The sequence below is a fragment of the Giraffa tippelskirchi genome, chromosome 5 (assembly GCF_054371585.1).
Source record: "Giraffa tippelskirchi isolate mGirTip1 chromosome 5, T2T-mGirTip1v1.2.pri, whole genome shotgun sequence".
Classification (NCBI taxonomy): domain Eukaryota; kingdom Metazoa; phylum Chordata; class Mammalia; order Artiodactyla; family Giraffidae; genus Giraffa; species Giraffa tippelskirchi.
In genome coordinates, this window is record NC_137279.1 from 119,904,355 (window position 1) to 119,976,443 (window position 72,089).

The 72,089-nt window shown below is 37.7% G+C and overlaps 1 long non-coding RNA gene across 1 annotated transcript; it reads right to left on the reverse strand.

The window, feature by feature from the left end:
• Positions 1-2,707: 2,707 nt before the first annotated feature.
• Positions 2,708-54,212, reverse strand: LOC145507172 (uncharacterized). Its single transcript, XR_014054630.1, has 4 exons — positions 54,084-54,212; positions 10,452-10,591; positions 8,893-9,016; positions 2,708-6,778 (listed from the first exon to the last, which is right to left on the reverse strand). It is a non-coding gene; the product is annotated as an uncharacterized LOC145507172 (long non-coding RNA).
• Between the last annotated feature and the right edge of the window lie 17,877 nt (positions 54,213-72,089).

A 72,089-nucleotide genomic window follows, 5' to 3' on the forward strand; every position in this document is an offset into this window, starting at 1 on the left:
TGGAACTCTCCTGCTTTTTCGATGATACAATGGATGTTAATCAAACAATAATCTCCTGAACTGTTAATCAAACATTAATTAGTTAATAGTCCCCAGGACTGCTAATCAAACAATAATCCCCTGCCACTCACCCATAATCACACCCCACCTCCTTGCAGAAGAATTCCTTATAAACCCCCCAAAGCCTGAACAGGAACTGTGGTTTGACTTCGCAGAAAGAGCCCACTCTCCCTCTCAGAGTATAACTATGCTTTAATAAACTTTGCTTTGTGCTTGAGCCTGAAGTGCTAGTCTGCAATTCTTTGTTAGCTTTCTCAAGGACCAAGGCTTCTGGTCTGGGTCTTCTGTGGACCTCCTCTGTTGAAGCTTTTGGACATAATGCAGACCAATCCAGTAAAAGTTATAATTTTTATGGGCTTTGAGTGAAATTTTACTGGTTCTGATCTGTGTTTTCCAGATATAGGGAAGCACTTCCCCTCAAGTCGTTATGATTTATAGCAATTTGATAAACTACACCTGAGGGTAGAATTGAAGCATTTTCCTTTTTCTCTCTGCCTAGTCCCTCCAGAAATAAGAGACTTGGGTCCTGAGAAGTCTTACCAGGGGAACAGAAAAGACTGTCTCCTAGCATGTGCAAGAACCTCAATATTTTAGGGGCTTTTAGAAGAGAAAAATCCACTAAGACAGAGCCTGACAGGAGGGCTTTGGCATAGCTTTCCTGGCCTTGTGAGGCCCTTTGGAAATTCAGTCTGATACTCCTGAAGCATTCTCCCTTAGCCAGTTTGGAGGAGCCTTTTGGTAAACTGACCAGACTTGTTCTGCAAACAAATTAGTTTTGATTTGGCTCTGTTTGGTGGAAACGAGGGTAATGTTAGAGAAAACAATATTATGTTTCAGTGGATGTTAAATTCTTGTTCTGTTAACTGAAGTCTGTATTTACACAAGTTATTGTGTTCGCCATACTTTTACCCTGATGTTCCGAAGGGAAAGAGAATTATCTACTGAAATTGTCCCAGCTAAAACTACTCCTGAAATGTGACACTGCTTGCTTTAGGCCTGCTGCTAAATAAATGTACATGCACAATGGTTGTGTGACAATTTTATATAAGTGATATAAGGTATAGCCTATAAACTATTTCCCTATTAACATGCCTCTGAGTATGTTTCAGACATACACTGTACATCTGCTCTGCCCATGGAGAAAGGGAATGCATTCGAAAGTCAAAATGGAGTAGCTGTGGTTCAGAAATCCAAGGTAAAACTAGGTGTCCATTGTATACATGATTTTAGACATGTTCTTATATTACTGAAAACTTGAGTTTTCTGACCTGTATTTCAGACCAGGACAAAAATCACAGGTGGCTGTGATATTATCTCTGAATGTGGTTACTGCTTGTACTGCGATCTCCCCTGTGTTGTACCTGATAGATGTCTTATGTCCTTAGTCTGAGATAGGAAATCTGAGGACTGAGCAGCAACAATGGCCTCACTACAATCTAATTGCTTGGTCTATGGTGAGATGCAGCTGTCATCCTCCTTTGGACTGCCATGAAAAAACAACCTAGCTAATGTGACTATTTGGGGACTACTGACAATAGGGGAAAAGGACTCACCATCTTCTGGTCCCATACACCAATACATCAGAAGGAACCTCGTTGGTAAATATTACTGTACAACTGACTGCTCATGAGCCCCTTGGCTATGCTGTGTGGAGTGGAATAGGCTAGCTTTTAGACACACAAGTCCACCTACTGGGATTAATTGTTTTTTGTTTGGAAAGACCTAATGGGTCCACCCCTAATGGTAATCAACATAACATGGGGTGGCAGATCTGTACTGTGACTGCTGACTCAGCCAACAGAATGTTTCTTTTAGAGCCAGAGTCCATGCCTCCCCAAACGGGTGGCTTTGGCTTTGTGAAAATGAGTAGTGGCCTGTCTGTATTGTATCTGTGGTATCTGGTTGCAGTACCCTCTACATACCTGACCCCAGGGATATAGAGGAAGGGGGCAGACTAAGATTATAAAAGTCATCCAGGGTATGTAGGGTATGGTCAGGCCACTAAAGATGGCTGTTCTCTTGCTTTCTGTACATCATGTGCCCAACCAGGGCTTGTTTCACCTACAACCTACTCACATGACTGAACTTTCTATGTTCTTGCTCCAGGCCTCAACCAATGATGGCTTATCAAAGGGGCAATGAGCCTAGTGCCTCTTTGCTGGTTTCCCTGGAGACTAAAGAGCCCAGCTGATGTCAAATCCCTTATAACTGGTAAACTCCCCACTCCCTGGGGAGAAAAGAGCACTGCTGTGTCCTGCCATGCCATAGGCCACACATGTTAGGATTTCACTTCAGGAGCTTACTTCAGACATGTAAGCTCCTCTGTCCATTAAACCACTGATGTCTCTGTTGCTGACTCCGAGTATTTTCTTCAGTCTTGAGGCTGGGCAAGAACAGACCTTACTGGCCTGTGGACACAGCTCAACAACACTACTATATATAAAATAGATAACTAATAAGGACCTACTGTATAGTACAGGGAACTCTACTCAATATTCTGTATGGCCTATATGAGAAAATAATCTAAAACACATATATATGGATATGCATATGATTCACTTTGCTGCACACCTGAAATTAGCACAGCATTATAAATCAACTACACTCAAATAAATTAAAAAAAAATATATGGTTAAGCTGCTTTCTCTTTTCTTTTTTTTTTTGTTAAATCTTCTGGATTTAGTATTTAGGTGAGAAAGTCTTCACTAAAATAGTAAATAGTCGTAAAATGTGCCCATCTTCATTGCCTCCATCTTCTTCACTACTGGTCTAGGTGAGTGCCCCAAAGCACACCCCACCGGCAAGAATGCAGCCAGGCCTTGCCCTTTATATTCTGGCAACACTGAAAGGCTTAAGCCTTTCCTGCCTTACCAGGCCACACCTCATCTGCATGACTACTCATGCTGCCTCTCCTTAATTAGAACATAATTCCTTTCTCTCCCTCACTCCTCCTGGTTAGGCCCACATATCCTTCAAGATCCACTCAAGTGTCATTTTCTCCAGGAAGACTTTCTCACCCTCCTACATCTTCAGGTCTTACTCTGTATCCCATAATACTATGCGCTTAGTAATCCATTTCACATTTGTCTCTCTTCATATGACTGTGAATTGCTTGTCATAGAGAATAACCCCTTGGTCAACCTTCTGAGTCCTTCACACAGTAACCGGAATACAACAGGAGATCAAGAGATATTTAACAACTAAATGAATAAATGAACAAAAAGAAGAGTTTATAGGATAACCATAATTACAGCTTGAACAGAAGTTAGAATTTCACTCAAACCCATAATAGGCAATTAAGACAGTTACCAGTTTCAATCCTATATAATTCTGAAAGCAAATCCCAGTTTCATATATCTATAGTGCTCACATTCTCCCTTTATACAATTTTCTTCTGAAATACTGTGTAAGAATTGGAGATTGAATCCATCAGAACTTCAGTGGATCTATTATCACATCTCTTATTCAAAAAAGATTGCTTTGTGCTTTACACTTAACTATGAAAACTGTTTTATTCTCCTCCTAACTAAAATCCCATAAGTGTTTCTAGAAAAATCTAGACAAACTTAATTTATCAAAGACACAAAAGGGGGTTTTAACATCTTTTAAAAAGTACAGTGAAGATTTCTGAAGTATATACTTTGGAAGAATTATTGTTGTATTAGAAATATAAGACATTTTAGAAAATAAAGATCTGTTCTACTAATAGAAATTCAAACTTTTATATATTCAAAAAAATTTTTAAACCAAAAAGAATATAGTATCTTTGAGTTTAGTGACACTAATCATGATCTACATTATAGTGGTCAACCTTTTTTCCTGGCCTCAGTGTCTATATCTCCAGGGCTCTAAAAAATAATTTCACCTTAAATACATGTGGCATAGCAATATTATTATTAGCCGACAATTACCTTGGGCTTGACACATAGAAAAACTACTTTTGAAGATGTATGTATAACATATATACATGTATTCATACATATACAGAGTATACAGATATATACATGGCACGCTGCAGTCCATGAGGTTGCAAAAAGTCGGACACAACTTAACAACTAAACAACAACAAAATACACACACATGATACACAGAGACACATTTTCATTTAAATTTCAAAAACCAACTTTATCAGGTAGGTGCCATTGTTTCTGTTTTTTAATCAAAGAGAAAATGAGGTACAGAATGTTTAAGGATCTTGTTTCAGGATACACCACTGAAACCCAGCAGAGGTATGATGTGAATCCAGGCACCCTGACTCCAGGATATGTCCACTGACACCCCCATGTTCCTCAGCTTCTCATTCCTGGAAGTGTATGAATTATAGACACTGAAATCTGGGGTCAAATCTGGGCCCCGCACCTTAATTATAAAGTTTTTATTCACAATAAGAATTTGGCAATTTCATTCATGAAGCTGGACCACATGCAGGTTAATTTTCTGTAAAGTGAAATTATTAAATTTCATATTATTGTGAGGATAAAATTAAAAAGTATGTGTAAACTTTCCAGCATAGTGCCCAGAGCACAGTAAGTGGTTAATAAATGCTAGTTCCCTTCTCTTTGGTTGTCCTTCAGAAACCTTAAACATCACAAGGCAAACACTTGCTGCTCTTTCCACATGCCTTAATGCCGTAAGAAATTAACATGTAGCCAATAACCTCAGTATACTCTCCTGTTCTTTCTCTTTCTCAGTCCCTTACCATAGCAGATCCACATTCTGATCTATCACCTAGTATTTTCCAGATCTTTCACCTTCCCTGTCCTCCAACCTCCATGACAAGACTGTCTTAATGTGATCTCTTAGAAACTCTCACCTAAGGTATCAAAATATTCCCCAGCTGATATCTCTTCTATGCTCCCTCTACTTCCCAGCTCACCTGTGGCTGCCTCAGTTACTGAATCCCTAAAACACAAATCTGAACCAAGTCATTCTGAGGCTTAATGACCCCTCACTGTTTCCACATGGACAACAGGTTAAGTTCAAACACTAGCTTACCAAGTCTGATTTCATTCTGCCTTAGCAAACTTAGCTCCCAACATTCTCTACACTTAAGAGTAACATGAAACGCCTATTCATTCATCTAACATAAAACGATGGCTGGTTTCCCTGTCCTTTGCACACACTATCCTCCTCAACTTAAAGGCCACAGAAACTTCTGATACTATATGACAGATTGTTGGACAGATAATAGGTAAGTTAGCGATAGCTTTCTCAACTACATACATCCAGCTGTTCAAACATTCTTGCACACTTTATGTCTAGTGTCCTTCAGGAAGGAAATTATCTAAATACTGGTAACAGAAGCTCAGACTGGTAATAGAGATGAGATGCCAGGTTTCCCAGTTTAACAGGGTGTCTATCAGATTCGAAATAATACATTGCCCCTGCAATCCACAAAGGTAGATAAAAGCTTGTAATGGCCTCATAAATCAATGCTTTAGACATGTCATATTCTGCTCAAACCACATTTTTACTAATGCTAACATTTGGTGTACACTGGTTAGGAATCAAAGACCTTGAATATATTCCACAAACCTCACTGGATATAGAAGGCCTGAAAACTGTTGGAGAAAATGTTTTGACTGACTCCAGTCACATACCGCTAATTCTGGGATGCAGAGACTACACTTAAAGGAAAAAAAGAGACCTGGCTGAATTGCATTAGAATTATGCTGCATTCAACTCAGAACCGTGTCCTTCTCTAAACTATAATCCCATCGGATCCTTTGTTTACAAAGCCACACAAAACTAAAGCTCTCAGTATGCAAAGTGACAGTAAGGAGAGCTGTAGAGCTGTGTGTGCTGCATAACGATCAACGTAAGAAAAAGTATCAGAGATAGAAGCACTCATAACTTACCATTTTTTAAGAAGGATGTCACCGGCCAGGTCTTAGTCTGGTGGGTGGTGTTCAGGGTTTCCCAGAGAGGCAAATAGGGCAGAGTTGGAGCCCGCAGAATGTGCTCTTTGGCTTCAGATACACGCCGGAAGTGCAGGCTCACATGGAGCGGGGGAGAAGAGGATGACCTGGGACACACTGCGCCTGGGGGGAACCCAGAGAACTATGGAGTCTGGCGGTGGTCTTTGCTGGCCGAGGCCCTTCTTTCCAGAAGAAGCCCATTCCCGCAAGATCTCGGGAGTTCTGTGGGGGGGTGGAATGAGTCCTGGGATGAGAAACACCTGGAAGCCCCAGGTGCTAATCCGAAAGAACTCTGGCTCTCACCACCAGTCCTCCACGATTCCTCCCCAATGCCCTAGTCAGTCACAGTACTGCAGCACCTTCGCCAGGGGCCCAGCCAAGTGTCGGGGACCTGCCTCTTGTCCACAGTCTGTGCAGAGGCCCCACGTCCACCACGGTAAACTGCGCATGCTCAGACCTCTGACGCCTATTACAGTCCAGGAGGGAGGCAGGAGGCCCGGGGGCAGTGACGCGCAATCCTCGTGCAGGCTTCCGGGGCCCCAATCCGTCCTCTGCCAAAGTCCATGTCAAAATATACTGTTTCCTTATCCTCAGAACCGAGTTGTTTCTTCTGGCAGTAGTGGTGCCTTAAATTCATCCTGGGAACTTTTCCCTGAAGAACAGCCTCAGAACGTTGCTCTCCTTTTTCTGACCTGGCCCCAACTGCCATCACCTGTGATGAGGGAACTGGCCTCTCCTCGAAACCTCTCCATCAGGAAACGTTCTCCTCTTTTGAACACCATGGGGGATGCCACTGGGGCCTAGTCCAGAAGGATAGAGTGTAAGTTTTCCCGAAAGGCAAACAAGGCACAGTTGGAGCGGTGGCTTTGGGTATATTGGGGAATAAGTGCAGGTCCAGAGGGAGGGACGGGGAAAGGATGGACTGGGATGCACTGAGTTTGAGAGGCGACTTTTACATCCCTCACTTATAATGAAGGACTGCCAGTGGAATATGACTCACCAACACAAAGATACCAGCTACCCAAGTGAAAATGAGCCCTCCAGGACAGACTCAGTGGATGAGTACCCATGGTGCTCAACAGAATCTAAGGGTATAAGGGCTGAGAACACAAAAGTGCCATTCAGGGCTAGATGCCTGCGTATCAGCAACACTGCAAGAGGTTAGGACACCTCATCCTTCACCTGTCCACCTGTTGAAAAATGAAGAATTTCTGTTCAATGATGAGAAGATGGGGTGGACAAAGGTCAGGCGATTTCTTAAAAGATAAATGCAATTAAAGAAAAGGAGCCATTGCTTGAAGACTTAGAAGAAAAGCATAGTGCTGAAAATAGATTTCTTCAAAAGAACTGATTTTGAAAGATGCTTAAACGGCATAGTCCGTATATAACAAAAGGGAATGACTTGCTATGATAGCAGAGATACGGAAGGATCTGGCAGCACTTAGAAAAATGCCTCAAAAATTCTCAACCACAATATATAATTAAAGCTCATTGATATGGCTAAGAAAGTGGAAGCTGCTAAGCTGCTAAGTCGCTTCAGTCGTGTCCGACTCTGTGCGACCCCATAGATGGCAGCCCACCAGGCTCCACCGTCCCTGGGATTCTCCAGGCAAGAATACTGGAGTGGGTTGCCATTTCCTTCTCCAGTGCATGAAAGGGAAAAGTGAAAGTGAAGTCGCTCAGTTGTATCCGACTCTTAGCAACCCCATGGACTGTAGCCTACCAGGCTCCTCCGTCCATGAGATTTTCCAGGCAAGAGTACTGGAGTGGGATGCCATTGCCTTCTCCGAAGAAAGTGGAAGAGGCACCACAAATTGTCAAGTGAGTTTTGTGGAAGAAAATTTTGAGGAACCCTCTCAAAATGTAAAAGTGAAGATATTAAAATGAATAAGAATAGGATGCACATAGAAACTGATAAAGAGAGATTGTCTAACAAATATAGAGGTTCTCAAGGAAAAAGTGAGAGAAATATAAACAGAATGAAGAATCAAATGTACAACAAAGTAACCTTTCTGAGCTTAAAAATACCTAAAACTACATTTCAAAAGATCTCACCAAATCAAAGGCAAAAGTAGTAAAGAACACATACACACCTACACTCCTTTGCTATTAAGCACACCAATTAAAAAGCAAAAGCCTAAACTTGTGAAAAAAAAAAATAGAGAAAATTATTAAAACAAACTGACAGCTAATTGGAAAACTTAAAGGAGCAAAACACTTCCAGGTAAAAGTATGCTGAAAGAAAACTGGAATAATTATATCAAAGCAATAAAATGGAGACTAAAAAGATGATGGAGAAGATAAATGAAACTAAGATCCCATTCTTTGGTGGTGCTAGTGGTAAAGAACCTGCCTGCCAATGCTGGAGATGTTAGAGACACAGGTTCTATCCCTGGGTCACAAAGATCCCCTGGAGAAGGGCATGGCAACTGACTCCATTACTCTTGCCTAGAGAATCCCATGGACAGAGGAATCTGGCAGGTTATGGTTCATAGAATCGCAAAGAGCTGGACAAAACTGTAGGGCTTCACTGGTGGCTCAGACAGTAAAGAATTGTGCCTGCAATGCAGGAGACCCAGGTTCGACCCCTGGATTGGGAAGATCCCCTCGAGAAGGGAATGGCAACCCATTCCAGTATTCTTGCCTGGAGAATTCCATGAACAGAGGAGCCTGGTGGGCTACAGTCTATGGGGGTCCCAAAGAGTCAGAAACGACTGAGTGACTAGCACTTTCACTTTCAAGATGACAGTATTTTACAAAATTTTACCTTTTCTTTTGTAAATCATGTTCTTAGCATATAAAACCTATTTCCTCATGCAAATAGAAGAAAGTTAAAAATAGATCAGATAAATCACTGATCAGATTTGAAATCACATCACAAAACTGATCTGAGAGGAGAGTTGTTACTACCTACCATTATGCTACTTTCACCCACACAGGCAGAAAAGGAGATCCCTTGCAGAGTTTCTTCTTTTGTAGATACACTTCTGAAACAAAATCTCATATGGGAAAAACTCCCGTTTATAATCTGATGCTACCTGGATGAGAGTTGGGCAAGGGAAAAAGTCTAAAACACTAAGCTTTTAAGCAAGCCAAAAGACATTGAGATTTTAAAGATACTAATTAAAATATAAGTGATTTTACTAGATTAGACTAAGTTTAGTTATTCATCTATATTCAGCATGTGTGTGTGTGTGACAGGAAGATTTTTTTCAGTGTATTTATTGTCATTGTTCAGTCCCTAGATGGTATCTGACTCTTTGTGACACTATGGACTGCAGCATGCCAGGCTTCCGTGTTCTTCACTATCTCCTGGAGTTTGCTCAAATTCATGTTCATTGAATTGGTGTTGCTATCTAACCATTTCATCCTCTGTTGCCCCCTTCTCATCCTGCCCTCAATCTTTCCCAGCATCAGAGTCTTTTCCAATGAGTCAGCTCTTTGTATCAGGTGGCCAAAAGGATTGGAGCTTTAACTTCAGCATCTGTCCTTCCAATGAATATTCAGGACTGATTTCCTTTAGTATTGACTCATTTGATCTCCTTGCAGTCCAAGGAACTCTCTAGAGTCTTCTCCAGCACCACAGTTCAAAAGCTTCTTCAGTGTACACCACAGTTCGAAAGCTTCTTCAGTGTACAAATTCTATCAAAGCAATCTACCTACCTTTTTTTTGCACACTGCAAACTGGAGTACAGTCCAAGGAACTAGGGCTTGTCAACCTAACATATCCTTTAAGGACATAGTTTCTAAAGACAGACTGCCTGGTTTTGAATAAAGTTTAACCTCTCTGTGTCACAGAACCCTCATATATTAAATGAGGAGAGTAATAATATCTATTAGGTAGGCTTGTGAAAATGATTAAAAGTTTATCTATATATGTGTAAAGTGCTTAACTGAAGGAGGGCATGGCAATCCACTCCAGTATTCTTGCCTGGAGAATCTCGTGGATAGAGGAGCCTGGCAGGCTACAGTCCAAGGGGTCGCAAAGAATTAGACACGACTGAAGCAACTTAGCACACATACACAAAGTGCTTACTGTGTGGTTCTATTGGTCAAAGATCATTTAAGATTTGTCTGTCAGTACTGAGGTGCACATTAAGAGCTGTTGAGAACAACTGTCCTCTTTTTGCTTATTCCTTTTTCTATCACCTTTTTTTTTTTTTTAACCATTAACACAATATACGTCCAAATGTAACTGGGCTTCAGTTATTTTAGGATATATTAAAAAATGTCATTATCAAGTAAGAAACCAACTCATAACACAATGAAAGAGCCAAGATTTGGAATTAGATAGTCCAGTATACTATGTCTCTGCAGAGCTTCCTGAAATATTCCTTGAGATCTTCCCAAGAGGCATGCTATAAAAATATTAAGACAATTTCATCAAATACTCCTTTAAGAATTATGTAAATGTCAAAAACAAATACACAGAGCATACTGACTAGGCAGAACAAATAAATCAATTTTGGTCACCTTAACTGCTTTCTCTGATAGGCTGCCTTGCAATAGTATAACTTTTTCTTTTAAGTGTTTAAGATCTCTTTTGTAGTTATCAATTTCATCTTCTTTTGTTCAGTCTCTGTCTGTTCCTGTTAATGTTCAATTATCTGCTCCTGATAAGAGAGAGCATCAATATATGAGAAAATTTCTTTTATATTTATATCATATGACTATAACTCAACTTTTAGCTGATAAAATTTCACACTTCCATCCTCCATTCAAAAGATAGTGATAAGTTATTAATAATTTACTTTTAAAAGAATTCATCCTCCCTAGCTATCCTATTATAATGAAGATCTGGCTTTGTTATTTTGATTCCCCTAGGTTTCTTTTCCAGTAGTATCAACTAGTATTAGGTATCCCTAAAGTATTCTTTTGGAATAATCTCACTTTTTTTCAATTTCCAAGTAACCAAAAAAACTATACATATATATATACCCAAACTCATGTCCATCAAGTCGGTGATGCCATCCAGCCATTTCATCCTCTGTCGTCCCCTTCTCCTCCTGCTCCCAATCCTTCCCAGCATCAGGGTCTTTTCCAATGAGTCAATTCTTCACAGCAGGTGGCCAAAGTATTGAAGTTTCAGCTTCAACATCAGTCCTTCCAATGAACACCCAGGACTGATCTCCTTTAGGATGGACTGGTTGGATCTCCTTGCAGTCCAAGGGACTCTCAAGAGTCTTCTCCAACACCACAGTTCAAAAGCATCAATTCTGCGGCACTCAGCTTTCTTTATAGTCCAACTCTCACATCCATACGTGACTACTGGAAAAACCATAGCCTTGACTAGACGGACCTTTGTTGGCAAACTAATGTCTCTGCTTTTTAATATGCTGTCTAGGTTGGTCATAACTTTCCTTCCAAGGAGTAAGCATCTTTTAATTTCATGGCTGCAATCACCATCAGCAGTGATTTTGGAGCCCCCAAAAATAAAGTCTGACACTGTTTCCACTGTTTCCCCATCTATTTCCCATGAAGTGATGGGACCAGATGCCATGATCTTAGTTTTCTGAATGATGAGCTTTAAGCCAACTTTTCACTCTCCTCTTTCACTTTCATCAAGAGGCTTCTTAGTTCCTCTTCACTTTCGGCCATAAGGGTGGCGTCATCTGCATATCTGAGATTATTGATATTTCTCCTGGCAATCTTGATTCCAGCTTGTGCTTCATCCAACACACAGTTTCTCATGATGTACTCCACATATAAGTTAAATAAGCAGGGTGACAAGATACAGCCTTGACGTACTCCTTTTCTTATTTGGAACCAGTTTGTTGTTCCATGTTCAGTTCTAACTGTTGCTTCCTGACCTGCATACAGGTTTCTCAACAGGCAGGTCAGATGGTCTGGTATTCCTATCTCTTTCAGAATTTTCCACAGTTTATTGTGATCCACACAGTCAAATGCTTTGGCATAGTCATTAAAGCAGAAATAGATGTTTTTCTGGAACTCTCTTGCTTTTTTGATGATCCAGCGGATGTTGGCAATTTGAGAAATGCACCCCTATGTTTATAACAGCAGTAGATACAATAACCAAGACATGAAAACAACCTAAATGTCCATTGACAGATGAACGGATAAAGAAAATGTGGTGTGTGTGTGTGTGTGTGTGTGTGTGTATGTATATATATATGTATACATATATATATATACATACATACATATACAATGGAATATTTCTCGGTCATAAAAAAAATGAAATAATGTTATTTGCAGCTTTATGGATGGGCCTAGAGATTATCATACTAAGCAAAGTCAGAAAAAGAAAGACAATGCCATATGATGTCACTTCTATCTGGAATCTAAAATATGACACAAATGAATTTATCTATGAATCAGAACAGACTCACAGAGATTTGCGGTTTCCAAGGGGAAGAGGGTATAGGTAAGGATTGGATTGGGAGTTTGGGATTAGCAGATGCAAACTATTACATATAGAATGGGTAAAAAGCAGGGTCCTATTGCACAAGGAAGTATATTCAATATCATAATAAACCATAATGGGAAAGAATATATATATGTATATACACACATATATATACATATATAGGTATATGTGTGTGTATACCTGTATGTATGTAAACCTGAATCACTTTGCTGTCTACCAGAAACTAATACAATATTGTGAATCAACTATACTTCAAATATATATATATAACGTGTGTGTGTGTGTGTGTGTGTATATATATATATGTGTATATATACATATACGTATACATATATATATAATGTATGTATATCCCCGGAAAAGAGGTATTGTAATTTAAGGACAGTAGGGTAAAAATAAAACCCAAATCTGCCACAGCTGTTTTTCTTTCAAAACAAAGTCATACAACAGCATACCAGTTTCTCAGTTAAGTAATGCTAACGTTGTAATAAACCCACCTAAAAACAGCTCAAATACATTAAATTTTATTTCTTCCTCTTGTAAATATTAAAAAAAAAAAAGGATTCCTGATTGACTAGAACCTTTCCTTTAAGCAATAATTGAGAAACACAGATCCCTTCCATATTATGGCCCTGCCATCTTCCATATATGGCTTCAATTTTGTCTCATTCCCCTATATCAAGTTGGTGGAAGATGAAAAAGCAAGTGAAGAAAGCATGCCATATTTTTTAAAATCCTGACTTAAAAGTAAATTTTTAAAGTTAGTGGAAGTACTTGCTAGCTGTGAAACCACATTCCAGCAACAACCCCACACCATGGAATGAGGAATACAATTTTAGAGGGAGGCTATCACCTTTCTTTAAAATAGTCCACCCCTCTAGCCATCTTTTCTTCAAATCAAGCTTGCCCTAAGGGACATCCTCTAAAGTCCACTAGGAAATTACCCAGGTCAAAGTTCTGAACATCCTGGTGGAATGCAACATTCTTTAACATTCTTCACCAAGTCTAAATGTGGCTCCTCATGATCCTTCTAAAAATTAACAAAATAGCTTCTAGTTATCATACATCCATATTCTTTCCTTCACTCTCATCTCTTCTCTTTCTTCTTTTTCTCCTCTTCTACCATGTCACGTCTCTCTCAATAAACAATAGAGGAGCAGGGATCGAAAAACTATAATAAAAACCTCAAATAGGAAAAAAGAGTGGAAAACAGGATAGTCACAACAACAATTAACTCCAGATGTGTAGGCACTATTAACACCTTTTTCGGGTAGCAGACGATGTCCCCAGATTAGACTATAATCTCTGGTAGGAACTTTCTTGCCCATTGCTGTCTCTCACCACTGGCTCCAGACCTATCCCTCAAAATCTTAGCAGATTCTGATTTATCTGTTTCCAAACAGTTCAATGTGATAGTAACCAAATTATTTTCCTGGGTATAATTTTGTAGTCTACCCGATTTCTTTACTTCCTCACTTTCATGCCATTTTCTCACACCTCAATAGTGTCTACCTTGAACCCATCTGATACATTATACTTGATTGAGAAGAAAATTTCCATAGTCTAATCTTTGTCACAGGCTTGTTTACCTGAAAAATCTTAATAACTCTTTGTTGCCCTAAGCTTTTTAAAGTCTTGTTTCTTACTGTTTGTGGGTATAGGAGTAGTTTTTTCCAGTTTTCCAGCAGTTTTTCCAACCCCTTGTTGTCATTAAGTCGCTAAGTAGTGTCCAACTCTTTGCAACCCCATGGACTGTAGCCCATCAGACTCCACTGTCCATGGGATTTCCCAGGCTTACTGGAGTGAGTTGCCATTTCCTTCTCTAGGGAATCTTCCCAACCCAGGGAATGAAACAGTATCTCCTGCTTGGCAGGTAGATTCCTTACCACTGAGCCACCAGGATTTCTGGAATCTTTCTATCTCCTTTTATTTATGCTTTCAAACTGCCAGTTCTTCCTATTTTATGTTGCTTTATGATACACTGCCAAATGCAGTAAGATGCAATTAATGCACAATTAGATGTCTGTACCTCTAGAGCTTCAGATTTTGTCCATGGTTGATTGACTTCTAAGCAGTTATAACTTTACCAAATGTTTTGCCACTGCATAATATAGATCTCCATGTTTCCAGCCTCCAACATGCATTTTCTTACCATCTCATGATTATTAAGCCAATGATACATGTTTTAATTATTTTTGTAGAAACAATTTTCAAGCATCCAATTTTCACATTAATTAAAGACAAGCTAGCTGATGTAACAAAGAACTCACAAATTTTAAGTGCCTGAAGCACATTAGAAGTTTATTACTCAATTCTGTAAAGTTCAGAATGAATTTTCCTGATCTGTGAAGGTCTCTCCTTCTCCAGAGAACTAAGCTGCACCATCTATGGCACCACCATCTTCTAATGTCATCATGTTGAGCTTTGATATTAGTGGAAAGGGAAGACACAGTAGGGAAGAAACCACATCTTAAAAACTCATAACCCTTCTACTTATGTTTCATGGGGTATGTAGAAATGGCAGCATCTTCTTGCATGAAGGGTTTGGTTAGCTTTCTGTGTCTCACACATCATTAGAAAATGCTAGAGGCAAGTAAATGACAATTTCTGAATTAGTTTGGAAAAGTACATGGAGAATATTTATTAAAAATTAGCACATAATAAACACAAAACTTGACTATGAAATTTTTTGGATAAATATCACCAAATAAAGCAGGACAAATTGTTGCACAGTAATTCAAAATTGATATCTAAGTTATTATAAAAAGCAATTAATTAGTAACGAAAATATATGATACTTGGTTACAGACATTAGGCTAAAAAAAGTAGAAGTGAGAGAAACAAACAGTCACACAGAATCATGAGATACTTATAAATACTAAACCACAAGGAATTGAGAGGAGGTGAGTAAAGAAATGGTGGCTGAATTAGCAGTAAGAGTCTACCATACACTCACCAGGATGGCTGAAATTATATTAATCAGTCAATTAACCTGAAAATATCAAGTGTTAGCATGTAGAATACTTTAAACACTTATACTCTGCTAATTAGGCTTCCCTGGTGGCTCAGACAATAAAGAATCTGCCTGTGATGCTGGAGACCCAGGTTCAATCACTGGGTTAGGAAGATCCCCTGGAGAGGGGAATGGCTACCCACTTCAGTATTCTTGCCTGGAAAATCCCACTGATAGAGGAGCCTGCTGGTCTACAGTCCATGGGGTCGCAAAGAGTTGGATACGACTGAGCAACTAACACACACACTCTGCTAATCGAAGTGATAATTGGTAAAACCACATTAAAAAATGGCAGAGTCTACCAGTTCTGACCGTATGCCTTCCTATTGCCTAAGAGTCCACTGTTTATTTTGTATTCAACCAAACTGTATATCAATATGCAATAACAGACACATATGAGAATGTTCCTAGTAGCATTGCCAGTAATAGAAACAGAAGAAGCCCAAATTTCATCAACAATAAAATAAAATTTTTAAAGTGTATTTTCAAGCAATGAAACACTATAAAGTAATGATTAAGGGCACACTACTACTATACGCCATCAAGTGGATGAATGCCACAGCATAAGATGGAGTGTAAAGAGCCAGACACAAAAATACATACTGTATTACTTGCTTTAAGAAAGCCCACAAAGAAGATAATCTAACCTGTGGTATTAAAATTAGAATAAAATTAGAATAATGGTTACATTTTGGCTGCAGTCGGGGCAGGGTCAGGAGGTAAGTAATGCTGTGCTGTGCTAAGTTGCTTCAGTTGTATACGAATCTGTGCGACCCTATGGACTGCAGCCTTCGAGGCTCTGGTGTCCGTGGGATTCTCCAGGCAAGAATGCTAGAGTGAGTTGCCATGCCCTCCTGCAGGGGATCTTCCTGATCCAGGGATAGAACACACAGCTTCTGGACCTCCTGCATAAGTAAGTAGTAGATGAGTGCATTAAGGGAGGTTTCTAAGATGCTGGCAATGTTAAATATCTTCTTCTGTGTAGTCACACTTGAGTGTATTCACTTAGCAAAAATGAATTTGTTATGCCTTCTATGTACTTTCAGAAAAAAGTTATCAATATTTTCATAACTAAATTTCCTTTATATTATTTCTTTTTAACTGTGGACAACATTATCTGAAAGGAATTAGTCTACCAACAAAACTATATTGACTGTTAACACTGTTTTTCTTATCAGTTCAGTTCAGTTGCTCAGTCATGCCTGACTCTTTGCAACCCCAGGGACTGCAGCACTCTGGGCCTCTCTGTCCATCACCAACTCCTGGAGTTTACTCAGAGTCATGTCCATCAAGTCGGTGATGCCATCCAACCATCTCATACTCTGTCATCCCATTCTTCTCCCATCTTCAATCTTTCCCGGCATCAGGGTCTTTTCCAAGGAGTCAGCTCTTCGCATCAGGTGGCCAAAGTATTGGAGTTTCAGTTTAATCATCAGTCCTTCCAATGAATATTCGAGACTGATTTCCTTTAGGATGGACTGGTTGGATCTCCTTGCTGTCCAAAGGACTCTCAAGAGTCTTCTGAAACACCACAGTTCAAAAGCATCAATTTTCAATGCTCAGCTTTCCTTATAGTCCAACCCTCACATCCATACAAAACTACTGAGAAAAACACAGCTTTAACTAGACGGACCTTTGTTGGCAAAGTAATGTCTCTGCTTTTTAATATGCTGTCTAGTTTGGTCATGCTTTTCTTCCAAGGCAGAAGTGTCTTTTAATTTCATGGCTGCAGTCACCATCTGCAGTGATTTTGGAGCCCAAGAAAATAAAGTCTCTCACTGTTTCCATTGTGTCCCCATCTATTTGCCTTGAAGTGATGGGACCAGATGCCATGATGTTAGTTTTCTGACTGTTGAGTTTTAAGCCAACTTTTTCACTCTCCTCTTTCACTTTCATCAAGAGGCTCTTTAGTTCTTCTTCACTTTCTCCCATATGGGTGGTGTCATCTGCATATCTGAGGTTACTGATATTTCTCCCAGCAATCTTGATTCCAGTTTGTGCTTCATCCAGCCTGGAATTCCGCATGATATACTCTACGTATAAGTTAAATAAGCAGGGTGACAATGTACGGTTTGACATACTCCTTTCCTGATTTGGAACCAGTCTGTTGTTCCATGTCCAGTTCTAACTGTTGCTTCTTGACCTGCATACAGATTTCTCAGGAGGCAGGTAAGGTGGTTTGGTATTCCCATCTCTTTAAGAATTTTTCACCAGTTTGTTGTGATCCACACAGTCAAAGGCTTTGGCATAGTCAATAAAGCAGAAGTAGATATTTTGCTGGAATTCTCTTGCTTTTTTGATAGTCCAGCAGATGTTGGTAATTTGATCTCTGGCTCCTCTGGCATTTCTAAATCCAGCTTGAACATCGGGAAGTTCACAGTTCATGTACTGTTGAAGCCTGGCTTGGAGAATTTTGAGGATTACTTTGCTAGTGTGTGAGATGCGTGTAATTGTGTGATAGTATGAACATTGTTTGGCATTGCCTTTCTTTGGGATTGGAATGAAAACTGACCTTTTCCAGTCCTGTGGCCACTGCTGAGTTTTCCAAATTTGCTGGCATATTGAGTGTAGCACTTTCACAGCATCATCTTTTAGAATTTGAAATAGCTCAGTTGGAATTTCATCACCTCCACTAACTTTGTTCATAGTGATGCTTCCTAAGGCCCACTTGACTTTTCTTACACTCTTTCAAAATTTTTCTTATACTCTTGAGTTCATAATATTATTTACAATACTGCATAAGTTTTACTAATAATAATGAAATTAAATCCAGACAATAAGCATTTTTCAGTGCTAGTAGTTACCAATTCTGACCATCACTCAGCATTTTATCCAAAGTTGATCATCCAAAGGACAAGTTCATTTCATTATAGTGACCATCTGACTAGTAGGTCTAGTCACAGTGTTTGATACATTAACTTGTTACAATAATTTCCATGATGTTGCCATTCATTACTTTTTAACTTCAAAATGTGCTTCTTTATTTTTGGCCCAGAGCAAAAAAAAAAGTTTTATTAGCCAGTTATTCTAATCCAGGGAATTCAACAATTTTAAAAAGTTATTGAAGTATTGAAAATATCCTAGATTTCCATACTTGTAATTATGGACCTTTAGCGATCTGGGAACAAATAGCACAGTATTTCTATTGTGTGTGTTAAGTCTCTTCACTCATGTCCAACTCTATGGCTGCCAGGCTGTTCTGTCCATGGGATTTCCCAGGCAAGAATACTGGTGTGGGTCGCCATGCTCTCCTCTAGGGATCTTCCCGATCCATGGATCGAATCCATATTTTCTGATTCTCCTTCTTTGCGTGCAGATTCTTTACCACTGAGCCACCCCACTGGGGAAGCTCTATTTCTATTTTAGGCTTAGATTAAGAAGGGAAGAGCCTTTTTCTTAATTGTCCTTAATAAATGGTTTCTTATTAAGCAACTTAAGAGGTCTGCGATAGAAACATTTTAAATGCTTTATATTTGAGCTGCAAATATGATCTTCTGTTTATTCACTTATTTTCTCAATTATTCTCCTTGGAGTTAGATTCATCTATAAACCTCTACTAGTTTTTCAGGTAATCAAGATAGCTTTCTGATTTTGATATCTTTCATGCCAATACATTAATTTTAATACAAGGTTTTTATTTTTTTTATTTTTGGAGGGCAGATGGTGTTCATTTTACTCTGTCAAGCACTTTTTTAAGTGTTGTATATATAGCAATGACTTCATCTTCAAAAGACTCAGTGTCAGTATATGAAGAAAAAACATAAAAGTAAATACAATAAACTCTGAGATACACACCAAGTGCAATGAATACACTGAGGAAATAGGAATGAATTTAATTTAGTGAATCAAGAAAACTTTAGAAAATAGATATCATCAGGGCCTTGAAGGATTTGTAAGAATAATTTATACCTGTGAGGCATTTATTTACAAGCATGTTTCATTTTTCCTCAAGAAAAAAAATCCCTCTGAGTTTTATATTGTCATAACTGAAGTGATTTGCCAAGGCCATTCAGAATATGAAATATTAGGATTGAAGTTCAGAACTCTTAAGTATCAGTAAGGTTTAGAGGAAGAGGGCTTTGTAATATGAGTAACCTGTCTTTGAAATACTATTTTGTGACTACTATGTGAGAAAACTATTTAACCTTTCTGAACCTTAGTTTCCTGATCTACAACATAAAATGATCTTCATGTCAGAATCATTGTGCCCTTTATATGGTATAACAAATATATGTGAAATGTCTAGCACTGTGTTTAGGAGAGTGGGCACTCAACTAGTCAGTGTTTTGTATTCCTGATCAGATGCTAGGATATAGGGTGATGATATGATAGAATAATGTTCTAGAAAGACAACTAAGATGGCAGTGTGGAATCTGTAATGAACTATCAAGAAGCACAAGAAATGTATGATAATTACAAGTGTTTTTCAATGGTCCTGATGATGATGTTAGAACTAAGGAAATAACCATTGGAATAGAAAAGAGAGAAGAATTAAGAGAAACACTCAGAAGTAGAGTTGCCCTGATGCTTGGTTGGCTGTCAGGTGTAGAGAGGAGGGACAAGATAACCTGACAACTAATAATTAGGGAATCTAGCATATCATACTACCAGGGCCTAAAATAGGGAATATAGATGGAAAATGATTTGAAGAGAGAGATGTGAGTTTGACCCCTGGGTCAGGAAGATCCCCTGGAGAAGGAAATGGCAACCCACTCCAGTATCCTTGCCTGGGAAATCCCATGGACAGAGGAGACTGGAGGGTTACAGTCCATTGGGTCACAAAAGAGTTGGACATGACTTAGTGACTAAACAGCAGCAACATTCTACTATTTTAGGTATATTGATTTAGGAAGTGCTTGTTGAGAAGAGGTGTCTAAGTAAGCAGATGGAGACATAGTCTATATGTCAGAATAGTTCATTTAGATTTTAGAGCCAAGACATATATACATAAGATTTGAAGCCATGCTGAAAAATGAGCTCAACCAGGCAGAACCAATTAGACTAGTAGCAGAAAAAGACAAAGACTGAGAATCTAAGAAATAATATATTTAAGAATCAGGCTATAAGGTAGGGTGGAGGGAACCCGGGAAAAGTCCAAGTATGACTAGTCTAGAGAGACTAGTTATAGGCTAGATATTGGGAAGAAAAATAAAGTGACATGATACATAAAACCAAGTAAAGAGAGACTTAAAAGGGAAGGTCAACAAATAAATTATCACAGAAAAGATCAAAAATATGAAGAATAGTGGGAGTTCACTATTAATGCTTGGAAAGCCTCAGTGGAATAGATGAAAAGGCATTCACTGGGCAATAAAAGAGGTAAGAGATCTACAGAAGATAGTAAGCATGAGCAAAGACACAGGAAAAGGAAATAGTATAGTGTGTCTGCTTATCTCATTTTTGTGCAAATTAGAAAAATAAACACCCATTTGGGCATTTGCTCAGCTAGGCAAGAGTGTAGGCTTGTCCCTATGCTTTTGTGAGGCACATAGACTTTGCAACCATATGCAACTGCTACATGTTCACGTGTTCAAAGTGCTCAGTCTGTTCAACTTTTGTGACTCCATGGACTGTAGCCCGCCAGGCTCCTATGTCCATGGAATTTTCCAGGCAAGAATACTGGAGTGGGTTGCCATTTCCTACTCCAGGGGATCTTCCCAAACCAAGGATTGAACCCACATCTCTTGTACCTCCTGCATTGCCGGTGGATTCTTTCCAACTTAGCCACCTGGGAAGCTATGCGTTAGCAGTCTAATTTAGTTGAAATGCAGGTTACAGAAAGGATAGCACTAGTATATAAATATGGTAAGAAGTCTTATAGATCACATCATGGAAGTCTTAAAAGACAGTTGAGACTTTTGTGTTTAATCCCGGAGTCAATGGGGAGCCATCTGTGTTTGTGAGGTTCACTTAAAGAAGGTGAGTCTAGCAACAAAATGAAGAATGAGTGAGAGGAGGAAAATGCAGACAGTAAAGAAACTACATAGAAAGTTATTGCAACTGCATAATTCAATGTTTAACTTCATTTTCTCCTTAGATCTGATCTAAGAAAATTTTAATGAAGTCTAGGAAAAAAAGGGAGAGGGGCAAAAGAGTACAGTGTTTGTCTATGGAGCTTTGGTTTCCACATGTAAAAAGAATTAGCTCCTCTAGGAGCAAATTAGGCAGAGAAGGGCAGTTTCTGCTCAGCTTGGCAATATGATTTAGTGTCCTCCTTTTCCACCTCCCCAAGGAACTAAACTGCCTTGATCTACTATTTGTGGCCTTTCCCGTGGGTCTTCCTCACATTTTTCTGCTACTAGGACAAAAGTTGAGTTTTAGGAGGCTAGAACTTAATAAAAACTAAAAAGTTCAATTAAACCAATCATTTATCCTCATGTGGATTTTCTTTCCTGCTTATCTTATAAAATGCTCATAAAATGACTACTACCTGACTTACTGGTACTTACTTGATTTTTAAAACAAATCAGTTAACCTGACTTAATGAATTCAAAAAGGCAAGATAAAGAAGAAAAAAGAGGAGAGGAATGAAAACATAATAGGAAAAAGAAGAGAAAGAAAACTTAGAAGAATGTGAGAATTAGTAAGTACCTATTTGCATACCTTGCTCCATGTGAACAACATGACACACATTATATAATCCTCATAAAAACCCTACTGTTATCAACATTTTACAGGTAAGAAACACTAACTACTTCGAGATTTGACTGCCCAATTATACTAATGCTAACTGATTCTAAAATTATGCTAATCATTAATAAGGAAATAAATATTATCATGATATTTCTGCTAAACAACTGTTAAAAAGAGTATGCTAATTCTACATGAATCAGCAGAGTTATACCTTGACATGTATTATTGAGTGGAAAAAGCAAGTTTCAAAAGAATCTACATAGAAGAAAAATATATATGTAACATTTTTAATTAAAAAGCAAAAATAACATCCAGTTCATTTACATCCAGCCAAGATGGAGTGACAGTGATCAGATTTATCCTTTACCCTCCCTCCTAAAACAGCTTGAAAAAAAAATTAAGAAAAGACACAAATGAGGTGAGCCACAGATTACTGACTTGAAAGAAATTTCAGTCTGTAACAGAGAGGAACTAAGATGACTCCATGAGGTAAAGAGACATGGATGAGATTCCTGGGAGATTAGGCAGCCAGATTTTATAGGACAATGCACCAGAGAGGACAGAGCTGCACAGGGAAAAGACCCTGGAGATCTGCAGAGGATCACATTCTACCACCTCACCCTACCCCCACAAGCATTCAGCAGAGCACTGTTCAGTGCAGATACGTGAGAAAATTATCCATGGCTAGGAAAAACTATTGGAAATGATTAGAGGGCATATACCTCGCATTCACATAGGGCTAAGACCAGTGTGGGCTCTGACCAGCAAGGCTGTAAAATCTCTTAAATTATAGGACAGTGGAAAGAGTACCCAGGAAGTTATTGCCTCTTTAGTGAAGAATAATTAATTCTAGACTTAGCAGTGAGCCAAATTTACCTGACAAATCATTTTTATAATTTCCCATATCCAAATGAAAAGAAACTACTTCCGAATACTTAAAAACAAAGCTGAAAAAGATCTACAGAAATGCAAAATTATCCAGCGCCAGAAAGGATAAAATTCACAATATCTGCTGCTGCTGCTGCTAAGTCGCTTCAGTCGTGTCCGACTCTGTGCGACCCCATAGACAGCAGCCATCCAGGCTCCGCCATCCCCGGGATTCTCCAGGCAAGAACACTGGAGTGGGCTGCCATTTCCTTCTCCAATACATGAAAGTGAAAAGTGAAAGTGAAGCCGCTCAGTCGTGTCTGACTCTTAGCGACCCTATGGACTGCAGCCTACCAGGCTCCTCCGTCCATGGGATTTTCCAGTCACAATATCTAGAAGCTAATAAAAAAATACTGTGCATGTCAAGAGACAAGAAAACACAATCCACAATGAGAATAACAAATCCAGAATTGACATAGAAGCTAGAATTAGCAGATGAGGATATTGAAACATTTCTTATAACTATATTCAGTGTGTTTGAAAAGTTAGAGATACAGAAGATATTTTTTAAAAGATCTATATAGTACTTCTAGAGATGAAAACTGCCTATCTGAAGTGAAAAATATACTAGCCCGAATTAGCGGAAGGTTAAACGTAGTGGAAGAAAAGATGACTGAACTTTAAGGTAAAGCAATAGAAACTATCCAAAATTAAGCACAAAGAGAAAAGGGGAGTTTTTTTGTTTTTTTTTTAATGAAAAGAGCATTAGAGAGCTATGTGACGATATCACTTGGAGTCTCTCTCTCACATCACTAGGAGAGAGAAGAGGAGAACCAAAATAATATTTGCATAAATAATGGCCAAGATTTTTCCAAACTTTATGAACAATATTCACCCACATATCTAAGAAGCTCAAGAAAGAAACCAGAGCACAAGGACAAGAAACAAGAAGAAAATTGCACCAAGAGATATCATAATCAAATTGCTGAAAAGCAGTGATAAAGAGAAATTCTTAAAAGAAACTAGAGAAAAGGGGTATGTGACATATGGAGGAATAGACCTAAGAATTACATCAGAGTTCTCACCAGAATCAATGCATGTAAGAAGAGAGTGAAGCAACATCTTTAAAGTGCTGGTAGGGGAAAATCTAGAATTCTATACCCAGTAAACTCTCTACTTGTTTTTTCATACAAGTAATTTGTAGACAATGACAGTATCTACCTCAGAGGGCTGTTGAGAAGATCAAATTATGTGTTGTGTGTGCATGTGTGTGCGTGTGTGTGTGTGTGCGCGCCAGCCAGAATAATGACTGTCATAGTAAAAGCACTATATCTGATGGTATTATTTATGGTTATATATGTATGTAGGAAAAGTAGAAAAACAGATGAGAAGAGTACACATAGAATAACCCTACTAGTAAAAGACAGCTGAAGACTGTATGTGCAATGACAAATTCCTAATGGGAATGGAACAATCCCTATCTTTCCCAGACTCCAGGGAAAAAGGGACAAATTCTGACCACAGAAAGACAGGAGATGCTCTTCCTACTCCAGCTACATGTGAGTAAAAGACTAAAGGAAATAATCCACTCAACTGTGCTTAACTTTTCAATCACTATGGAAAATCACCCCCAAGGACTGTAGACCAACGAGGATGAACACCTCTCCTCTTTTGTGGGATGGTGGGCAACTCCCAATCAAATCTTGAGTGTCACTTAGAGGTTTAGGTAAGAACCACTGCCAGAAAGAAGTTCTTAATTCTCAAATCTGTGAATGATCTCCAAGGTCTTAATATCCCTTTGAAACTGTATACAAAATGGAGTATATAGGAGTATGTTGTCTCTGTGTGTGTGTGTGTTTAGGGAGAAGTCCCATAGTCTTCAACAGATTGTCAAAGTAAAAACCTTAACCACAAAAATGAAACAAATGACAGAGCCAAGAGAAACCTGATTGAAACCAAAAAGCACAATACTTTGGCTGTCTAATTCTAAAACTAGCTCTCTGCTTTAAAATTCCTGTAATTTTTGTTATCTCTGGGATTATCAAGCCAATTAAATGGATTAAGAAGTAAGATGGAAAAAAAGAAAGAAATAAGATGAGCCTATTTGCAGGGCAGGAATAGAGAGGCAGATATAGAGAACGGGCTTGTAGGCACAGTTTGGGAAGGAGAGGGTGGGATGAATTAAGAGAGTAGCACTGAAACATATACATTATCATGTGTAAAATAGAAAGCTAGTGAAAAGTTGCTAAATAACCCAGGGAGTTCAGCCTGGTATCTGTGATGGCTTAAGGCTGGAATGGGAGTAGGGTAGGAGGGAGATTCAAGAAGGAGGGTATATATGTATACTTATGGCTAATTCACATTGTTGTACAGCAGAAGCCAATAGAACATCATAAAGCAATTATCCTCCAACTAAAAATAATTTTAAAAAGAATTAAGACATCAGAATATAACTTATTAGTTGACTATTAGAAACAAAATGACTACTAAACCTGAACTTTGGAAAATATATCCACAGCATTCTTTCTCTTATGATCCAACTAAAAAGGAAGCTATCATAATCCTAAGGTTACACAGGTAAAATAGAACTGAAAGTATTTAAATGTTCTTATTTAAATCCTTCTAATAAGATAGTTTAAGGGTGTTTCCTATCATTAGTATTAACCTTGCAAGGGAGAGAGAAAACAGTAAATATTTTTTATAATTTTATTTATTTTATTATTTACTTTTGGCTGTGCTGGGTCTTTGTTGCTGTGCAGGCTTTTCTCTAGTTGCGAGGAGCAAGAGCTATTCTCTAGTTAAGGTGCTTGGGCTTCTCGCTGCAGTGGTTTCTCTCATTGCAGAACTCAGGTAAAATGATTTGAATAACATACTAAAAATGATAGATCTCCTTCAAGAAATAAAAACTTTAACCATGCCAAAATCCTGTAAGTGCATTATTCTAAATATACATGTGCTAATTAAAAGAAGATTCTGAACTTTTCTACCAAAAACTATTTAAAAGTCTTTACATATTAAATATTTCTTACAGGCAGTCATTAAGTTCAGAGTTATGGAACCATTCTAGCTATTCCTTGCTATTTCTCTCTCCTATTTGGATGGAGAAGATCTATGAATAGGACCTCTGGGCCATTTCTTAATTGTTTTGGGAAGATGAGATAGATGCAGGAGAAAGAAATGAAATATTAACCAGAAAGTAGCACTGCCATTCCTTTAAGCTCTGTACTAAAACAATCATGGTTTACAAAGCCCTCAGCCCTGACAAAAGTCCGAAACTCTGCAGAGATAACAAATAAAAGAGACTCCAAGACAGCCCCTGACCACATAGTATTTATACTTCATAAAAATGTAAAATACTGAGCTTGAAGAAAACAAGAGCTAGAAAAAAGAGACAAAACTAGGGACTATTATAAATGAGAGAGAGAATCAGAAAAGCACAGAGACAGAGGTTCTCAATACATGCCTCAAGATTTTCAAATGTAATGCATTATAACAAATTAAAATGGGAAACTCATTTGGAAAATAAAAAAGGGATAAATAGCTCAGATAGTTTCTCTCTAAAACCCCACCCACGCCTCACCCATAGCCACCCCTTGCCTCGTTATCCCTTTATCAGAGTAAACGTATTCCTACTTTTTGGGGTTGACAGCATAACATAGAATTACATTTTAGCGCAGCTCTACCACTAGCTAGTTGATAATTAATCAAATGTGGATTTATTGAACACCTTCTATAGGCCAGGTCTCTACTGAGAGCCAAAACTACACTGTCAGTGTTCCTATTCTAAGAACACTCCCAGTTCCTTAATTTAACAAATACTTATGGTCATCCGTATCACAACAGCATACAAAGTACTTAAAGATACAATGGCTACCAAGGTAGACGTCCCTGATCTCATAGAGATTGCATTCAACAACATACTCATTTTTACAACTTATTCATAACCCATTACAACTGTGATGAGACTTAACAGCACACATACTGACTACTTTGACCTAATTTTGAGAATTAAAATATTTTTTCCTAATAATGATCTAACCTTTAGACAATATTCCCCCAAGTTTAAACCCCAGCTCCACTACTTATAGCTTTGTAACCTTGAATGAGTCACTTAACTTCTCTCACTGCTCTGCACCCCAATTTCTTAACTGATGAAATAGAGATAATAATAGAACATCCTTTGTAGGTTTCAGTTCAGTTGCTCAGTCATGTCCAACTCTTTGTGACCCAATGAACTGTAGCACGCCAGGCCTCCCTGTCCATCACCAACTCCCTGAGTCCACCCAAACCCATGTCCATCAAGTCGGTGAAGCCATCCAACCATCTCATCCTCTGTCATCCCCTTTTCCTCCTGCCCTCAATGCTTCCCAGCATTAGGGTCTTTTCCAATGAGTCAGCTCTTCACATCAGGTGGCCAAAGTATTGGAGCTTCAGCTTCAACATCAGTCCTTCCAATGAACACCCAGGACTGATCTCTTTATGATGGACTGGTTGGATCTCCTTACAGTCCAAGGGACTCTCAAGAGTCTTCTCCAACACCACAATTCAAAAGCATCAATTCTGCGGCACTCAGCTTTCTTTATAGTCCAACTCTCACATCCATACATGACCACTGGAAAAACCATAGCCTTGACTAGACGGACCTTTGTTGGCAAAGTGATGTCTCTGCTTTTTAATATGCTGTCTAGTTTGGTCATAACTTTCCTTCCAAGGAGTAAGTGGATTTTAAATTCATTTCCGCAATCACCATCTGCAGTGATCTTGGAGCCCAGAAAAATAAAGTCTGACACTGTTTCCCCATCTATCTGCCATGAAGTGATGGGACCAGATGCCATGATCTTAGTTTTCTGAATGTTGCTCTTTAAGCTAACTTTTTCACTATCCTCTTTCACTGTCATCAAGAGGCTCTTTAGTTCTTCTTCACTTTCTGCCATAAGGATGGTGTCATCTGCATATCTGAGGTTATTAATATTTCTCCCAGCAACCTTGATTTCAGCTTGTGCTTCTTCCAGCCCAGCATTTCTCATGATGTACTCTGCATATAAGTTAAATAAGCAGGACGATAATATACAGCCTTGACGTACTCCTTTTCCTATTTGGAACCAGTTTGTTCTTCCATGTTCAGTTCTAACTGTTGCTTCCTGACCTGCATACAGGTTTCTCAAGAGGCAGGTCAGATGGTCTGGTATTTCCATCTCTTTCAGAATTGTCCACAGTTTATTGTGATCCACACAGTCAAAGGCTTTGGCATAGTCAATAAAGCAGAAATAGATGTTTTTCTGGAACTCTCTTGCTTTTTCGATGATCCAGTGGATGTTGGCAACTTGATCTCTGGTTCCTCTGCCTTTTCTAAAACCAGCTTGAACATCTGGAAGTTCACGGTTCATGTATTACTGAAGCCTGGCTTGGAGAATTTTAAGCATTACTTTACTAGCATATGAGATGAGTGCAATTGCACGGTAGTTTGAGCATTCTTTGGCATTGCCTTTCTTTGGGATTGGAATGAAAACTTTGTAGGTTTATTATGAGACAAATAAGTTAATATTGCAAAGTGCTTAGGATAGTACCTGGCACAAAATAAAGCTCATAAAAATACAAGCTAAATTACTTTTATCAAAAAGCTGTGGCATAAGGGTGGGAAAAGGAAAGAGAAGGAAGATAATTCCATACAGCAAAAAACCTGCAAAGTCCTGAGAAAGATACATTTGAGAAATGAAGGGAATTGAAAAGAAAAATGTGCAAAATTAACCTGGAGGGATAGGCAGGCCCTCAAGAGTTTTAGATATTAATCTAATTAGATATTATAGAGAGTTTTAAGTAGGAGAGTAACATGGTTAAATTTTCATTTTAAGTGAAACAATCTCCAATACAAAGAATGTTTTATAAGAGCAAAATAGTGGAAGAAAACTTAGGAAGCTATAGCTACAATATCGGTGACAGATGATAATTGCTTAAAATTGAGACACAGTGGTTAGAGATAAAGATATATTTATGATGCAAATGCAACTAAAAGCTGAATATGAGTAAATCTACATTAATTACTATGTTTAATCAGATTTCTAAAGCTGGGTGACCAATGGTGCCATCCATTGAAATTAAGGAGGATAAAAAGATTTGGTTTGGAGGAAAATAAATGAATTCAATATTTGGGCATGTGTATTAGTTTGCTGGGCTTCCCTGGTGGCTCAGTAGTACAGAACTCGCTTGTTCGATCCCTGGGTCAGGAATATCCCCTGGAGAAGGAAATGACAACCCACTCCAGTATTCTTGCCTGGGAAATCTCATGGACAGAGAAGCCTGGAGGGCTAGTCTATGGGGTTGCAAGGGGTTGGACATGATTTAACGACTAAACAACAACAAACTAATATGCTAGGTCTGTGAAATGAAATACTACAGACTGAATGTCTTACAGAAGTTAGTTTTCTTATAGATCTGGAGGCTAGAATTCCAAGGACAAAATACTGGCAGGTTTGGACTCTTCTGAGGCTCTTTCCTTGGCTTATAAATTGTCACCCTCTAACTGTGTCTTCACATGATTTGCCTCAGTCTGTGCATCTATGTTCTCATCTCCTCTTCTTATAAGGACGCCAGTCATATTGAGTTAAGGCCCACCCTAATGATCTCATTTTAACTTAATTCCCCTCTTAAAGACCCTGTCTCCAAATACAACCACCTTCTAAAACACTGGGGTTAGGGCTTTAACATATGAATTTGATGGGGACCCAGTTAAAGCAGTAATAGTATATGTTTGAGGATATGTGTGAGAAAACGCATGAAAATAATATATGGGCAGGATATGTAGTTCTAAGGTTCAAAGGAAAGGTCTTGGCCAGGACTTTACATTAATGTATATGATTAAAGTAAATAAATCTATATATCACTGAGAAATGAAGTCAGGAGTGAGGATGAATTCACCAAAAATATAGAAAGATGGAGAATGGAAGAGGGTTTAGCCCACTGACAGTTCAAATTTAGAAGAAGGAGGCGGAAGAGGAGGGGAGCTTTTACAGAGGGAAAAACCTTCTCAGCAGCCAAATAAGCAGCAGCCGGAAATGAAGAGGTTATGGAAGTTAAAAGAAGGGAATGCTTCAAAAAGAATGAGTAGCCACGTAGGATAAATGCTATGGAAATGGTGAGGATAATAAATTCATTAGGACATATTGGTGAAAAGAGAGTGATACAAGACAATGATCAAAGAGAAATAGAAACACAGTGATATAAGACCATGGTGGGCCTGTGTTTATTCATCCAATACATACTTTTGGAGCAGACACTGTAATCAGTATTAGAAGCATAATAGTCAAAAAGACAGAAAAACTACTTGCCCTGATGAACTTAACAGCCTAATCAGGTTTAGAGTAGAATGATCAGGCATTTAAATAGGGTATAAGTACAATGATAGATGAATTAGATACATTAGATGAATTAGAATTCTAGGGAATTAAAAGAATTTTTCACAAAAATAAGGGGACAGAGTATAGCGACAGAAAATAAGACTTTTCTAATAAAGAGATAACTATTTCCCAAAGCACTAAGGCATCAAAGAGCCCAATGTTCTGGAGTGAAGTTCAGTAGTGAGAGAACTGTGACATGAAAAACAAAGAAATGTAGGTGTGTATATGTACACTGAAGGCATATTATGAAAGAATTTCTAAGACAAAATAAGAAACTTGCATTTTTTCAATATCTAGTGCATCCAACACAGATTATTTTTATACAGGAATGAAATTGTCAATTTTGTGTTATAGAAACGTCATTGACAGTAAGCAGGAGGCTGGGTTGGAGTGAATAGAAATTAGTAAATGGCACACCTATTAATATTCTGCTGCAGTAATCAAGTGAGAGATACTGAGAGCTTTATCGAACCAGTGAGAAAATGATCCAGAGAAAAGAGACAACCAGAGCAACATTTTCATAGAGAATTGTCACATTTCATTTCCAGTAAGAGGGGGAAGAAATGCAGGAGTCAAGAAAGAGGGGTCAATGAAACAATAAAACAAGACAAATGTGATGATCTTATTGACAACACAGGAGCCTGAAACAATCAGGAATTTCAGGAGTGGGATAATATTTTGAAATAGTAAGTATGCTTCTTGCCTGCATTCAGGTTCCAGTGAGGATATTGTATACTAACCCACTTGGAGCTGGATGGTTATAGCAAAAATGCAAAAGAAAAAAAGGAAAGAATTAGCTTTTCATTCTGAAATAGACTTTGAAATACACAGTACAAATAAAGTTGTTGATGGAAAAGCTTTTAAAGAGTGAAATCCTGAGTTTTGAGGATCAAAAGCAGTATGAAGGACAAAAAATTAAAATCTTAAATTATAAGCATAGAAAAATCTGAGCTCAGACAGTCTATCTTCTCCACCTACTGAGGAAGAGGTAAAATTTTCTTGGGCTTGTGAAGAAGAATCAGAGAAAAGATTAATCCTTATAAACCCAGATGGGACTCTGAGAAGTAGACCCCTGTCCCTGAGTGATAGTTGCTCAGCCTTGCCTGACTCTTAGCGACCCCATGGACTGTAGACTACCAGGCTCTTCTTTCCATGCAACTCTCCAGGCAAGAATACTGGAGTAAGTTGCCTTTTCCTTCTCCAGGAGTCCCCTGTCTCTACCCTACATTAAAACCATTGAGGAAAGAGTGGTGAAGTAAGGACAATAAATCACCCAAATTGAGGATTTAAGAGGAGTAAGATCTGAAGACTACCAATTTGGATTAGTATTAGCAGAATACAAATGAAGGCATCAATCTCCCATGTCCCCATATTGGCATGAAAGAGAATCAGAAAACATTCATGCCTACTTTGGGTAAATGACAAAGGGCCATGTCATATATGACTAAAGAGTGATCTGCTGAATGAGTGCTGGAGACTAGATAGAAATACAGCCATCTCAGTAGGTGCCCAGGAGAATCAACATTGTGCTGTACTAAGTCACTTCAATCGTGTCTGATTCTTTGAGACCCTACGGACTGTAGCCCACCAGGGCCCTCTGTCCATGCGATTCTCCAAGCAAAAATACTGGAGGGGGTTTCCATTCCTTCTTTCAGGGGATCTTCCTGACCCAGGGATCAAACCCATTTCTTATTTCTCCTGCATTGGCAGGCAGGTTCTTTACCACTAACGCCACCTGGGAAGTCCAGAATCAACATTAGTGAGGATGCAAAGCAGACATCAGCAAGAACAGGCATAGATCAAATAGAGCTCTACCACCTCCTCCAACCCACCATGCTTATTGATGGACCTGAAACTTAAATGTGATCTCAAAGAGAGGTAGGAGAGGGGGTGACTGTGAATCAATCAAAACTAATCTGAAATTTTCCACTACTAGATATTAAGTTTCATTAGAGAAAAATAAGACATATTTTTGATTGTAGAATTTAAGTAAAGTAATAGAAATGTAGATCCAGGACTAAGAAGAAAAGTCTAGGCCAGAGAGTCCAGTTTGGGAGCCATTATCACATTATCAGACAGATGATAAACTGAAGCCCTAAGAGGAGATGAACTAAAGAGTAAGGAATACAGAGTCATCATTGCTGTAGCATTTGGGAAACAAGCAAAGAACACGAAAATAGAGACAATGGTCTCTCTTTCTGCTAATTCATTCAGCAATGAGTAGAAATGAGTGCTGATAGAAATTAGGGCAAGAAGTTCAAGGTCACCAGAATCAAATGTCATTTGGGATGCATGATGGATATAGGGTGGTTGTTGCTGACCTAATCAAGAGAGTTTCATGGGAATCGGAGAGACAGAAGCCAGATTCAATAGTTTCAGAAGAAAATGGAGAATCTGACAAAGTGAAGACAAAAGGTATAGGCTATGTTTTTGGAGAAACAGTGCTGAAAAGAAGGAAGGATATAGTGAAGAACTTTTAAGGTGATGTTCAGTTAAAAGAATGGTTTGGTTTTTCAATTGATCTTCATTTTTATCATGAAGATATGTTTTTATTTTGTTTGGGGGTTGAGGAAAGAAAGGATTATTGAAGATGAAAATGGAGAGAAAAACAGATGAAAAAGATAGTTGAGTGATCTGTGAGAATTGAGTTGTGAGAATGTCAGCACAAAGTAAAAGACTTGGCTTTGAAATGAAGGAACAAGTAAACAAAGCCAGAATGAATACTATAATAAGGAGTGAAGAAGTGAATTTGATGAATTCCACTATATTATTCCTAGAAAGACGGCAAGGAGTAAGCAGCTGGGAGTGAAGAGGCTAGGAGGAAATCAGAAGGGCTCAGGAACTCAAGAATCCTAGAATCAATAAATCCTAGGATAAATAGGAAAGAATAAAGGACTGCTGAGCAGCCCTAAGGGCCCAGCTAAAAGTGAACCCTAGAATACTAGTGTCATCTATCAACATAGTGGAGCTTCCCTGGTGGCTCAGTGTTAAAAAAATAAGCAATGCAGGCTTGATCCCTGAGTCAGGAAGGTCCCCTTAAGAAAGGAATGGCAACCCACTACAGTATTCTTGCCTGGGAAATAGTGGGCTAGTCCATGGGGTCACAAGGAGTTGAACACAACTTAGTGACTAAACAACAACAACAATCAACATAGCATTTTCTAAAACAAAACTGGTTGATCACAGCAAATACAAAGGAAACTGAGACACAACTCCTACAGCCTGGGGGCTCATTTGCATAAAACTTGTAAATAAACAATTGCAGTTCAATGTTATAAGTCCTTTAGAAGAGGGGCAAAGTGCTGTGTATATAACAACCAACACTGGATGTTAGAAAAGACCCCACACAGTATGGAAATTCCTTAAAATAAAACTAAAAATAGAGCTACCATATGACTCTGCAATCCCACTCCTGGGCAAAACATGAGAAAAACATGGCCTGAAGACATGGAAATAACCTAAATGTCCATCGACAGAGGAATGGATAAAGAAAACACTGAGCAAACATTAATCTAGAAGTTCTGATTCAACTAGGTAAAAAATCAACACCAGAAATTTGGGAAACCCCTAAGAATGGTAAACCTGTGTATTTGCTGTCAGAGTAAATCCTCCATTACTGCCACATGTGTTTTGGTCTATGATGAAATGCCACAATGAAGAGCACAAATTCTAATTAGACATGGAGAACCCTGGTGTGAATCCTGGCTCTGAAGCTAGAAAGAGTGGCATGGTCCTGATATTTAACCTCTGCCATCTCAGTTTTTCACAGCGAAATTTTAAGAATTGATCCTGTTCCATATACTGGTTTTGAGGACCAAATGAGGAAATTTGAAAATGCTTAGAAGGATGCCTGGCTTATAGGATTGTGCTCCATAAAGAATTTCCATGCATATGGATGAATATAGCATAAAGCTGTTACATTACTTTCTGCTTTTCTCCATATCTCATGTAGAAAAAATATGCATGGTATTGCACAATAAAATATCATTTAATAACTCCAGTTGAATGAAATTGACAATATATGTCACTCAATTTACAAAGACTTTAAAAATCTTAAAGCTCTCAGCTTAATCTTCTTTTTTCTTAAACTAGCTTATAGAGGATGTCTTTGAAATTTGATGGCACTTCAGTAGCATCTCATTTGTCAAAATAAGAAATATATAGCTGCTAAACTATTACCCATGAAAAATTCCAGGTGCATACTGTAAATTACTGAGGCCTTAGCAGTTTGGGCTGCAGTGGTCAGTTAACCCTTGAAATTCTGAAGGAAGCTCAACTGATCTCCAGGCTAAGAACTGACTAATTCCTATGATTTTAGGACCAACAGGAAAAAGTTTCTGTCCAAAAGATTACCTACTTGACCCCTACTGAATATGGATATCTAAAATTTGTTTTGCTGTGGTTAATTGCTAAGTTGTGCCTAACTCTTTTGTGAGCCCCATGGCCTATGGCCCACCAGACTCCTCTGTCCATGGGATTTCCCAGGCAAGAACACTGGAGTGGGTTGCTGTTTCCTTTTCTAAGGGATCTTCCTGAGCCAGGGATCGAACCTGTGTTGCCTGCATTGGCAGGCACATTCTTTACCAATGAGCTACCAGGGAAGCCCCCAAATTTCTTTAACAAGAAACAAAATTATTCCTTCTGTAATTAACAATAAAGGCCAAATACCCTGCAAGAGCTAATGTTTATTAAGAACCGAGCATTTTTGCAAAGACTTGCAAGCTTTCCATATATTAACTCATTTAAAAAAGAACATGAACTTTTGACATAGAAACTATTATCTTTTCATTTTACTCAGGAGGAAACAGGCATAGAGAGTAGAAGTCACAATCACAACATTACAACACTGTAAGTGGTGGACCTGGGATTTGAATCCAGACAGTTTAGTTTCAAACTTCTATTTTTAATTACTTTACAAAATAAAGAGCAAAGATGAACAGAGAGTTGTTTCTCGGATTTTGTTGATCAACAGGAAGAAATACACTGGAGACAGAGGGAGGAGACACAAATTTCTGAAACATATTGTAGTGAATGCCATGGAAGGGAGAAAATGACACAGTAAAAAAGTCTAGAGATAAGAAGTAAATACCTCATTGTCTTCTCAGTTTTGTCAGGGGGCTATTCTAGTTTTCTTGGAGTCACTCAGGTAGACTGATTCCATTCCTTGGGAACTTAACTCATAAAAGTAGAATGTCCAAAACATACCACCAAGGATCTTTCCTCAGGATTTCTTCCCCATCAACACTGAGCTAGAGTTATATTTAAAATTGCATTTTAGGCTAACTAACAGCATCCTTTACTGATAATTTATTAGTCTATAACATAATCCATTTTAGAAAGTGCTAAATAAATACAGTATAATATGTTTTTAATAAATTTTCTCTTACCGCAGTTAAACACTGTAGTTAGAGTTAATGAACATTTATTATACCCTGACATCTTCCCATATGTAAATTTTAAGTACTATGCAAGTATCCAATTTTTTCTAAGGTAAAGGCCAGGTTGTTGACAAATGCTTTGTTAGAAATAAACTATTGTTGTTTAGGGAGAAGAATCAAATCAACAAAATTAGAAATGAAAACGGAGAGATCACAACAGACAACACAGAAATACAAAGGATCATAAGAGACTATTATCAGCAACTATATGCAAATAAAATGGGCAACTTGGAAGAAATGGATAAATTCTTAGAAAAGTATGACTTCCCAAAACTGAACCAGGAAGAAATAGAAAATCTCAACAGACCCATCACAAGCACAGAAATTGAAACTGAAATCAGAAATCTTCCAGAAAACAAAAGCCCAGGACCAGACGGCTTCACAGCTGAATTCTACCAAAAATTTAGAGAAGAGCTAACACCTATCCATTGGAAGGACTGATGTTGAAGCTGAAACTCCAATACTTTGGCCACCTCATGCAAAGAGTTCACTCATTGGAAAAGACCCTAATGCTGTGTAGGATTGGGGGCAGGAGGAGAAGGGGATGACAGAGGATGAGATGGTTGGATGGCATCACTGACTCGATGGACATGGGTTTGGGTAGACTCCGGGAGTTGGACAGGGAGGCCTGGCGTGCTGCTATTCATGGGGTCGCAACAAGTCGGACATGACTGAGCGACCCAACTGAACTGAACTGAACACCTATCCTACTCAAACTCTTCCAGAAAATTGCAGAGGAAGGTAAACTTCCAAACTCATTCTATGAGGCCACCATCACCCTAATACCAAAACCTGACAAAGATGCTACAAAAAAAGAAAACTACAGGCCAATATCACTGATGAACATAGATGCAAAAATCCTTGACAAAATCCTAGCAAACAAAATCCAACAACATATTAAAAATATCATACATCATGACCAAGTGGGCTTTATCCCAGGGATACAAGGATTCTTCAATATCTGCAAATCAATCTATGTAATACACCACATAAACAAATTGAAAAATAAAAACCATATGATTATTTCAATAGATGCAGAGAAAGCCTTTGACAAAATTCAACATCCATTTATAATAAAAGCCCTCCAAAAAGCAGGAATAGAAGGAACATACCACAACATAATAAAAGCTATATATGACAAACCCACAGCAAACATTATCCTAAAGGGGGAAAAACTGAAAGCATTTCCCCTAAAATCAGGAACAAGACAAGGGTGCCCACTCTCACCACTATTATTCAACATAGTTTTGGAAGTTTTGGCCACAGCAATCAGAGAAGAAAAAGAAATAAAAGGAATCCAGATTGGAAAAGAAGAAGTAAAACTCTCACTGTTTGCAGATGACATGATCCTTTACATAGAAAACCTTAAAGACTCCACCAGAAAATTACTAGAGCTAATCAACGAATATAGTAAAGTTGCAGGATATAAAATTAACACACAGAAATCCCTTGCATTCCTATACACCAACAACGAGAAAACAGAAAGAGAAATTAAGGAAACAATTCCATTCACCATCGCAACGAAAAGAATGAAATACTTAGGAATATATCTACCTAAAGAAACAAAAGACCTATATATAGAAAACTATAAAACACTGGTGAAAGAAATCAAAGAGGACACAAATAGATGGAGAAATATACATTGTTCATGGATTGGAAGAATCAATATAGTGAAAATGAGTATACTACCCAAAGCAATCTATAGATTCAGTGCAATCCCTATCAAGCTTCCAACGGTATTCTTCAGAGAACTAGAACAAATAATTTCACAATTTGTATGGAAATACAAAAAACCTCAAATAGCCAAAGCAATCTTGAGAAAGAAGAATGGAACTGGAGGAATCAACCTGCCTGACTTCAGGCTCTACTACAAAGCCACAGTCATCAAGACAGTATGGTACTGGCACAAGGACAGAAATATAAATCAACGGAACAAAATAGAAAGCCCAGAGATAAATCAATGCACCCATGGACATCTTATCTTTGACAAAGGAGGCAAGAATATACAATGGAGAAAAGGCAATCTTTTTAACAAGTGGTGCTGGAAAAACTGGTCAACCACTTGTAAAAGAATGAAACTAGAACACTTTCTAACACCATACACAAAAATAAACTCAAAATGAATTAAAGATCTAAACGTAAGACCAGAAACTATAAAACTCCTAGAGGAAAACATAGGCAAAACACTCTCCGACATAAACCACAGCAGGATCCTCTATGACCCACCTCCCAGAATATTGGAAATAAAAGCAAAAATAAACAAATGGGCCTAATTAAACTTAAAAGCTTTTGCACAACAAAGGAAACTATAAGCAAGGTGAAAAGACAGCCTTCAGAATGGGAGAAAATAATAGCAAACGAAGCAACGGACAAACAATTAATCTCAAAAATATACAAGCAACTCCTGCAGCTTCACTTTCATGCATTGGAGAAGGAGATGGCAACCCACTCCAGTATTCTTGCCTGGAGAATCCCAGGGACGGGGGAGCCTGGTGGGCTGCCGTCTATGGGGTTGCACAGAGTGCGACACGACTGAAGCGACTTAGCAGAAGTAGCAGCAGCATGGATTCTATGGGAGAGGACGAGGGCGGGATGATATGGGAGAATGGCATGGAAGCATGTAAATTATCATATGTGAAACGAATCGCCAGTCCAGGTTCAATACATGATACAGGGTGCTTGGGGCTGGTGCACAGGGATGACCCAGAGGGATGGGATGGGGAGGGAGGTGGAAGGGGGGTTCTGGAAGGGGAAAACATGTACACCCATGGTGGATTCATGTCAATGTATGGCAAAACAACTATAATATTGTAAAGTTAAAAAATAGAAAATAAACTAATTAAAAAAAATTAACATTCAGAAAAAACAAAAAAAGAAATTAACTATTGTTCAGTCACTAAGTCCTGTCCGATTCTTTGCAACCCCATGGAATGTAGCATGCCAGATTCCTCTGTCCTCCACTATCTCTGGAGTTTGCCCAAATTCATGTCTATTGAGTCGTTGATGTTATTTAACCATCTCATTCTTTGTTGCCCTCTTCTTCTTTTGCCTTCATTCCTTCCCAACATCAGTCTTTTCCAGTGAGTCAGCTCTTCACATCAGGTGGTCAAAGTATTGGAGTTTCAGCATCAGTCCTTCCAATGAATATTCAAGATTGATTTCCTTTAGGATTGACTTCCTTTAGGATTGATTGGTTTGATCCCCTGGGCTTCCAAGGGATTCTCAAGAGTCATCTCCAACACCACAATTTGGAAGCACCAATAAGCTATGCAGAGAAGTAAATAGTATTTTATTTTCATTTAAACAAACAAGAGTTATTTAGAGGTGGATTTAGAGGTGGATTCTAATGAGCAGCATAGCATTCCTTAGTGGTTTATAAGTCTAGGAGTAAATCAACATCAGAAACTTGCCGTGTTACATATTCTATGACCCAAAAAACTTCTCTCAGAAAATGGAGTGTAGATCATCAGAAAGGAGACCAGGAGTCAACTATATCCTTGTCAAATATTCAGTCCTCATAAACACAGATCTTGTTGGTCGTAAACTCTGATAGGAGCCAATGTTGAGAAAGTTGTATTTTTACTCTTCAAGCATAATGTTTTCTATAACCAGATGATGTGGCCAGAAATATAAAGATACACATTTGCTAATTTTAGGTTCACTCATCATTGATTTGTCCATTGAGCAGAGAATAATTTATGTGATGTCAAGTCCATGGGCTAAATGCTTAAAGGAGTCTACTTTCTTATTTCCCAGATTACATTGTGCTGAAACACTAATCAAACCACTATGAAATATTTTCCTTTTGTGATCACAAAATGGAGACAAAAGTTACAGTTGTCATGATCGTTTCCTGTGATTCTATCTTGCGTGTGTCTTGCTAATTCTAAATTAGCAATTTATGGTTATATGACAAGAACTTCATTTCTTATTTATGCATTTATTTAACAATTATCTAAATGATGCAAAGCACTTTTCTAAGGTATGTATAGAAGTGAGCAAAATAAAGTCTCTGCAGTCATGAGTTTCATATTCTAAAAGGGGGAGGCAGACAGCAATCATATTTACACAAATGACAGAACGTCAGAGGAAAACAAAATAGGGTCATAAGAAAATGTTGGAAGCTGCTGATACGTCAAGTAGGGTTTTCAGAAGCCTCTCTAAAGAGCTGGCAATTTGACTGAGACCTAAATGGTGAAAGTGAGTCTGACACATCAGGGAGAAGAAAGTTTCAGACACGGAAAATCATAATTAAAATACAAAGACTCTGACAAAAGAACATCTTGGCCTGTCAGGAGCAGTGAGATGGACAGTTTAGCTGGCACAGAATGAGAGAAGCAAAGACCTGTTGGAAATGTCTCTTTCACTGTGTAGAGCCTTGAGGGGCATGGTAAGAATTGGGGATTATATTCCAACAACAATATGAAATCCTAGGAGGGTTTTACACAATGGAATAATATGATCTGGTAAACATTTTAAGGAAATCCCTATGGCGACTGATTGGACAATGGCCTTAGAGTTTGGAAGGGGAAAAGTATGGCAGTTGAAAGATCAGTTAGGAGCTTTCTGATGTAGTAAAAGTGAGAGATTATGTTGACTTCACCAGAGCAGTAAAGATGTTGAGAAGTACTCAGATTTGGAAAGTCATTTGAGACAGCACCAGAATAACTTCTTGATGGATTATGTATGATGTATTAGAGAAACTGCATCATACAGCATTAGCACCTGCTCTGGGCCATTAAAAGTACTCACTGAACTGGTCACTGAGCTATTTAGAGGAAGATAAGAAAAAATTGACTTCTAGCAAGAAAAAGTGCTCAGCCATGGATGTAAGACAGGAATGTGGTGGTGTGAGTTCCAGCTTTGTTTTGTATTTCTAAGAGTAAAGAAAAATTATACTTAGAGATTTCTGTATGAGCTGAGTGTAGGCTAATCTGTTTAAGTGATAGCTTTCAAACTCTTCTAAATGAAATTTACTGGAACTTTTCCTCTGCTTTTTTCAATGCTTTAACTCTGATGGTGTTAAACAAAAATACAAAACTCAGAATATATGTGGGAACATATTGTATTTTCAATGTCTAATTCTTCACTGGTTTCATCATAAAATCTAATCTCTAGGTTCTTGGCCAATTAAAATATTGAATCTTCATTTTCTCTTGAGCTTTTTGTTACAGCAGTTGAATGCCTATGATTTTTTGGTACATAATGCACACAATGTTAGAAATAGATTTTAAAATTGGCCATTTTCAGTGAAGCATTTGACTTGCATCAGGATGTGAGAAGGTCACAGCTTGTCAAACATGTCAACTACTGCTAATATTTTATTGATCTGGTGAAAGTCATTTTCAGCTGCACTAAACACATGTCTTACTATGTTTCCTCAAACCAGACAAACCAGTTGAGGGTAGGATACCATCAGCCTGATCCCCAACAGAATTGCTTTCACTTAATTGTACTTTAGTGAACAGCCATTAATCCACATTGAAGGTGATTATAAGAAACATTTCTCTGAAATTCATAGTTATATATATTTTCAGGATTTATGAAGGAGTTAGTTTATTATATCACAAGCATTCCTTTTTATGAAATAGTTCCCAGGAGATATTTCCATCTGATTGGAATATTAAAATTGATTGCTAATTGTACCTTTGCAAAATATTTTTTCTTGTAATTGCTACGAATTACTCTATGATTCAGTTTTCCTCTTTGTATAAGCTGTTAAGGGCTTCCCTGGTGGCTCAGATGGTAAAGCGTCTGCCTGCAATGCAGGAGACTGGGGTTCGATCCCTGGGTCAGGAAGATCCCCTGGAGGAGGCAATGGCAACCCACTCCAGTGCTTTTGCCTGGAAAATCCCATAGACAGAGGAGGCTGGTAGCCTACAGTCCACCGGGTCACAAAGAATCAGACACGACTGAGTGACTGCACTTTCACTTTCATAAGCTGTTAAAAAATTCCAAGGTATTTTAGGTTACATAGAAAAACTTAAATAGTTAATTACTGTGTGCATGTTCACTTTTTTCCTGTGGATTTTCTTTTTGCACCAGGTTTTATAGATTCCCTGTTATGTTTATTTTATGTCATGTCTTAAATTTCTGGAAAAAAAGTCAAGATTGGACAAACTACTTGATCTGTTTGGATCTCAGTTTTCTCATCTAAAACCTGAGAGTAAGATTACAAAACTTACCAGATTCTTTCTTTCTATAACTGTGAATGTTCAGATAGATGAAATATATACTTCAGCTTCAGTAATGGGGAAAGATTTTAGTACTTCTCAAATCCCTATATAAAAAGCAGTGGCTTACTCTTTCTACATAGAAAGCCAGCTCTGCCTTCAGGAAATGGAAAATCCAATTCCTACCCCATCCTGTTGGGACTTCCCTGATGGTTTATAAGCTAAAGAATCTACCTGCAGTGCGGGAGACCTAGGTTCAGTCCCTGGGTGAGGAAGATCCTCTGGAGAAGAGAATGGCTACCCACTCCAGTATTCTTGCCTGGAGCATTCCATGGACAGAGGAGCCTGAAGGGCTACAGTCCATGGGTTGCAAAGAGTCAGACATGACTGAAAGACTAACACACACACACACACACACACACACACACCCTATCCTGGTTGGTTGCAGTCACACTTATTAGAACTATAGCCTTCAAGCAACATCTCTGAGTTCTTGGAACTTCTGAGGTTATTTTAAGTGATTATAGCTCTCCAGCAGTTTGTAATCTAAACCCAGGTGGTTCACTTTATAATTGAACCTGAAATGGTGGATAAAGAAAAAAATGTTTTGGCATCAGTCAAATATTTCCCTGGTGGCTCAGATGGTAAAGAATCCACCTGCAATGTGAGAGACCTGGCTTCAGTCCCTGGGTTGGGAAGATCCCCTGGAGGAGGGCGTGGCAACCCACTCCAGCATTCTCACCTGGAGAATCCCCATGGACAGAGAAGCCTGGCAGGGCTACAGTCCATGGGCTCACAAAGAATCAGACACGACTGAGCGACCAAACACAGCACTACAGCACAGCATATATATTTCAGGGAAGTATTTTATTCTGTCCTGAACTATGGCCAGTTGGCTTCCCTAGTATCTCAGACAGTAAAGCGTCTGCCTGCAGTGCGGGAGACCTGGAATCGATCCCTGGGTCGGAAAGATCCCCTGGAGAAGGAAATGGCAACCCACTCTGGTACTCTTCCTGGAAAATCCCATGGACGGAAAAGCCTGGTAGGCTACAGTCCATGGGGTCACAAAGAGTTGCACACGACTGAGCGAATTCACTCATTTTATGGCCAGTTGACTCTGTTCTCTATTTTTTGAATCCAGAAAAATCATAAAGTAAAATTGTTCCCCAGACCAGATACGGGCTCTCATCATGCCAAGCTACTACCAACACAAAAACAAACAGATATTAATGAGCAAAAATTTTGAAGGAAATACCACTATATATGTCAATAAGGAGCCATAAAGTAATGTAGTATTTCTTAAACTTCATGCTGTGCCTATGCCAAGAGCTTGAATTGTGGCTGGTTCCAAGCACTAAGTATATTTCACTATTATCTATCTTTGCCTTGAGGTTTTTAAGTGATTTGCACACTGAACGATGTTGGGGGTGACTGCTTTTGAGTCTTTCATAGTACCGCAGTCAGAGTGGGAACTGAGAAACTGCAGGCCAGCTGCCTTAAGAAGTGCATCTTTCCACTCTGTGGTCTTTTCTGGAGACTAATTATTGTTTTAGATATCCCTAGACATTTTCTCTGCTTCTTATGTGAGCAGAACCTATTAAATGTTATGCTTCAGGATTTTTGTCCCACTTGTGAACTTCGCCATTAAACCAAGTCTTTTCTTTACCTGCTTTTGTCCTAGTCCCTTCCTCCTTCCAGTTAAAGAGTTCACTTAAAAGTAAATTCTACAATGAACAGTAAAAAGATTTAAAAAAGACTGTTCTTTACCTTGAGATAGCAATAAAATAGGTAAAATTTCTACTCATTTCACATTCTTTATTTGTCAGCTTTTCTTGCTGATTTGCCCATAATCCAATATTTTCAACCCTTCCATTGTAATATCACTGCAAAAGGAATACCAAGTAGCAAACTGAAAACAATACCAATGCCCAAACTTTGATTCTAATTTCTTTCAGTTACCTTTTTAATTCATTTTGTTCCTTTTTTTTTTGCTCTGTTAATTACATATTTCATAATATATTAGTTACACACTTAATGGATAATAATGTTATATATGAACTTTATACACTAATATCAGAAACAGTAACGCTTAAGACCAAGAGCACCCAAAGAAATAAGACACTTGTAGTGATATAATAATGAAAAAAGGTCATTTATATCAATACCATAAAAATTGTAAATGTGTGCATACACTCATAAGAGAATTTCAAGACACATGAAGTAAAAATGGACAGAATTAAGAATAGAAATAGATAAGGCTACATAGCTGGCAGTTTTCATGCCGTTTTCTCACCAACTGATAGAACCAATTTTAAATCAGCAAAGATGTAGAAGTTCTGTACAACACTATCAACTATCTTAATCAAATTGACTTTTATAAAGCATTACAACCAACAACTACTAAATACATTTCCTTTTCAAGTGTACATAGTGCCTTTAACAATCTACAAAATTTTCTGGGACAAAAACAAGTGTCAATAAACTTAAAAAGAACCAAAATTGCATAGCATTGTTCTCTGACCAAAATAGAATCAAACTGGGAATAAATAACATCTAGAAAAAAATATAATTTGAAAGGAAAACAATATAACTTTAATGTTAATATTTGATTACTATTAAGACTTAAAGATAGAGCTAGAGTAGTACTTGTAAAGAAATGCAGTTTTTAATGCTTATAATATAAAAGAAGTAAAAAGTGCAAAAATCAGTGACCTTAAAAAGCTGGAAAAAGAAGTGCAAAGAAAACCCAAAGTAAGCAGAAAGCAATGAACCAGGAAACAAGCAAACAATAGAGAAAATTAGCATAGCCAAGACTTTATTCTTTGAAAACATCAACAAAATTGATACTCCCCCACCTCATGTAATTAGGAATAAAAAAAGAATGCAAATCATGTTTATGCATGATTGGAGATCTCAAAGATTTCCATCATAACTAACAAGATAACTTTGCTAATATAAAGTACCCATGTTATTTGGATTTGTCGATCGTATTTTCACATTCATTTTTCAATAAGAAGCATTCTGGATGTAACTTGAATTAAAAAGTTTCCTTATAAGCCTCAAATTTTTGAAATTCTGTCAGTAAGTTGAAATATAACAATATTTATGTTTGGATGAGAGAACTGCTCCAATAATTAATTGGCTATGAAAGCTGTTAATTTTACATGCAAAACAATAGTTAAATTGTGAAATAGATTGACAGTTAATCCAAATATGGAATTAGCTAGCTAGACAACTTTAAAGATTATTATATTCTTTTGAACACAAAAATATGTATGAAAATTTAAATAATGCAAAGCAGAAAAATGAAACTTACACTACATTTAATGCTAGTATTTATAAACTTTGTTGTGATACTACTTTTAACGTAAATAATATAAAACTGAACTTGTTATTTAGTTTAATTCAACTTATATTCTAAGAAGTTCAAGTAAAAGTCTTATTAAAAATTAGTATATATCTGCTGGGGGAGCGTGTAATTTCCTTGGTTCTGTCTCGCTGCAGCAAAAATTTGAAGTGGTGGATGGACCAGTGTTACAACTCAGTTTTATTGGCAAGCATTTTATTGGCAAGCAAAGGAAAATACATCCTCAAGGCGTGAGGGCAGGCCAACCAAAAGACACAAAGAGAAGAGGAGCCCCCAGCTCAATTTTGGCTCCTCTTTTGATGTTTTTTTCTCCTCCCCTGTGTAAGTTGGGCTAGCCAATAGGGCTGTTTGTTTTACTTGAGGCCCTCACTCCGGTCCTCAGATATTCCTTTATTCTATTTTTGCAGGCTTTTCCCCTCTTTGTCTTTTAGCCACTGCCATTTTGGACTTCTTTTTCCTATTCTAACTACCTAACATATCTTTCAAGGAAGAATTCAAAATGGATTATCTGCTTGTTCCCTCAAAATTTTCTTGAAGGAAAAAATCCTCTACAATCATGCATAGGTTTAAGAATAATAAATTCCTTAAATTGTGCATAATAAAGAATATAAGACACGTGAATATAAGAAAAAATGAGACACTCCAAATATTCTCATTAGTTAAACTTCAAAATTCAGACTTAACCATAATGCTCTTTCAAAAAGGCATTCTTGAAAATGTTGAGTATTGGAAATCTTGTTCAACTTTTTACAAAAGCTTTTAGAAAATTGTTTTGGATTGTCATTTATTTTTGTGGCTCAGCTGGTAAAGAATCCACCTGCAATGTGGGAGACCTGGGTTTGATCCCTGGGTTGGGAAGATCCCCTGGAGAAGGGATAGGCTACCCACTCCAGAATTCTGGCATGAAGAATTCCATGGACTGTATCGACCACGTGGTCGCAAAGAGTCGGACACAGCTGTGCAACTTTCACTTCACTCATTATTTTCAGTAGACAAACTTAAACATTTGTATGACATGCTAAAGTTATAAATTCTCCTAGAAATACTATGTTTCTTGCCAGTTGGAGCTGGATCAGGGTAGCCCCCATTATTCCACAAACTACCTGCCTATAAAACTCATAGTATAGGACTTTCCTGGTGGTCCAATGGTTAAGAATCTACCTACAAATGCAGGGGACATGGGTTTGATCCCTGGTCTGGGAAGATCTCACATGCCACAGAGCAACTTAGCATTGAGCCACAACTTGTGAGCCTATGTGCCACAACTACTGAGGTCCACACACCTAAAGCCTGTGGTGTAACAAGAGAAGCCACAGCAATGAGAAGCCTTCTCACCACAATTAGAGAAGAGCCCCCACTCACAGAAACTAGAGAAAGCCCGGGCATAGCAACACAGACTTAGTGCAGCCAAATATAAACAAATAAAAATTAAAAAACAACAACAACACAGCATAGAAAAGGCAGTAGAAACAGTGAGAAGTAGAGAGAGAGAGGAAAGGAATGGAAGAGGAGAAGAAGGAAGAGGAGAGTAGAGAGGAGAAAAGATCTAAGGACAAGAGTCTCCTACCAAACCCCCTCTGCTCTGAAGGAATGAATCTTTTCAAAGGACAGAGACAGGCCAGGGGTGTTGCAATATTTGATGTCTTCCACCATGGAAGGAAACACCAGGTATGAAAAAGAAGCTTTCCTCTCAAGTGGTCCTCAGGCCTTTGTGCCAGGGCTTGACTTACACTCTACATCTTCTCCAGATGCAGAGGATCTGGAGAAGAATCAGGTGAGGTCCCTGCTCAGAAGGAACACACAAAGTAGCAAAGAAGGCAGACCTCTCAACAGCCATCTGCACCCTCCAGCTTGACTTCTTCACTTCCTACTCCATCCTTCACTCACTGCAAAGTGGTTCTGCCCCAAACACATCGTTAAAATAACTCTCAAGGATATGTACTAGGCAAATCTAATAATATATTTCATTTGTCCTCCTGGTTCTCCTCTCCTACTCTGTGAAGTCACATATTCCTGAGTTTTCTTCTATCTCTTAGGCCATTCCTTGCTCATATACTATATGTGAAAGTGAAGTCACTCAGTTGTGTCTGACTCTTTGAAACCATAGCCTACCAGGCTCCTCCATCCATGGAATTTTCCAGGCAAGAGTACTGGAGTGGGTTGCCGTTTTCTTCTCCAGGGATCTTTCTGACCCAGGGATCGAACCCAGGTCTCCCACATTGCATACAGAAGCATTACCATCTGAGCCACCAGAGAAGCTCATATACTATATTGAATAGTATATTCGCTGCTTTCTCATGCTGTGTTGGTGATTCCCAGGGTTCTCACCTTCACTCTCTTGCTAGGTAGTATCATTAGCTCATAAGTTTCACCACATTATTTCCATACATAAACCAATATGAGACCAAGAATGGAGGGATACTGTAAATTATTGGATTGGATTCCTAAATTGAACATATAATGACACCTCAGTTCAGTTCAGTTCAGTTGCTCAGTCGTGTCCGACTCTTTGCGACCCCATGGACTGCAGCACGCCAGGCCTCCCTGTCCATCACCAACTCCCGGAGCCTACCCAAACTTGCGTCCATTGAGTTGGTGATGCCATCCCACCATCTCATCCTCTGTTGTCCCCTTCTCCTCCTGCCCTCAATCTTTCCAAGCATCAGGGTCTTTTCAAATTGACACCTCAAGATATGTGAACTCATTCAGCTGTCACTTATACTTGCCCAGACATTAGACATTCTCATTTGTTTTTAAACATCATATAGATTTTAGTCAATATTGACCTAGGTATTGAAATTTTAAAAATTAGACTCCTGTCACCTATGTGAATATAGATGACCTCAGTAAGAGTTCTTGTTTTGTTTTTATATGTTAATTCATTCATTAATTAAGAACAAATTAATTCTTTTGGCAACAGCCCTTTAATCAATTTGAGAAACATCTCCTGGCTTGGCCAGTACTGGGGAAGGGAAGTGTTCATTTCTTTTTTTTTCTGCAGCTATTCACAGGTGGGCAAGGTCAGAATGTCTCCCTGTGAACCTAATGAAGACACTTTAACATTCAGGCAGAGGGGCAGGGTTCCTTTCGGCAGGCCATTATGTATACTTACAGCTATAGATACCATCCTTTTTGAGATTATAGTAACAAAAGCAATGAAAAGAAAAGATTAAAGTAAACAAAACAGATCCAGCATGGAGTCAGATCCTGCTCTTTCCTATTACAGAAGGAAATTAGAAAGCAACTAAAGAATCAAAGAAATATGTAAGGATATCATGTGATATTCTCTCTATTTAAATGATAAGTAGACTTACAGGATTCTAAAATGCTCTCAGTTCGTTATTATTGTGCATGCGTGCTAAGTCACTTCAGTCATGTCCGACTCTGTACAACCCATGAACTGCAGCCCACCAAGGTTCCTCTCTCCATGGGATTCTCCAGGCAAGAAAACTGGAGTGGGTTGCTATGTTCTCCAGGGGATCTTCCCGACCCAAGGATTGAACCTGCATCTTTTAGGTCTATCCTACATGAGCAGGCGGCTTCTTTACCACTGGTGCCACCTGGGAAGCCTCATTATTACTGTAATGGGTATAATTTTTTAAATTACTGCCCGCTAACTTTAAGATTGCACATTTTGCTGCATTTGACCTTTGCTGGACTGTCAACGATTTTCTAAAGCTATTCAGAAAAATAAACTTTTCAAATATTTAATAGTTATTCATCTATTCAAATGATTACGATGGAATAGATATGAATCTTTAAAATAGATTCAAAAATTTCAAAGAGTAAATGACCTTTTCTCATCTTCAATAAGCATGTGAATAATGGTAGATTAGTTACAATGGCTTTAGGACTAATAGATGTGGTTTTAGTCAGAACTTCAAAGAAGATCTCAAAGTAGAAGTTCGTTTTTATTTATTTTACTTTAGTTATTTTTCCTTAGAAAACAAGTGTGAAAGATATAAGCAGAGTAGATTATTGAAACTTCTGAAATTACCCTCCTATATAAAAAAGGTAATTGAGTTTAAAAAGGAAACGTTATTAAATCACATGAGATGATGTTGACAGCATCATATGTTTCATCAGCACACTTCTTAGTCATATGCATAAATATATTGCAAAGTTAGACTAAAATTCCTCTCAGTGCACATTTTATTGGTATACCAAATGGTGAAGGAAGGTCATTATGTTGTGAAGTTTGAAAATTTTCTCTTTACAGAAAGCCCTTTTCAGAGCCCTATTAAACTTGGATACCAATCTACCTTGCCCTTTGCCTCTCAGTGACCTTGATCTGACCTGTCTGCATTTCACTTTATAAAACAGGGAAGTCTTTCTTATTAATGGCTCACATTTGCTGATATGAAATCAGCTGCTTTTTATTTCAAAAGAGAATGTAACTGATATATATATATACATAAATTTGCATTTTATATCAGAACATTTATATTTTTCTCCTATTGAGGTAATTTCAGGCTTCAGCAACTACTAAATCTAATTTAATCCTTCTGCACTAAGTATAGGAAGAATGGAGTAAGAAGGGATATCTTTGGAATACATGGACTCCTGATGCCCTGGAATGACTAACAAACCTGGCTATTACTGCTAAAAACTCATAACGTGGTACAAGATGCTATGACTCTCCATTACCAATTTCCTGAGACCTGCGGCCCTCCACTCCCTCCAGACTATCAGAACTCTCCACCCCTTTCTGGAGAGTTCTGCTCTCCTCTAACCACCCCTTATTGTCAACACATGCATATTTTCTTTTCTGGTCCATTTGACATTATTTTAATTTAGTTAGTCTTTAATTATATTTTCTACCATAATACTCCTATTATGATGACTTGGAACACAGCCCTGTGTCTCTGATATTTATGGTTCCCATTTAGCTCTGCCTCTCCCAGAGAGTCCCAGTTTCAAATATTCTGCCCTATTGTCCTCATAAATGCACTCATACTTAACAAACCATCTGTCCTGAATTTCAGTTTCTAAAATAATGCTTTGGCAGTCTTGGTTGGAATTTGAAATGCCTTTTTCTCATGGAAATAATATTATAAATGCTGGTAAGACTCCCAGGCAAGTCCCAAAGCTCATTTAACCCATAGTTGAATGTAACACAGATAATATTAATGAATTATTTCTCAATTAAATCCACCAGCCTATATGGATTTCAAGGTGGACAGGAGTTAGAGAGTATCTCAATATTCTGCACTCCAGGAGGTGATGGGCTAACAACAAAGGAGAATTGAGTACTAATGAAAAGCAAGTCCTGCTGGAGAAAAAACACATAACTGATGTTTTGTATATGTGAGTTAGGCTTTTCAGATTATAAGGAACAAAGATATATCTGGCTCCACTCAAATAATGAAAGTTCATTATATGGATTGTCAGGGAGTGAAGAAAGAATGGAAAAAAGTCCCAATCATCAGAGAGCTGAAGTCATGAAAAAATCTGAAGTGAACCTGAGAATAGAACAACCAGCACAGTTGAGTCTCCAAACCGAGCAGCAGCTGCAGAGATCTGATTGGCTTTATGCCTCTGCAGCAGTGCTCCACTTTTAGGTGACTCAGCTATTCTCTACATTGCCTCTTGAAATTTCTCTTATCACTACTTGACTCATGCTATTTCACATTAACAATGCTCAAGTGAAAGAATGTTCTTGTTTTAGACAGTCTACATCTAATGCACTGAATTCCCCTTCAGGCCTGCTGTCCACTCAAAACACTATAGCTTTGGGGAATTCCACCAATCCTTAATATAGTCAGTGGTAGTTAGGGTACTAAATTAGGGTGGCCATTTGTCCCAGACAGTCCCGTTTATACCTGTTTTCCTGGTATCATTAGTAGCATCCCTTTCATTCTCAAAAGTGTTCTGTTTTTATTACAATTATATTGTTTCTCTATGCAGAATCACATTGAACCAAAGCATGAGATTTGTAGGTCAGAAAATGCCTACAAGATAGCAAGTACTGGCATTCACCCCAACCATCTGTCTAGTCCATTAGGCTATTACATCAGCAAGCCCCAATGCATTAAATTGCTAGATTATGGGATTCATTCTTAGCAGTAACATGTAATTCATCAGTTCTACATGCAAAAATGTCAGATTAATTCAATCAATGTATTTTCATGGGGCACTTCCATGTCCCAGGCACTATTGTAGGTACTGTAGATCAATCAGTAAACAAACATAAAAAAGTCCCTGCTCTTGTTGTGTTCACATTATGGTTACATCATTTCTTAATTGTAGAAAATATTCATTGAATACTTCTAATGCTGAGCACTCATCATCATATTAAATGTGTCCTCAAAACGACTCCATGGAGTAGGTCCTATTTATAGGCAATGATGTCATTGCCATCATTATCATCATCATCAAGGAAGGATTGAACCATACAGAATTCTTTTAAATTTTTCAACTTTTTATTTTGTATTGGAGTATAGCCCATTAACAATGTTATGATAGCTTCAGGTTAACGGCAAAGGGACTCAGCCATACATATGCATGTATCCATTATCCCCCAAACTCCCCTGCTATCCAGGCTGCCACGTAACACTAAGCAGTTCCCTGCTCAAAGGTATATAGTAGGACCTTGTTCGCTATCCATTTTAAACATAGCAGTGTGTATGTGTTGATCTAAAACTCCCTAACTATCCCTTCCCCTCATTTTTCTACCCAGCAACCATAAGTTTGTCCACAGAGAATTTTAGGAAGATGTCAAGAAGAGATGGCTAATGAGCAGTAGACTGAGGATTTGAACCCAGAAGGTCTACTTCTGAGTCTTTGTCATGACTACTATATTATTCCACTTACCTCTTTGCAGAAAGTGTAGTCTCCCTCTTGAATTTCCAGGAATTGAATAAGAATCCCAGGGTTTTAAAAGTCCAAGAGAAGCCATTTCTACTCAAAACATATATATAAAAAATTGAACTGAAATAGAACAAGCTACCACTATCCTTGCCTTCTCCTGTCAATTTTTTAGCACTGTCATGGCACAATTTAACAGATTTTTGTCCATTTTTTTGGAGAATCCCTTGAGGACCATTTGCCCATTGGTATCATGTGCTCAAAGTTTACATTCTCTTAGATCACAAGCACTTGGTTAGCCTCTCTTTCCCAAGTCAATACTCCAAGTCTAGAGCATTTCCAGACTTGCCTACATTCTGCTAAATCCAGTTCTCCAGCCTGTGGACAGTTCTTATCTTCCAAAGAGTACACCAGCCTAGATGTCACTTTTCCTGAAAAAAGTTTATACATAAAGTCCTTCCTTCCTTAGTTTAATTGTCAGTTGTCTACAAGAAGATCATCTCCCAAGAACTGGAGAACTTTATGCCAGGGATAAAACATTAGATAAATATTTGAAAATTAGATAAATATTTGAACTCACCTTATTGGCAGAATTAAAGAGAAAAAGTTCATGATCCTTTCAATACTTACAGAAAAAGCTAACTGATAAAATTCAGCAAGCACAATAAAAATCTCAGCAAATTAGGAACAGAAGAGAACTATCTCAATTTGATAAAGAATGTCTATGCAAAACTTTTAGCTAAGTTTTGTAATGGTAAGTCAATGAATTTGTTTGCCCTAGGTCAGGAAAACATTAAGAATATCTGCTTTCACCTTTTCTTTTTAACATTATAATGGAGGTTTTAGCTATGCAAGAAGGCAAAAAAAAGAAATATGCCTAATGATTTTATAAAGTAAAACTGCCCTTATTTCAAGACAATATGATTGTTTATGTAGAAAGTCCTAATAAATCTATAAAATTACTGCAATTAATTTTAAATTTAACACGATCGCGGGACACCAGGTAAGTATAAAAATATAATAGCAAGTCAGTAAAAAAATTAAATCATATTTCTGTAAACTGACAATCAAAATTAGGAAGTAAATTTACAAAATAATAATGCTTAAAATAGCAACAAAATCCCAAAATATTCAGGAATTTTTATTTATGTGTAAGAGCTCTACAATAAATACTATTTTGAAAGTATAGAGAAATTAAAGAAGGCTTAAATAAATGAAAAGAAAAACTATGTTAATGAATTGGAAGACTTAATATTGTTAAAATATCAATTATTTCTGTACTACCAGTGGCAGTTAGGCAGGGTTGGTTGTTAAGAAGACTCAGAGGATTCAAAATAACAAAGCTTACAAATATAAAGTTTATTGCAGGAAAAGAATATAATATAACATCCATTTTGGGGGGCTGTCAGCCATCTTAAACATTCTAGAGTCCACCTGCAAACTCAAATTGCCCTCCTCTGTAAGATTCACAGGGAAACACATTTTCTGTCTTGGATCAGAAACTACCAAAATGTTTGGAGAGCACCTTAGAACCAGGGATTCTGAAATGGAATCTCAACTGTGATTTCTTATACTCTGTTGGTCACATTGGCAATTGTGCAATGCAACCAGCCTCAACAGTGGACTTCCTTCCCCAGGGTCTGATTGAGATGAAATGCAAGTAATCTAGCCCACTGTTATCAATAAATAATGCTGAAAAGATGGTACATACAACTCTGAAATTCCTTGGGCTTATGTCTACAAAGCAAAACTATTAATCAGTACATTTCATGCTATAACCTGGAGGTCAGTACAGTGTAGGTACTTTAGTAGAACACCTCAGGCCAAATCCAGAGTTCTGAAATTAACTTTCATGGAGAAATCTTTCAGTAGACTCAAGACCATCTCTACCAAAATCCTAGCAGACATTTTTTTTTAATTAAGACACATTCAAAAATATATACAGATACTCAGACAACCTAAAATAAAGCAGTACTGAAAAAGAATGAATTTAAAGAACTCACGTTGCCTGATTTCAAGACTTACCCTAAGTAGAATAATTGGCAGTACGGAGTTGACATAAGTAGCGATGTTTAGGTCAATGAATTAGGATGGAATCCAGAAATAGGCTTTCACACATACATAACTGATTCTTGAAAAGACACCAAGGTAATTAACACTTCTCCCTATTTCTCCCACTAAGAACAGCTAAAAATATTGAAATGAAACATGAGAACCTAGGGAATAATGCATTGGCGAGTGTTCTGGACTTTATTTTATCTAATATATTCTACACTATACATTTAGGAAAGCCCACAGACTTGGAAACAACAAGAACAGACAACAAATACCTCCTAAGTCTGTTGTCTCTAAGCAAAGGACTCTAAGAGAATAGCCTCTGTGAGCGAACTACTGATTTGATTGATAGCTATTTTCTCTCTGCTTTCAGATTGAGTCATCTTTCTATCCTTATCTGATGGTAATGAAATAATCATACATCACATTCAACACACTGGGATGGTGTCAGAGACTGAGTGCTGAGGTGTGGGACTTTAAATGAAAATAATGAGCAACACCTCAGGGACTCAAATGATTATAAAAGTCTCTAATAATCACATGATCAAATCCCACAAGGAGAGGTAAAAGAGGATAGGATTGAAAAGTATTAGAGGAAATGATGGCTGAAAGTTCCCTGAATTTGCCTTCTCCTCTCTTCAATGTTTTATGGTTGAAGCAGAAATTATGACATTGAAAAGAGAATGAATTTGAAGTGTTTGGAACAGTTGGGTCAATAAACCTTTCCTAATTAAAAAAAAAAAAATGACATCTCATACTTAGTAAGAGTACTGTAGCCTGGAACCAGATTGTCTGGGTTCAAGTTTCAGCTCTATATCATTATCTATGTGGTGGTACAGAAGTTACTTAATTTTTCTATGCCTCTTTCTTTGTAAAATGAGAAAAATAGCAGTAGTTATTTACTTCAAAGATGGTTGTGAAGATCAAATACAGTAATGCATGTAAGATGTTCACTGGCACATGATGAGTGCCTGATTCATATGAATTATTGTTTATTATTATTATTATCACAGACTTTTACCTAAGCCTATACATATCTTTTTATATACTGTGTATATAGTGTATAAACATATACTATATATAAATATATATACTATAAATATATAAATATTTTAAGTAAGAAGTTAGGGGAAGAAAAATTTCAGCTCACTGACTTGACATGATAAATTGTTGTGTTAAGATATTGAAACTGAGGGTAACATTTTTCTCTTTTCAATATTCTGATTTTAATGTAATTATACATTTAATAAAAATGAATTTATAATAATTTCCTTTAAAAAATAAATCTCAACTCATACCCCAATCCATACAAAAAATTAAAAACTGAATATATGAAGTTTCTGAGAAAAAATAATATATTGATGCCCTTCAGGGAGGCAAAAATTTCTTAGACACAAAAAAATATGACACTGAAAAAAATACTAACCATAAAAAGAAAGTAAATTGGATTTCATCAAGCTTAAAAACTTCTGCTTTTCAAGAAATATTATTATGGAAATGAAAATATAAGCCACACAATGGGAGAAGATATTTGCAGAACATATACTTGATCATATACTTGGGGCTTCCCTGGTGGCTCATGTGGTGAAGAATCTGTCTGCAACGCAGGAGACCTGGGTTCAATCCCTGGGCTGGGAAGATCCCCTGGAGGAGAGCATGGCAACCCACTCCAGTATTCTTGCCTGGAGAATCCCCGTGACAGAGGAGCCTGGCGGGCTGCAGTCTATGGGGTCCCAGAGAGTCAGACACGACTGAGTGATTAAGCACACATGCCAGCAACATATTGAACAATTAAAATGTGCATTTTTATTTCATATATATTACACTCAATAAAAATTTCCAAAAGTAATAATATTTTGTATAAGTATGTAATATAATGAATATAAGTTTATGATACAGCGTTGTATCCAGTCAGTAGAAAATACTGAAATGTACAGGAACTATGCTTACAAATGTCCATGAAAAAGAGAACTCACAAGAAAAAATATATTAAAACATTAATAATGATTGCTTTATCTACCTGTTTCAAATAGCGTAATTACTGTGCCTGGCAATTCATACACACATTCAATACCTTCCATTTTTATGACTGATTGTTGCTGCCCCTGGCCCCCTTCTCTTTGCTCTCAGACCCTGGCCCCTCTCCGTAACCACAGGAGACCTAGAGATTAAAAAATATGTATGAAGACTTGGAACAGAAGGAGATCATACAAATAATTCAATGGCTTGAATTTAAGTTACTCAACCTAATTCAGTACATTTTTCTCAAACTGCCTCCCCCAAATGCAACATATGTAGTCCTAGACACAATAACTTCATGTTAGAGCACACACCAAGGGCTTCCCAGTGGCTTGGTAGGTAAAGAACCTGCCTACAATGCAGGAGATGCCAGAAGACAAGGGTTCAATCCCTGGGTCAGGAAGATACCCTGGAGGAGGAAATGGCAACCCACTCCAGTGTTTTTGTCTGGAGAATCACTCCACGGACAGAGGAGCCTGGCAGGCCACAGTCCACAGAGAAATAGAGTTGGACACAACTGAAGTGACTGAGTATGTGTGCATGCAGAACACACACAGGTTTTACTCCTCAGATGTGCTACCACAGTGGCAATTCTAATATGAGATTTCTTTTTATCATCTTGTTAATAATCTGCAACTTTTTGTTGTTAAAACCTTGGCTATTCACTTTACTTTCTATTTCCAACTCCAAGCTTTCTCGGTATGGAAATATCTCCAACAATCCTGAGACACGACTCATCTACACTGCAACTGAAAGCTTCATAGTGAACAGAACAAATACTAAAGTAAATTAACTTATTCTAGAATTTTGCAAGTGGAGAAGTCATAGTTGGAGAGAAATTAAAGATACATGCCGACTCTTAATATTCAACAAGTATTTACTAAGCTCATGATATGATTGATGGGGCATGAAAGTGTACAATATAGCTCAGACTTCAAGAAATCTACAATATGGCAAAGAAGAATACATGTAAAGAGGTGATTCATAGTTTTTGCTAATATTTCCTGAGTTGATCTCATGCTTTTATTGTGTTATACATTATCTATATTGTTTAATTCTCAAAGCAATTGAGGGGTTGTTACTATCAACATTCCCACTTTTAAAGATGAGTAAACTGATATTCAGAGGTTCAATAATTTATTCATGATCACATAGCTAGTAGCTGGAAAATCCGGAATTAAAACTCCAGTAATCCAACTCTCTACAGACTCTGTGGTGGTGCTCAATCGTGTCCAACTGTGTGTTCTTCTGTCCATGGGATTCTCCAGACAATAATACTAGAGTGGGTTGCCATTTCCTGCTCCAGGGGATATTTCAGACCCAGGGATTGAACCCACGTCTCTTATGTCTCCTGCATTGGCAGGTGGGTTCTTTACCATTAAAGCCATTTTCAAAGGCTCTAGTATAAACCCCCACACTGTTACAACATATGACCCAATGTCAGGTTTTCTTAATCTTTTAAATCTTTTAAAATTAATTTTTTAATTTAATTAAAATTTTAAAAAGTTTTCTATCCTTAGCTCATAGTGTCTAGAACATAATAAATTATGAGTAAATGCTTTGTGATGTGTCTTAAGCTTTTTATTAATAAATCAAAATAAAAATATATTAAACGTCTACTATATTGTAGGCTATATGTCATCTTCTTTATATTAATATATAATATTTAATTTAATCCTCAGAGCACCCTATGACATTATAATTATTATACCATTAATGCAGTTGAGAAACTGGCCGTGTTAAAAAATGCATCCAGGACCACTCAACTAGGAAGAGATGCAGCTGATATTTGCATACAGTCTGAATCAAGACTCAGGTATTTCCTTTCCACCACACTAATATTTTCTGAGACATTAGAAAACTGATTAAGTATTTATATCCCAAAGAAGAACTCACTTATATGATGTTGTCTGGACTTGAGCCAGCACTAACAACATAAAGTGTCCCTGTGTCTGATTTGTGTGAAGTCGCTTGCACCTGATAGATCTCCTTCAGTGCTAACATTGCCCTGGAGGAACTGTTCCAGGAATTGCCAGGAATGTTTCTTCTGCAATGTCTGATCTTATCCTCACCTGACCTGAAAGATGCCAGGCAGTTCACTTCTGGCTGCACTCTCAAGTTTCCTGCCTCAGCTGAATTTTCCTGTTCTGAACATAAAGCTGCTACTGATATCTTATTGGGAGTTGAGAGACAAATTTCACTGTGCCTCCCCACAAAGCAAAGTCTAAGTGGAGCAATTCTTCCCGTAACTAAGGTATTTTTACCTAACTAAGTGGGAAATTAAAGCTTGTCTCTTCTCAGCTAATTTTCTTAGCCCTAACTTGTTAGTTATTCATTAAAAACCAGCCAGAAACTATACTCATTTTAACTCTCTGGAGCCTTTTCTTCATCTCAAAGTAGAAAAAATTATTACCTTAAACTAATGATCGTCTTTTATCCAGCAGTGTGAGTGGGAGATAGCTAGTCCTTCTCTGATGTTTACTGTTGGCCTCAGCTGCATAAAGAGAAAAAAGGCTGACAGATCCAGGCTCAAAATCTAGTACAATCACCTAATCTTTGTATACCATTAGGTCAAATATCTAATAACACCTTTAAGTCTCACTAAGGTAGTTCAAACGGTGAAGAATCCCTGTGATGCGGGAGACCTGGGTTCGATCCTTGGGTTGGGAAGTTCCCCTGGAGCAGGGCATGGGAACCTACTCCAGTATTCTTGGCTGGAGAATCCCATGGATAGAAGAGCTTGGGGGCCTACAATCTATGGGGTCGCAAAAACTCAGATGTGACTGAGTGACTAAGCACACAGCACAGCACACATCTTCACCTGCAAAATGAAAATGCTGTTACTTTATTGGGTTTAACACATACACACTGCTATACATAAAACAGATAGTCAACAAGGACCTACTGTAGAGCACAGGGAATTCTACTCAATACTCTCTAATAACCTATATGGGAAAAGAATCTAAAAAAGAATAGGTGCATATATATATATACCTATTATATATACCTGTATATATACCTATATATATATATATATGTGTATATATATATATATATATATGTGTGTGTGTGTATATATATATACACATATATGTATATGTATATGTATAACTAAATCATTTCACTTTACAACTGAAACTAACACAATGTAAATCAACTATTCTCCAATATAAAATAAAAATTATATTAAAAAAGGAAAATGATAGTACTTAATACCTCACTGAACTGGAGTAGGGCTACAACCATAATGCATGCATGGTACTTAGCACAAGTTCTGACATAAATGTATATATTCAAAAATATTAGCATCTCTTCCCTATTCACCCTTTTTTTCATGCACAGTTAACGTAAATTTTGTATTTCTAGTCCAACACTATCACTTACCCCATCCTCAGTTTTCTTTCAGTCAATGTTTTCTGGAAGCCTTTAAACATTCATAGAATATTTAAACAAATATGGCTTCCTATCGGATCCAAACCAACAGTGATAACATGGAAATCAAATTAGTGAGTAACATGAAAAAACTAGAGAGAAAGCCAACATGCCGAATGCCAGATTTAGGAACCAAAAAAGAGTTCCTCAAATCTAATTACAGGCTGAACCTAACTAGAATTTAGCATGGTTAAATAAATCTAGAGCACAAGTCCAAAAACATAGGAATACACACAAAACAGTTGAGGGTTTAATTTTCGGTAAGATTAGTAAGGAGCAACAATCATGTGTAGGTTTATACACACTCAAAAGAAACATGTTAATAAGGTGCATGGGCTACGTTAATTTATCTGCAAAATGAGGAGATTGTCTAAAATTATTCTATTTTATCTGCATTATTGGATGTAAAGTACCAGAATAAGGAATATTATCCTATTTTACCCTGAGCTAATTGAATACATTTAGATGTAGTTTGGGGTATCAGAATGAATGAGATTTTGGAACATTAAAATGTTAAAAAGTGTTAAAAAGTGTTTCTGAGAGGGTAGGAGGAGTAAATTCAAGAGAATATGAGCTGTGGTTGAAGTCTCAGAGGAGAGGAAAGGCTTATAGGGGACATAATAGTTGACCTCATATATTACGTATGCCAGAGAGAAATTAGTTTTTTTTTTTTCCTATGTGCCCCAAGGAGCAATGTAAAGGACAGTGAATATAATTTTCTGGGAGCCGAATCTCATTTCAACATAAGGAAAGTTCTTAACAGTTGTATCTATTATTAAACTGAGCAGACTATCTTATAAAAAGTTCAGATCACTGGTCATTTTAAAACAAAAGCATTAGAGTTTTCTCTCATCAGAAAATGACCTCTAGAGTGAATTTCCAGGCTGTCCAGTGGTTAGGACTCCAAGCTTTCTTAGCAGGGGGCAAGGGTTCAATACCTAGTCAGGGAATTAGTACCCTGAAAGTTGCTGCAGGGGTGCACGACTAAATAAAAAGTTTCTTCTTTCAGGATATGGAGTTTTCTCAGCCCCATTGTCCAGGATATTCTGTAAACCCATATATTCCGGCCCTGGAAGTAAGCCTAGAGTAGGAGGAGAGTGTGGAACTGTGTGATAGGTTCTAAACAAGGCTCCTCTATACAATATATACTTTGCTTAGACACAAGCTGGAATCAAGATTGCCAGAAGGAATATCAATAAACTCAGATATGCAGATGACACCACCCTTATGGCAGAAAGTGAAGAAGAACTAAAGAGCCTCTTGATGAAAGTGAAAGAGAAGAGTGAAAAAGTTAGCTTAAAGCTCAACGTTTAGAAAACTAAGATCATGGCATCTGGTCCCATCAACTCATGGGAAATAGATGGGGAAACAGTGGAAACAGTGTCAGACTTTATTTTTTTGGGCTCCAAAATCATTGCTGATGGTGATTGCAGCCATGAAATTAAAAGATGCTTACTTCTTGGAATGAAGGTTATGGCAAACCTAGATAGCATATTTAAAAGCAGAGACATTACTTTGCCAACAAAAGTATGTCTAGTCAAGGCTGTGGTTTTTCCATAGGTCATGTATGGATGTGAGAGCTGGACGGTGAAGAAAGCTGAGTGCCAAAGAATTGATGCTTTTGAACTGTGATGTTGGAGAAGACTCTTGAGAGTCCCTTGGACTGTAAGGAGATCCAACCAGTCCATCCTAAAGGAGATCAGTCCTGGGTGTTCATTGGAAGGACTGATGTTGAAGCTGAAACTCCAATACTTTGGCCACCTCATGCGAAGAGTTGACTCATTGGAAAAGACCCTGATGCTGGGAAAGATTGAGGGCAGGAGGAGAAGGGGATGACAGAGGATGAGATGGTTGGATGGCATAACCGACTCGATGGGCATGGGTTTGGGTAAACTCCGAGAGTTGGTGATTGACAGGGAGGCCTGGTATGCTGTGATTCATGGGGTCGCAAAGAGTCGGACACGACTGAGCAACTGAACTGAACTGAACTAAAATTATTTTCTGATTTTTTTGGTTAACCCCTCACCTAGCAAATGATAATAATAGCCACAATGGTAAACTGTGAAGTAAGCCCAATGCAAATACTCTTTATGGACTATTCCATTCAATCTATAACACAACTCTATTTTTTTGACATACACATAGTTCTAACTACATTCAATATTATTGTTATACCAATTTTATGGATGAGAAAGCAGCAAAGTGATGTTATTGTTATACCATATATTTCTTATGTTGCTCCTTGGGGAACATATGATAAGTCTAATGTCTGTTTGGCAGAATATATGAGGCCAATTACACTGTCCCACAATTCAGTACCATAAGTAATAATAAAAATATCAACACTCACATTCAGGACACTCAAACTCTGAAGTCCAAGAGCTCCATTAATTTTACCTATAACATACAAGGGTACTGAGGGAATCACCATTTTTTTTGTTACTGGAAATTTAAAAACAAAATTTTGACTTTCAAAGGAAAAAATAATTTTCCAACTAGATGTCAGGGCATAATTTATTCATTGTCTTCTTATAGATTTAATAGCCACTAATAAATCAAATCCTGTACCAATTTGCAGTAGAGGTAATGAGTAGATTCAAGGGACTAGATTTAGTTAACAGTGTACCTGAAAAATTATATACAGAGGTCCATAATACTATACAAGAGGCAGTGAACAAGACCATCCCAAAGAAAAGCAAGAAGGCAAAGTGGTTATCTGAGGAGGCTTTAGAAATAGTGGAAGAACAAAGAGAAGTGAAAAGCAAGGGAGAGAGGGGAAGATACATCCAATTAAACACAGAGCTCCAAAGGAATAGCTAGAAGAGACAAGAAGGACTTCTTCAATAAACAATGTTTAATAATAGAAGAAAATAACAAAACAGGAAAGATTAGAGATCTCTTCAAGAAAATTGGAGACATCAAGGGAGCATTCCACCCAAAGATGGGCACAATAAAGGATAAAAATGGGTGAGACCTAGTAGATTCTGAAGAGATCAAGATGAGATAAAAAGAATACATGGAAGATCTGTATAAAAAAGATCTTAATGAACTGAATTACTACAATGGTGTGGTTAGTCACCCAGAGCCAGACATTCTGGAGTGCGAAGTCAAGTGGGCCTTAAGAAGCACTGCTGTTAATAAAGCTAGTGGATGTGATGAAATTCCAGCAGAACTATTCAAATCCCTAAAGGATGATGCCATCAAGGTTGTGCATTCATTATGTCAACAACTCTGGAAGACCTAGCAGTGGCCACAGGACTGGAAAAGATCAATCTTCATCTCAGTTCCCAAAAAGAGTAGTACCAAAGAAAATACTAACCACTGGACAATTGCACTCATCTCCCATGCTGATAAGGTCATGTTTAAAATCTCGCATGCTAGCTTCAGCAGTATGCAAACCAAGAAGTCCAAATGTCCAAGCTGGGTTTAGAAAACAAAGAGGAACTAGAGATCAAATTTCTAACCTTTGTTGGATTATAGAGAAAGCAAGGGAATTTCAGAAAAATGTCTATCTCTGTTTCATTGACTACACTAAAGCCTTTGACTATCTGGAGCATGACAAATTGTGGAAGGCTCTTAGAGAGATGGAAATACCAGACTATCTTACTTGTCTCCTGAGAAATCTGTATGTGAGTCAAGAAGCAACAGTTAGAACCCTGTATGGAACAACTGATTGGTTCAAGATCAAGAAAAGAGTACAACAGTGCTGTCTGCTGTCACCCTGTTTGTTTAACCTATATGCTGAGCACATGAGAAATGCTGGGCTGGATGAATTACAAGCTGGAATCAAGATAGGTGGGAGAAACATCAACAATCTCAGATATTCAGATGATACCACTCTAATGGCAGAAAGCAAAGGGGAACTAGAGAGCCTCTTGATGAGGGTGAATGAGAATGAAAGAGCCAGCTTATGACTAAATATTAAAAAAAAGCTAAGATCATGGCATCCAGCCCCATTATTTCATTGCAAATAGAAGGGGGAAAGGTGAAAGCAGTGACAGATTTCCTCTACTTGGGCTCCAAAATTACTGCAGATGGTGACTGCAGCCATGAAATCAGAAGATGATTGCTTCTTGGCAGGAAAGCAATGACAAACCTAGACAGTGTGTTGAAAAGTAGAGACATTACTCTGTCGACAAAGGTCCATATACTGAAGGCTATGGTCTTCCCAGTGGTCACATACAGTTGTGAGAGCTGGACCATAAAGAAGACAGAACACTGAAGAATTGATGCCTTCAAACTGTGGGCTGGAGAAGACTCATGAGAGTCTCTTGGACAGCAAGAAGAGCAAACCAGTTAATCTTAAGGGAGATCAACCCTGAATATTCACTGAAAGGACTGATGTTGAAGCTCCAGTATTTTGGTCATCTGATGTGAACAGAAAACTCATTGGAAAAGCCCCTGATGCTGGGAAAGATCGAGGGCAGAAGGAGAAGAGAGCATTAGAGGATGAGATGGTTGGATGGCATCACTGATTCAATGAACATGAATCGGTTTGCCCATCCCTTAGGAAAACTCCAAGAGATGGTGAGGAACAGGGGTGCCTGCCATGCTGCAGTCCATGGGGTTGCAAAGAGTCAGACACGACTGGGCAACTGATCAACAACAGCAACAACAATAAATTTTGGTGGATGGAAAACTATTTTGCAACAAGATTGACTATTATTCATTGAAGACAGTGTCTTAGATTTCCTTGTAATGCATACGAAAATTTAAACTACCTGAAGGGAAATTAATAATTTCTAGCCAATTAAATTACACAGTGGTATTCAGTTTTATATACATATATGTACTAAAAAATACCTTCCAAGGTTATTGCTTCTTGGTACGTTTCAGGTTCACAAAGCATGATTACATGATGAAACGTACAAGACACTGCCTGTAAAGTGATGACTGAGACATTGTTCTAATATAGAGGAGCTCCCAGAGTCTTTCAGGAGGTGCAGATATATAATGAGAGCATATTATCAAAATGAAGTGATAAGGTAGAGATAAGTCCAGGATGTAATGGGAACACACAGAATGAAAACTGTATTAGAATTCTCAGTTACAACTAAAGAAAAATTCCAACAAAAAATATTAAAGTTTGTGGGAGGGTTAATTAGAAGGGTTATATAACACATAGAATCAGAAAAATAAAAGGTGCCAAAACCATAATATGTACCTCAAGGAATGGAAAGAGAACTCAGTAATCGTCTGGACTCGTCTCTCTATTTCCTGTCTCTGTTTGTCTTTTACTTTCCTTTTATTAAAAAGACAAATTGTTGACAAAGATCCATATAGTCAAAGCCATGGTTTTTCCAGTGGTCATGCATAGATGTGACAGTTGGACCATAAAGAAGGCTGAAAACCAAAGAATTGATGCTTTTGAACTGCGGTGCTAGAGAAGACTTTTGAGAGTCCCTTGAACTGAAAGGAGATGAAATCAGTCAATCCTAAAGGAAATCAACCCTGAATACTCATTGGAAGGACTGATGTTGAAGCTGAAGCTTCAATACTTTGGCCACCTGATGCGAAGAGTGACTCACTGGAAAAGGCCCTGATGCTGGGCAAGAGAAGGGGGCAACAGAGGATGAGATGATTGGATGGCATCACTGACTCAATGGACATGAGTTTGAGCAAGCTCTGGGAGATAGTGAAGGACAGGGAAGCCTGGCATGCTACAGTCCATGCAATCAGGAAGAGTCAAACATGACTTCATGACTGAACAACCACAACAATTAGAAAGAAACAAAATTTTGTTTATTTGCATATGACATAATCATGTACATAGAAAATCCTAAAGAATATATTTTTAAAATCTGCTACAATGAATAACTCTGTAGCGTGTTTGCAAGATAAGAATTCAATATAAAAGAATTTTTATATTTTCTTTGTCTTGAGTGTACAAAAAGGAATGTGAAGTACAAGAATTGATGACCTAACAAATGCTGATGGGGTCTGAGAAGAGATAAGAAACTTGACTGATTGATTAAGGACTGCAGTTATTTTTTAATGAATATTAAATATACTTAAGAGTACAATAATGTTTTGATATACATATACACTGTGAATTGATTGCTACAATCATTAATCAATCTATCTGTCTATCAATCCATCTATTCACAGTTACCATTTGTGTGTGTATATGGTGAGAACACTTAGGATCAACTCTCTTCACAAGTTTCAAGTATGCAATACAGTATTAGTAATTATAATCACCATGCTGTATCATTAGAATTTATATATCCTACATAACTGGTCTGGTTTGTTTCCCTTAGCTTAATATCTTAAGGTTTATCTATGTTACTGCAAATGACAAGATTTCCTTCTTTCTCATGGTTGAATAATATTCTACTGTATATTTATAACAAATTCTCTTTATTTATTCATCCACTGACAGATTACTTAGACTGTTTCCGCATCTTGGCTCTTGTGAATAATGCTGCAGTGTACATAGGAGTGAAGATATCTCTTCAAGATAATGAGTTCATTTCCATATATACCCAGAAGTTGTATTGCTGGATCGTACGGTACTTCTATTTTTAATTTGTTTAGGAAACCCCCTACTGTTTTCCGTAATGGCTGTACCAATTTATATTTTCACCAACAGTGCACAAGAGTTCCCTTTCTCCACATTCTCACTGACAGTCATCTTTTTGTCTTTTTGATAATAGCAATTCTAACAGGTGTGAAGTGGCATCTCATTATAGCTTTGATTTGCATCTTCCTGATGATTAGAGACATTGTTTCTTTTCATATAGCTGTTGGCCATTTGTATTGCTTCTTTTGAAGAAGATATATTTAGATTGTTTGACCATTTTAAAATCAGATTATTGATTTCCCAGTTATTGGGAAATTCAATGTTTAATATTTACCTAGTATTTTGGATACCAACTTCCTGTCAGATGTATGGTTTGCAAATACTTTCTCCTATAGGTTGTCTGTTTACTCTGTTGATTGCTTCCTTTGCTGTGCAGAAGCTTTTTCATTTGATTCAATCCCACTTGTTAATTTTTGCTTTTGTTTTCTTGCTTTTGAGATCTTATCCAAGAAATCTTCACCAAAACCAATGTGAAGGAGATTTTTCCTTATGACTTCTACTACAGATTTTATGGTTTCAGGTCTTATGTTTAAATCATTAATGAATTTTTTAAAACTTTTTATTGAAGTATAGTTGATTTGTCATGTTGTGTTAGTTTCTGATATATAGCATAATGATTTCTTTTGCAAAGCAGTTTCTTTCTTCTGCTAATGGAAAAGCAGTTTTCCAAACACCATTTATTGAAGATACATTCTTTCCTCATTGTTTTTTTTTAACACTGTGTATTTTTATTTCAGTAAATACTTTGATGTGTGGTATATCTTTTTTTTTCAATTTTACTTGGAAAAAGTTTCAGATTCACAGAAAAGTTATGAGAATGGCTCAATAAACACCTTTCTGTCCTATACCTTTAATTGGTTCTCACCCAGGGGTGATTTCGCATGACCCCCACCCCAGGGGACAGATCAGAGGCAATATCTGGAAACATTTTTGGTTGTTACAACTAGGAGACACCACTGACATCTAGCAGGTAGAGGCCTGTCACGGTCTTTGTAGACCGGGACTTGGGGACTGCAGTCGACAAGAAGAAGGACGCAGGGGACCCAAGTCTCAAGTGAAACAAGGGTACTTTATTTGCAGAAATGCATGTTTATATATCTTCATACGAGAGGCAGCTTTAGGCAGTAAGAAAAATTGAGCAAAAACAAAGCCAAGCAAATAACAATCTTCAAAGGGCCAGAAAGCATTCCATATCCTGAGTAAGAGAGGCATAACTGAAGAGATTACCTATAAGTAAAAGGTCACTGAAGGGAGTCACTGAAAGGAATTCAAGCAGGTGCCCTTTCTCATGATCTGAGTCCTGAGAACTGCGTGCAGCTCTGCTAGTTCCTGTTTTCCAGGAACTGATAAGGAATAGAGAGCCCTTGAGAAATGGCACACAAAAGAAGAAAATAACATACCGGATCCCTTAAAGTTGAACGTCCCCTGACAGAGGCCAAGGATCCTGCCACCACTGTATGTTCTTGATATCCTTCTCAAAAATTCATTGACCAAAAATGCATAGATTTTTTTCTGGGATCTCTATTCTGTTCTATTGTTCTATATGTCTCTTTTACAACAGTACTGTGCTGATTTTATTACTGTAGTTTGGTAGTATATTTTGAAATCAATAGTGTGATGGCAGCAACTTTGTTATTTTTGTTCAAGATTGCTTTAGTTATTTACAGTCTTTTGCAATTCCATATTACTTTTAGAAAGTTTTTAAATTTCTGTGAAAAAGTCACCCATGAAACTGTACATTTGGATCCACTTTTGCATTTTGCCCACCCCCTACCACCACTGTCACCTCTGATAACCACTAATATGTTCTCTGAGTATATGAATTGGCTTTTATTTTATTTGCTTATTTGTCTTTTTTTTTTTTTTTAGATTCCACATGTGGGTGAAATCATACAGTATTTTTCTTTCTCTATGTGCCATAATTCACTTAGCATAATATCCTTAAGGTAAGTCTATGAGGTTGTAAATGTCAGGATTTCATTTTTTTTATGGCTGAGTAGTGTCTCAGTGTATTTATACATATCACATTTTCTCTATCCATCCATCCATTGATGGACACATGTCGTTTCCATATTTTGGCTTTTGTAAATAATGCTGCAGTGAACATACGGGGTGTATATATTAGTATCTTTGTGACTTAGTGCTTTTGTGTTCTTCAGATAAGCACCCAGAAGTAGAACAGCTGGGTCATGTGGTATTTCTATTCATTTTTTCTTTTTGAAAAATCTTCATACTGTTTTCCATAGTGGCTCCACAAATTTATAGTCCCACAAACAGTGTACTAGGGTTACTTTTTCTCCATATCATCACCAACACTTGTCATTTGTTGTCTTTTTAATAATAGTTATTTAAAGCTGTGAGGTGATACCTTATTCTGGTTTTGATTTGCATTTTCCTGATGATTAGATATTGAACATCTTTTCATGTGCCTGTGGGTCATCTGTATGTCTTCTTTAGAAAAATGCCTGTTCAGATTCTTTGCCCATTTTTCAACTGGGTTGTTTAATTTTTTGTTTTGTGGTTATATGAGTTCTTTGTATATTTTAGATATCAATCCCTTATCAGATATATGATTTGCAAATATTTTCTCTCATTTATTAGATTGCCTTTTCATTTTGATGATGGTTTTTACTTTGATGTAGTTCATTTGTTTATTTTTATTTCTGTTTACTTTGCCTTTGGAGTCAAATCCAAATAACATCACTAAAACCAATGTCATTGTGGTTATTGTCTATGTTTTCTTCTAGGAACTTCATAGCTTCAAGTATTACATTTAAGTCTTTAACACATTTTGAGCTGATTTTTGTGTATAGTGTAGTGTAGTTGTCTAGTTTCATTCTTTTGCATGTGGCTATCCAGTTTTTCCAACACTATTTATTGAAGAGACTTTGTTGCTATTGTTCATTCATTCAATTGTGTCCAACTCTTTGTGACCCATGGACAGCAGCAAGCCAAACCTCTCTGTCCTTCACTATCTCCCAGAGCTTGCTCAAACTCATGTCCATTGAGTCAATGATGTCATCCAACCATCTCATCCTCTGTTGCCCCCTTCTCCTCCTGCTCTCAACGTTTCCCAGCATTAGGGTCTTGTCCTTTCCTCCCTTTTGTAGATTAATTGTCCACATATGAGTGGGTAAAATTGTTTGTGGTAGTCTTTTATGACTCATTGTATCTTTGTGGTATCATTTGTAATTTCTCCTCTTTCATTTCTGGTATTATTTTTGTGAATCTTTTCTTTATTTGATCAATCAAGCTAATGGCTTGTCAATTTTTTCCCCTAAGAACCCATTTGTAGTTTCATTGATCCTTTCCATTTTTTTCTCTATTTATTTTTTCTCTGGTCTTTATTATTTTATTTCTTCTATTAATTTGGGGCTTCATTTGTTCTTCTTCTAGTTCCTCTAGGTGTGAAGTTAGATTGTTTACTTCAGATTTTGTTTGTTTCTTGAGGTAGGTCTGTATTAGTGTGAACTTCCCTCTTAGAACAGCTTTTTATATATCTCACAGATTTTTGGTATGTCATATTTCTGTTCTCATTTGTCTTTAGGTATTTTTCTTAATTCTCCTTTGATTTCTTTGATGACTTATTTATTATTTAGTAGCCAGTTATTTAATTTCAATGTTCTTTGTGGTTTTTCTCATGTTTTTTGCTTGTGATTGATTTCTAGTTTCATACTATTGTGGTTGAAGAGAATGAGTGATATGATTTCATTCCTCTTGAATTCATTGAGACTTGCTCTGTGATCCAAAATGTGAACTAATCTATTCTAGAGAATTTCCATATGAGCTTGAGAAGAATGAATATTCTGCTGTTTGGGGCGAAATATTCTATATCTATCTATTAAGTTTATTTTATCTAATGTGTCCTTTAAAAAAAAAATTTGAGGCCATACTGTGGGGCATGTGGGATGCGAAAGCTTAGTTCCCTGATCAGGAATTGAACTCGAGCTCCCTGCAATGGAATCATGGACCACTGGACTACTAGAGAAGTTCATAATGTGTCCTTTTTTGGACAATGTATCCTTGTTGATTTTCTGTCTGGATCATCTATCCATTGATGTAAATGGCATGTAAAAGTCCTCTTATACTATTGCACAGCTTCTGATTTCTCCCTTTAAGTCCATTAATATTTGCTTTATATATTTTTATGCTTCAATGTTTGGTGCATATACATTTAAAAATGTATATCTTCTCACTGGATTGACTCCTTTACTTTTTTTTTTTTTTTTAAACCCAACACATTTATTAAAAACAGATATTTCAGTTAAGTTAACATCCTATAATCAGGATAGCCACAATTCCAGACACTCCGGTGCGAAGTGTAGGTATGTCAATAGCCACATCTGGATGACAAACATGCCATTGAATCTTATAAAACTAAAACATCAACAATACCGTCTTAGAGCCTTTAGACTGCGTTAACGTTATGTTACGAGCACTTCACCAGGTTCACAATGGCAAATTCTGCAGCTTCTCCATTTGGAGGGTCACATTTTTTTACTCGGTTCCCTTCACTTACAAAGGCAAGCTGGCACGGCTGGGGGGAGGGGCAGAGAGAGGAAATCAACTTCATCTATACAGGGAATTGCAGCTGTTATTGCAAATGGCCCCGGAGAGCCCATTATAAGCTGCTGCGCTAGGCTGTGTGTCCCTGGAGTGCCCCATCACATGGTGTCTCCCAGCCCCCAGCCTGGGCCCCCAGGAGCGGCAGCGCCACCAGCTAGAGTTGGACAGCAGAGCAGAGGGGAAGAGGAGGCCACTTCTCCGGGCAGTTTCCATGAAAGCCCGGGGCGCGGCCGCCCGCAGGAGGCACCAGCGCCTAGCACGTCGCCACCTCCCTCAACCCGCGGTGGCAGCGGTGCCCGTGTCCTCAGGAGACTCCAGCACTTGCAAAACACCGCGTACTACTCCGAGTACAGGCAGAACAGGGTGACTCTGCCCTGCTAGAGCCCCGCAATCTCGTTTGCGCCCAGGAAATGGTGACCTTGAACCCGAGAAGGGGCGGACAGACTGTGAAAATACACATTCAAGAGGACCGCGGGTTCACTCCGCGCCGCGCCCTCACCTTTCCCCAGGACCTCTCACCCCCACGTCCAATTAGCATCCCAGGTGCTCCGCCTTCTCCCGCTGCTCTGAGAAATGTTTGGTGCATATACATTTAAAAATGTATATCTTCTCACTGGATTGACTCCTTTACTTTTATGTAGTGTCCTTCTTTGTCTTTTATTACAGAGTTTGTTTTAAAGTCTATTTTGTCTGATATGAGTATAGATAGTCTGGTGTTTTTGTTCCATTTTCATTTGCATGGAATAAATTTTTCCTTCCTTCACCTTCAGTCTATGTGTGTGTTTAGCTCTAAAATTCATCTCTTGTAGGCAGCATATGTATGAATCTTTCTTTTTCTTCATTCAGACACTCTACATCTTTTGAATGGTACATTTAGTCCATTATTAAGAGGTATGTACTTATTACCATTTTGTTTGTTTTCTCAATGTTTTTCTGGTTCCTATATGTCTTTTTGTCTTCTCTTTCCTTTCCCTGTGATTTGGTAGTTTTCTTTAGTGTTATGTTCAAATTCCTTTCTGTTTTTCTTTTGTTCATTTACTATAAAGTTTTTCTTTGTGGTTACTGTGAGGTTCACATATACTTAAACTAGAATTACATTCCAAAGTTTTATCTTTTTACACCACCTCAATATTTTATACTTTTGAAGACACAGTTTCCATCTTATTATTTTCTGAATTACTTAACTAATTGCGCTCTAGAGTTACCCTAGGGGAATAGTCCATCTTAGTTGCAGCCATGAAATTAAAAGATGCTTGCTGCTTGGAAGGAAAGCTATGACAAACCTAGACAGTATATTCAAAAGCAGGGATTATCACTTCGTTGACAAAGGTCCATTTAGTCAAAGCTATGGTTTTTCCAGTAGTTATGTATGAATG